At 50.7% G+C, this 59,674-nt stretch overlaps 1 protein-coding gene and 1 pseudogene across 6 annotated transcripts; one reads left to right on the top strand and one right to left on the bottom strand.

Moving 5' to 3' along the window:
* Positions 1–10,906: 10,906 nt before the first annotated feature.
* LOC308655570 (histone H3.3A-like) lies at positions 10,907–14,830 on the bottom strand (annotated as a pseudogene). Its single transcript has 2 exons — positions 14,792–14,830; positions 10,907–11,297 (listed from the first exon to the last, which is right to left on the bottom strand). The product of its transcript is annotated as a histone H3.3A-like (transcript).
* Positions 14,831–25,256: 10,426 nt separating this feature from the next.
* Positions 25,257–44,161, top strand: SERINC2 (serine incorporator 2; the record flags this gene model as incomplete). Of its 5 annotated transcripts, none has more annotated exons than XM_081306918.1 (10): positions 25,257–25,307; positions 34,500–34,661; positions 35,147–35,337; positions 35,773–35,852; positions 36,219–36,356; positions 36,788–36,957; positions 38,902–38,992; positions 39,303–39,444; positions 42,533–42,751; positions 43,588–44,161. In XM_081306918.1, the coding sequence occupies 10 exons, from the start codon at positions 25,257–25,259 to the stop codon at positions 43,721–43,723; spliced, it is 1,380 nt and encodes a 459-aa protein (XP_081163044.1). In that variant the 3' UTR covers positions 43,724–44,161. The 5 variants fall into 5 exon arrangements, with proteins under 5 accessions (XP_081163044.1, XP_081163045.1, XP_081163048.1 ...); XM_081306919.1 differs by lacking the exon at positions 25,257–25,307 and adding an exon at positions 27,213–27,364; XM_081306920.1 differs by lacking the exon at positions 25,257–25,307 and adding an exon at positions 27,266–27,407.
* Between the last annotated feature and the right edge of the window lie 15,513 nt (positions 44,162–59,674).

Raw genomic sequence — 59,674 nt, 5'->3', positions numbered from 1 at the left:
TAAGTCTCCACACCCACGTGGGGGGACAGATGTCTGGCTAGAGCAGCAGGGTCTGTGAACTGTGTCCCTTAGCCCCTTCCTTCAAACCCCGTGGTTTAGCTGAAGTAGCAAATGTTGGGAGCAAGGCGAAGGAATCCTGGGGAAAAGAGTGGGAGGTTGATGGTGCAGAGCGAGGTGGGGGAGATTCAAGAATGGGAAGCCTAAGAAATGATACCCTTGGCTCCAGGAGCTTCAGAGTCACCCAGCCTGGAGCCCCTTCCCCCATCCTGTTCACCAGACAGCAGATCTCCCCGGACAGGTGTCAAGGGAGCTGAGGTCACCACTTGTGAGTCAAGGTCACAGGCAGCAGAGCTCAGACAGAGCCATCACTGCCCCTCTCTGGACCTTGGTCTTCCAGTTCTGGCTCTGGAGTTGGGTTGCACTGGGCAGATGCAGCACCTTGGAGGGGTGGGTCAGCCACAGGTGGCAGTGCTCCCTCTCCTGGGAAGAAGAAGCACTACAGCTGGGTCCTTCTAGCCCCACCTGTCCTGCTAAGCCCTTCCCCCAGGCTACTATTTGTAAAATTGGATGAGGATGATAAATGAGGCAGAGAAGAGCCCAGAGTGAGAAGAACAGGGAGAAAGGAGAATAGTAACCTCAGGGAAAAGGGAGGAAAGATTGGGGCTCTTGGGCTGGGGCTGGGGCTCAGTGGTAGAGCGCTTGCCTAGCATGTGTGAGGCACTGGGTTTCATCCTCAGCACCACATAAAAATAAATAAAATAAAGGTCTTGTGTCCATGTACAACTAAAAAAATTATTGGGGCTCTTGGGGGTTGGTGGAAAACTTAAGGTGAAAGGGACATGTCCAAAGTTAGCTCTGGGGGCAACGTACTCTCAGGCCAGATGGGGAGCTTGCTCAGGGCAGGCGCTCTACCTTATTCATTTCTGTCCCTTCCAGGGTACACTGAAAGTCCCCACTGCAGAGTGGTCTGCCTTCAGAGTCTGTGGATTGAACCCCAGATTCTGTCCGCCACTGGGCCTTCAGAAACTGGCCTCCCAACCCCTGCTTAGGGGAAGAGCTGAGGGCAGGAAGTGCCACTGGGAGGTAGAAGACTGGGTCCCTGGCAAGGTTCCCCCAGGGGCCTTCCTGGGTGACTTTGGACAAACCACTCACTCCTTAGAGCTGTCTCCCCATCTGAATATCTCCTGGGGCTGTGGTTTCAGAGCTATTTTTACATCAGAGAATCCTGCCTTTAGTTGGTAGAGTGCTTGGCCCTGGGTTCAATGCCCAACACCACCAGTTAGGAGATAAAACAAATAAAAAAGCTGGTCTGGGGACTTGAGGAGGCAGATCTAAAGATGGATGAATAAATCAGGTGTGGTGGTAGCACAGGCCTCTAATCCCAGTGACTTGGGAGACTGGGACAGGAGGATCACACACTTAAAGCCAGCCTCAACAATTTAGTGAAACCCTCAGCAATTTAGTGAGACTCTGACTTAAAAAGAAAAGGGCTGGATATGTGGCTCAGTGGTCAAGTGCCCCTGATTCAGTGCCCAGTATCCAAAACAAAAAAAAGTAAGAATAAAAAACTAAGTGGGGCGCTGGGGATGTGGCTCAAGAGGTAACTCGCTCGCCTGGCATGTGTGCGGCCTGGGTTCGATCCTCAGCACTACATACAAACAAAGATGTTGTGTCCGCCAAAAACTACCAAAAAAAAAAAAAAAAAAAAAAACTAAGGGCTAAGGGGATGTAGTCAGAGGTAGAGCAGCGCAAGGCCTTGGGTTCAATCCTGGGTACTGGGAAGAAAAAAAAGTGGCTGAATAGGTGCTCTGAGCTCTGCCCCTCCAGCAGGCCTGGACGTCCTGATGGAGCCACCCAGCTCCTCCATGGGGAGGGTGGGTCCAGGCAGCTTGGGCAGAGTGAACAATACCCTTCCCTTGGTTGCCCCTCAATCCTTGGGAGCCAGCAGCCCGCTGCCTGGGCCCACCAACCCGCTTATGATGCTGCTTTCACCCTGGGTCTTTGTGCTCAGGGAGGGATCCCAGGGAAAGCCCTGAAATTGCAGGGCTTCTGGGTGCTTAGCAGGGATTGGAGTCCTGAGCAGGGGGAAGGGAGGAGGGAAGATGGGGAGGGGGTGGGATTTGGAGTCAGGGGGCTCTGGCACCAGCTGCCTAAGGGACTGGATCAGCTGCTGCACCTCTCTGGGTGTCAGTTTCCCCACCTGCACAATGAGGGATGAGTGATATCCTCAAGCCCTTTGTCATTGTGACTGGCAGAAAGACAGGGGTGAGGACAGGGTAGAGACTGTGCTATGGGTTCTGGTTTCCTGAGAGACAGAATCTTGCTTGTAGCTGCCGCAGCCAAGGCATAGGCGAGGATTTCCGGGGAGGTTTAGTAGGTTCAGGGTTCTGCCACCAAGTTGGTGTATGTTGTCCCCTCTCAGGGCCACATTTTACCTATTAGTCTAAAGGGACCAGATGCTCCCAGATCCAGGAGTCAGTAACTACATCTGGAGTCAGGATTGGTACACGGAACTGTAGCTGGCTTAGGGTCAGGGCCAGGGTTCCACAGAACCAGGAGGGCTGTCAAAGACAGACCAAGAGTCCAGCAAGACACAGGTGCAGAGGCACTGAACCTAAGGAGTCATAATATCCAATAAGCTGGATACAGTGGGCTTGCCTGTAATTCCAGTGACTCTGGAGGCTGAGGCAGGAGGATTGTGAGTTGGAGGCCAGCCTCAGCAACTTAGCAAGATCCTCAGCAACTAAGTGAAAGCATGTCTCAAAAATAAAGAGGGCTTTCAGTGGTAAGGCACACCTGGGTTCAAGCCCCACTACCAAAAAAAAGAGTCATAATAACCCAGCTTTTTTGTTTTATAGGTGGGGAAACTGAGACCTAGGGGATATACCAGTTATCCAGAGTCTCAGAATGGGTTGGGGACAGAGTCAGGACCAAAATCAGGACTGTTGTCTCTAAGTGCAAAATGAGGGTGCAGACTGCAATAGATTCAGGGAAGCTGTTCGTTGATTGTTCTTCCAGGACTCGGGCAGTGTTGAGACTCATTTTCTGGATGTGAAAATGACCATCGGTTACAGAGGGGATTTTGGTTTTATAGGGTACTGTCACGATGGGCAAAAGGTGCGACTTATGCAGTCAAGGGGGGGGATAAAGAATGTCCATGTGCTTCTGCCTTTTCAATGCATTATTCACTGAAATCACTCAATACAATTTCACTCTATAGGTTCTTCATCAAGAAAACGACAATCCTTAATGCTAGGCACTGCAATAGACATAATCAATCCACAGCAAACAATTCTAGATTAATTCTAAAGCACTGCAAACACACTTACTCATGACAGGCTCAGGACAGACATTCCCTCGCATGCTAAGCTCAGGTGTCAGGTCAAAAGTCTCCAGCCTTAGGCTCTAAGTCCACAGAAGCACACTCACCCAGACCTGGTGATCAGGTCAGGAACCAAGGCAGGCTTCTGCTGGGGTGGAGCTGACGGCCAGTTGAGGAGAGGGTCGTAGGGGGAAGTCGTGGCTCTCACAGGGTCAAGATGTGGCTGTAGAGTTTGAGGGCGGTGAGGAAGACGCCGAGGATCAGTCAAATGATGAGAAGGGTTGGGATGACATCAGGCTCTCCAGTGTGAGGGTATCAGTGTGGGCTGGCTGCATGTCTGCTCATTTGCTCCATCATTCATACTAAATTTTGGGGCTTCCGGCCACCCTTTCAATCCCTATCAGCTGCCCCCAAATTTCTCAGTGACGTCATTTGTCCTGGGGTTAAAGAATATGGTCTGGTGGTGGTCACCCTGATTTTCTTGCCTTTCCCCGTTACGGGGCGAGGACAACAGGACAGAAACTTCACTCTGAGCTTGTCAGGGTGGGAAAAAATGACTGGTTTGGGCCTGGGGGGCCATACTGGTGAGACTGAAGTTTTAAAATGGAGTTGCTTAGGCTCAGGCCTAAGGCCACCCTTACAGGTACAATTAGGGTGGTTTCATCATTGGAATTTGTGGGTGTGACGTTGGACAGTCAGGGGCTAGTCCTCTAGGTGAAAACTTTTAACCTGAGGGCAGCTGTGAAAGGTTGAGACCCATTGTTACTTGGAGAGAGAGAAGTCCAGATTGTGAGGGTGGGCAGAGTTTCGGTACTGCCTCCTTCCTTCGGGCTCATTAAGAGGACTTATTGCAAGGTTAGTGCTGGGCTAGTTCCCCCTCCTCCCGAGCTGCATCGTCTCTCTGCTTTTCTTTGGGGGCTGTTTTGTAGGATGATTATTTTCCATAACTACTCATTGCCCATCTGGTGTGGGAAATGAGGTTGGGCTGGGAGAGATTCTTCCCTGTCTGGGGTGGGGAGAAGGGGGCTTGCCTTCGAGTTCCTGAAACTCCTTCAGAGACTAGTGCTGATGGTCCCCCAGTCCAGAAGGAGAGACCTCAGACACCTACGTGCACACAACAGCCGTCACACCCCCAAGCACATACGCACATTCCCTTCGAAAGGCTGGCTGGGGCCCATTATTACAGGACCCTGCTGGACTGGTCGGGGCAGAGACGTGTCACACATTCCCTTGACACATTCCAACTGATTAAAAAAAATTCTCAGGAAAACTTCCATTACAAAGGCTGGAGTGGGGGAGAGATAAGGAAAGGTAACTGGTTAACAGCTGCAGGTGAAATCAACAAAAGGACCTTGAAATCTCAAGATTGACTTAAATCCATCAGGGTCACCACCAGGGCCACTGCAGTGTGTTTACGTGTAACCTTTCTGGACTGTTGATTCTGGCCATTCTCCTCCTGGAGCCCCATCCCCAGTGCTTCCCTGTCTTAGCCAGAGCCAATGGAGGTGATGGTGTTTTTGTTCTCTGAATTATATAAAAAATGCTCATGTTCTCTTCTCGAGGGGGACATCTTTCCCTCAGCCACCTAGGCCTGCCACTGGCAGGGTGTGAAACTTGCTCCAGGACCTTGTCCTTTTTCCAGCTGGCACCTGGAACAGCGCAATAAACTTGTACCTCAGAAAGTTTTGGCTCATGACAGTCAAGACTGCACCAACACCAACCTGCCAGAGGCACATGCCCACCCAGAGCCAATCATCCCCTCCAAACCCCACCACTGGGGCACACCGCCCCTCCCCCAGACACACAGCCCTGGCATAGCCTCTCACCCAGCCAGAGCCTCCCAGCCAGGTGGGCACAGGGCCCTTGCCTTCTTCCCTCACCTGGGCCTCTTGAGAAATGAAGAAAAAGCCTGATTAGGAAGCAGCATCACCTGGACCAAGATCCATGAATGGCTCTGGAGTCCCAGGATGGCAGCCAGACCAGAGAAGCAGGTTGTTATTATGATCTCAGTATTTGAGCCGGGCAGGAGGTGCACACCTGTAATCCCAGTGATTTGGAGGCTGAAGGCAGGAGGATTGAAAGTTTGAGACTATCTTAGCGATTCAATGGGACCCTGTCTCAAAATAAAAAAAAAAAAAAAGAAGGGTTGGGGATGTGGCTCAGTGGTAGAGCAACCAGGGTTCAATTCCTGGTATCATCATCATAAAATAATAATTAAACGATCTCAGTGTTTGTTAGATGGCCGTGCAAGAGACGTATTACTTTCTACATCTTTACAAACAAAATCATCAAATATGTAATGAAGCATTTTCCCTGTTAATAGTGTTTGTAGTCAAATAATGGACCGTCCACATAGTGGCCTGTTACCCAGTCTACAGGACTCTCTCATGGGCAGGAACTGATGGAAACTCTCCTACTAACAGGCCTCACTCACGACCTAGTTTAATTACACAGACCTTGGGGCCTGCCCAGCCAGGCCCCAGCCTCCCTCCCAGAAAGTGGCTCCTCCCCACCAGGTGTGGCCCCTGAAGCTCAGTCTGCCAATGCCCCACCCCTCCAATGTCCAGGAACGCCCACCTGCTCTAGTCAGATCTCCATAGTCATTACTCCAGGTCAAAATACGAGGTGGTTTCTTCATTCAGTGCTCAACAGACATGGTGACCCTTGGCCTCTGCTCATCTCTGTCCCCACTCTGTGTCTGAGACTCACCCCACTCAACACAGTCGGCTCTATTCACCTTGCACCCAGAGGAGCAGGGCTTGTTTTTTTTTTTAATATTTATTTTTTTTTAGTTCTCGGCGGACACAACATCTTTGTTGGTATGTGGTGCTGAGGATCGAACCCGGGTCGCACGCATGCCAGGCGAGCATGCTACCACTTGAGCCACATCCCCAGCCCCAGGGCTTGTTGTTCTTAAGATTTTCCCGTTCCTATCACTATTTGCATGTCCACTGTCCCACCAAAAGGAAGAGGTTTCACTAGGATTGACAGAAGGGAAAAATTACTTAAAAAAAAAATGCAGTCTTGCCAGGAGCAGTGGCACACGCCTGTCATCCCAGCAGCTGGCTTGGGAGGCTGAGATAGGAGGATCAGCCTTAGCAACCGTGAGGCATTAAGCAACTCAGTGAGACCCTGTCTCTAAAAAAAATACAAAATAGGGCTGGGGATGTGGCTCAGTGGTCGAGTGCCTCTGAGTTCAATCCCCAGGATCCACTCCCCGGAAAAAAAACATGCAGTCTCTTTTATACCCCTATTTGCTCAAACCCTGCTTGCATGACACCTCCCTTCTGAAACCTTGCCTTCCAACAGTAGTATGGCTGAGGTGTCCACATTCCTGTTGAGATTTGTTCAGCCTAGAGTGTGACTGTTTATGCATTAATCAGTGCCCTGGACCAGGCTATAAACTTTTCAAGGACAAGGACTGTGTCTGTTGTGTATTCTGTTGTAGGAGCAGTGCCTGGCAGGACTGGGCACAGCATGCTCTCAATAAATGTATCAAATTTAAAAATTGGAATGTGTATTCAATGCCAGGGGCATTCGCATTTCTATCTGTTCTGGGACATGATTTCAACCCGGTCTTTCCCTCAAGAAACTCTTCTTGGGCCAGGCAACTTAGTGAGATCCCATCTCAAAAAATAGAAAGGGAGCTGGGCGTAATCCCATTGGCTTGGGAGGCTGAGACAGGAGGATCTCGAGTTCAAAACCAGCCTCAGCAACTTAGGAGACACTAAGCAACTCAGTAAGACCCTGCCTCTAAATAAAATATAAAAGGTCTGGCATTTGGTTCAGTGATTAAGCATTCCTGGGGTTAATCCTTAGTACCAAAAAAAAGGTGGGGGGCTGGGGATGTGGCTCAGTGGTAAATCACTTCTGTGTTCGATCCCCAGTACCAAAAACAAAAGCAACTCTTCTTGAGGTCCATTTATGCCACCACACTTTTTTTTTTTTTGTATTGGGGATTGAACCTGGGACACTTTACCACTGAGCTGCATCCCCAGTCCTTTTTACCTTTTACATTGAGACCAGAGACCTGAGTCACTGAGGGTCACACTAAGTTGCAGAGACTGATCTTGAATTTGTGATCTTCCTTTCTTAGCCTCCAGAGTTGCTGGGATTACAGACATGTGCCTCCAGGCTGGGCTTTATACCTCCTCTCAATCCCCCAAATTCATATCTCTCACTTAGGGTAAATGTCAGAGTCAGAGGGTCCTCAGGCCATTTGGTTCCACCAACTTGTGCAGATGGGGAAATTGAGGTCCAGTGAAAGGGCACGGAGTTGCTTAAGCTCACAAAGCTCATTAATGCACTGGAAAATGCCCTCATCCAAGTGCCCCACCACTGAGCCACACCCATGGCCTCCTAGACCCCTTTTTTTTTTTTTTCATTTGTGCCAGAGATTGAACTCAGGGCCACTCATTTAACCACTGATCCACATCCCCAGCCCTATTTTGTATTTTATTTAGAGACAGGGTCTCCTTGCGTTGCTTAGCACCTTGCCATTGCTGAGGCTCGTTTTGAACGAGATTGTCCTGCCTCAGCCTCCGGAGCTGCTGGGATTAATGAGCCTGGCTCATTCTAAGAGATAGGGAAACTGAGACTCAGAGAAAGGAGAGATAGAAGGAGTGGCAAAGCCAGAGCCTGGGTACCTCCTGTCCTACCCGGACTTACTTGGAACCTCCTCTTCCCCTTGGGGACATAGGCTCATGGCTGTATCCTCCACCACCTAGGGCCTTGGGTAAAGAAAGACCCAAGGGACCATTATTCCCAGTCCTCTTCTGAGAGTTGATAGAGGAATGCACCAGATTGTCCACCAGGGGGCACTATGGCACCCCACTAGGACAGTGGATCCGGCTCACTAAGCCCTCATTCACCTGCAATTGGGAGGGTGGGGAAAATGGAGGTCCCGGGAAGAGAGGGATTTGCTGGAGGTTACCCTGAGAATTAGAGGTAGAGCTGGCACTTGAGCTGAGCTTCCTGACACAAGTTGGGTGCATTCCCTTGGCTGCGGAAGGTGCCCCTGCCCCACCTCTGGAAAGGTTCCTCCTCGCCTGTCAGCTCAGGAACTCCCGGGTCAGGCTGTACCGAACCAAAGCCCTGGGTTACTAGCACGCCCAGACCCAGGTTCACGGGCCAGTACACACTCCGCCTCATCTCTGCTCTGTTCAAGACCCTCCCACCCTCCCTGCCTGCTCATTGCATCAATGCAGGGCTTGGAGGCTCACCCAACACCGTCCAACTCTCCACTTACCTTTTCTTTCTGTCTGTGTGCAAAGGACTTGGGATTAGATGGACCTGGTTCCAGTCTCAAATCAGCTACTCAAATCCAGCCCTGGTTACACAATCCCTTTGTGCCTCAGTTTCCTTAGCTGCAAAGCAAAGGCAATAGTTCTCATCACAGAGAGTTGTTGAGAGGATTAAATGAGATGGCATGCCAAGTCCTCACGAACTTTTTATCATGATTAAAACCTGCATAAGAATCCCAGGAGAGGGCTGGGGATGTGGCTCAAGCGGTAGCGTGCTCGCCTGGCATGTGTGCGGCCCGGGTTCGATCCTCAGCACCACATACCAACAAAGATGTTGTGTCCGCCGAGAACTAAAAAATAAATATTAAAATAAATATTAAAATTATCTCTCTCTCTCTTAAAAAAAAAGAATAATAAAAAAAAAAGAATCCCAGGAGAGAGGAAGCTGCCTCCACCTTACAGATGATGGAACTGAGGCTCAGAGAAACTTGGCAGTGAGCAGCAAGGGTGGGGCTTTCTATTTGGGTGACAGGCATGATCGCCAGGCCATGACAAAGGGCATAAAGAGGAAAACTTTCTTCTGCTTCAGTCCAGATTTGTGACGAAATTGGTATGAGAGATGAATTTCTGTGGAGCTAAGGCTTGGTGGTCCACATGTCACCTGATCATGTGTCTGAAGAGGTCACCTTAGTGACACCTGTTGTGATTTTTGCTTTGAATGGCCTTTCTGGGACTGATATCTTGTACTCCTTCTGGGCACTGCTGGAGGCTGTAAGGGTTGTTCAACTGACTGCTAGGCATAGTGGTGCACAGCTGTAATGCCAGCTCCTCAGGAGACTGAGGAAGGAGGATCACAAGTTCAAGCAACTTAGTGAGACCCTCTCAAAATAAAAAGGGCTGGGGATGTAGCTCAGTCATAGAGCCCTTGCCTAGCCTGCTACTTCAGTCAGCTCCTATGTGGGCAGGATACTGAGCCTCTCTGGGCTTCTATTTCCTCACCCAGAAAATGAGGATAGTGGCAGCACTTATGTTGTTGAAAAGCGTCAAGGAGACAACACAGGCTGGCACATAGTGGGCCTCCACACAGGACAGCCATTCTAACCATCACTTGTCAGCCACCACAAGCTCCCACTGAGGGAAGGGGCACCGTCTCCCTGCTCACAGCGGTAACCCCAGGTCCTGGAACGGTGCTTGGTACATAAAAGGCATTCCAGAAACATGCACTGGGACAACTGATCCCTGTGCCCTTTTTTTGGGCCTTTTCCTCTCTTTCCTCCCTCCCAACTCAAGCAGATGGTCAACAAACCCCAGGCTTCCTTGAGTTGGAAGCAGAGGAAAATGAATCAGTGGAAAATGCAGAGATATTTCTGACTTTGAGAAGGCCTAGTAGATGGTAGCCAGAGTCCAGAGGGGACAGAGCAGAATGACTGCAAGCCACAGCATGACCCTGACTCAGCTGAACAATTTTTTTTTTTTAAATTATAATGGTGCTGGGCATTGAACCCAGGGCCTCGGGCAGGCTAGGCAAGGGCTGTATGTCTGAGCTACATTCCCAGCTCTTTTTATTTGAGAGGTGCCAAGAATTGAACCTGGTGCCTCACCCATGCTAGGCAAGTGTGCTACCACTGCCCTACAACCCCAGACCAACTGTTTTATCTGTAATTGTTATAAAGTTGAACTGCTTGTGGGCTGGGGATGTGGCTCAAGTGGTAGCGCGCTCGCCTGGCATGCGTGTGGCCCGGGTTCGATCCTCAGCACCACATACCAACGAAGATGTTATGTCTGCCGAAAACTAAAAAATAAAGATTAAAAAATTCTCTCTGTCTCTCACTCTCTCTCTCTCTTTTTTTAAGAGAGAGTGAGAGAGGAGAGAGAGAGAGAGAGAAAGAGAGAGAGAGAGAGAGAGAGAGAGAATTTTTAATATTTATTTTTTAGTTCTCGGCGGACACAACATCTTTGTTGGTATGTGGTGCTGAGGATTGAACCCGGGCCGCATGCATGCCTGGCCAGCGCGCTACCGCTTGAGCCACATCCCCAGCCCTCTCACTCTCTCTTAAAAAAAAAAATAAAATAAAGTTGAACTGCTTGTTCACTGAAACATTTTGACTTGCATTAATGCTTTACATCCCGCATTTAATCTAAAAATTTGCATACAAATGAAAAAGGAAAAACAGCCAATATCTGATTTCTGTCCCCTATTTTTCCACTCACAACCATATATTTAGGTACCTTTTGACCCCATGGAGGGGGAATAAAAACATCTAATGTACAGAACTACCAATAACAGGAAGAAGAGAAAAAAAATTTTTTTGAGAATGAAGTTTCTCATCATAGTGAATTCTTAAGCTCGTTCTCCACGTGTGCAGAGTGCTAGTTGGATGTCTTTTGGTATAACTGTTACACGTTCAGCATGGATAGCACACTGGTTGGTGTCTTCAAAAAAGCCAACCAGATAGGCCTCACTTGCCTCCTGCAAATCACCAAGAGCCACACTCTGGAAGCGCAGATCTGTTTTGAAGTCTTGAGCAATTTCTGGCACCTAACACTGTAAGGGGAGTTTTCAAATCAGAAGTTCAGGGGATTCTGATAATGTCTAATTTCACAGAGTGCCACAGTACCAGGCCTGTAACAATGAGGTTTCTTCACCTCTCCAGTAGAGGGCGCATTCTTGGGACCGGCTTTTGAGGCAGTTGTTTCCTGGGTGCTTTACCCCTGGTCCATTTGTAGGCAGACTGCTTTGACAAGCCATGGTAGAAAGACCTCCTTAATTACCTCACTTCTCCTGCTCAGTGAGCTAGAGGTGGCGCTGGCATTAGAGAGACAGTGGTGGTGGATGTGAACACAATTCAAAAACATTTTTAACCTTTTTTTTTTTTTTTTTTTTTTGCAGTTCAAGGAATCGAACCCAGGACCTTAGGCATGCTAGGCAAGTACTCCACCAGTGAGCTACACTCCCAGCCCTTTTTATTTTTTATTTTGAGACAGGGTCTGCCAAATTGGCCAGGCTGGCCTCAAACTTGCAATCCTCCTGCCTGCAGGAACTGGGATGGCACATGGGCTGCAATGCCTGGCTGAAACCTTTCTATTAAATTTTTGTTGGTTTTATTTTGCTTTGAGACAGGGTCTTGCTAAATTGCTGAGGCTGGCCTTGAACTTCTTGCCTCAACTTCCCAAGCAGCTGGAATTACAGGGATGAGCCACTGTGCCTGGATAAATACACTTTCTTGAAGAGCATTGCAGCACTTGTCACAGGCATGGTTGTGGAAAGTTTGCAAAAGGTGAGCCTGAGCCAGGAGAGGTGGCTCAGGAGGCCGAGGCAGGACGATTGCAATTCAAAGGCAGCCTCAGCAATGGTGAGGCAGTCTCTAAATAAAATACAAAATAGGGCTGGGGATGTGGCTCAGTGGTTGAGTGTCCCTGAGTTCAAACCCTAGGATACAGCACTGGCCCCGCCCCCCAAAAAAGGTGAGCACCAGGGATGCCATATACACTGTTGCCAGTGTATGAAACACCGTGACAACGCCACAGTTGTGAATACCTGACACAGTATCTGGCCTGCAACTATGTTCAGCGATGATTACTGAACAAACAATGATACTTATGACTTTGAAAGAGATTCCATATGTCAAATGAGGAAAAAAGATGCCTGAACTTTTGACATTTTTTTTTTTTTGTACTGGGGATCGAACCCAGAAGTCAGAGGTACTTAACTACTGAGTCACATCCACAGCTCTTTCTTTTATTTTTCATTTTGAGACTTTCATATGGTCCATGACCTAAGAATGGTTTAACTTTTTTTTTTAAAAACCAGTGCTGAGGCTGTTATTTATTTGTTTGTTTGTTTGTTTAATTATTTATTATTTTTTGGAACTGCTGGAAATTGAGCCCGGGGCTTCATGCATGCTAGGCAAGTGCTGTACCACCAATCATCTCCTGTGGTAACCTTTCAGCCAAAACACAGCATCCCAGGTGGAGATTGAAGGCTATTGTTTGTTGTTGATGTTGCTTGTTGTAGCCGGTACAGGTGTTCTGGTAATGCTACTATGCTTCTTAGTTACCTTGAATACATCATTTTTTTTACTATATTAAGAGTATGTCATGTTTTTTACTGTTAAATATTTATATGTGAATAAGTGTGTAATAAGAAAACAGTTACCAGGTTGGTAGTGCACATTTCTGTGATCCCAGTGACCCAGGAGGATTGCAAGTTCAAGGCCAACCTCAGCAACTTGGTGAGAGCATCTCAGAATAATAAAAAAAATAAAAAGGTCTGGGAATGTAACTAAGTGGTAGAGTCCTCCTGGGTTCCATCTCAGTATAGTGCAAAAAGAGAAAAAGAAAAAAAAATGATTGCTTTTCAGTGACACCTAAATTCAGAGTCAGGGACAATGGTGGTACAAGCAATCATGGATTTCCTCAGAGTGGTTGAAATAGTGACACTTGGGGCTGGGGATATAGCTCAGCTAGTAGAGGCTATGCCTTGCATGCACAAGGCCCTGGGTTCAATCCCCAGCACCAAAAAAAAAAAAAAAAAAAAAAAAAAAAAGAAGAAGAAAAAGAAGAAGAAGAAGAAGAAGAAGAAGAAATAGTGACACCTTTGCTCTCTGATGGTTTGATGTACACAACTTTGGGCATAAAATCACTAAAAACATTGTATAAAAGAGCTTTCACGGGCTGGGGATGTGGCTCAAGCAGTAGTGTGCTCGCCTGGCATGCGTGCGGCCCGGGTTCGATCCTCAGCACCACATACAAACAAAGATGTTGTGTCCGCCAAAAACTAAAAAATAAATAAATAAATAAATATTAAAAAAAAAAAAAGAGCTTTCAGTGTTGTAATTCCAGTACTCGTGAGACTGAGGCAGGAGGATCACAAGTTCAAAGTCAGCCTCATCAATTTAGTGAGGCCCTAAGCAACTTAGCAAAAACCTGTCTCAAAATATAATATAAAAGGGGCTGGGGATGTGGCTCAGTGGGTAAGTGCCCTTGGGTTCAATCCCTGGTACAAAAAAAAAAAAAAAAAAAAGCCTTCACTGGGTTTGGTCCCCAATAATGCAAAGCAAAACAAATCCTTCACGCTATGGGTATAAGGTGGATGAGAAACATAATGAATTTTGTGTTTAGGGTTCTATCCCCAGGATATCTCATTTTGCATATGCAAATATTCCAAAATCTGAAAAAAATCCAAAATCTAAAGCACTCTGGTGCCAGCATTTTGGATAAGGGATGCTTGACACTGTCAGGACCTCTCAGGGGGTTACAGCCACCTGGGCCTCTTTGCTGGGCAAGGCCAAGCCTAAACAAAGAGGTCATTATCACTCCTTCCTGTCAGCAGCTGGAGCACCCTCTGCAGAGGCCACTGTCACCTCTCTCTGGTTTCACTGGTCCTGGGAGCCTCATGACCATCCAGTTTCTGGGATGGAGATTCTGGGCCCATAGAAGCCCTATCAGCTGGCAGGGATTTGGGACAGGAGGTGCTGACCCCTGAGTCAGAGCCCCAGTGGTAACAAAGGCACTTTGATTGGGGTCATTAAGATCACCATGCTTTGATGGCCTGACCCTAAGCCAAGCTCTCACATTGGCCCCCCTTGACTTCCCGGCCTGACCTTGCACCAGCTCCCCAATGACAGGAGAAGGCCTCGGAGGGCACTAATTAGTGCTTCCTCTTCTGGATTCCAGGGCTTTCTCCCTACCCCCAGTCAGTGAAACCGGTCTTTCCAGAGACCAGCCCTTGCCCTACCTCTCCATGTCCTCCAGATCCCAGGGTTCAGCTAAGGCCAGTGTGACCACTTTCCCGGGGGCTCCTGGTCCTGCCTGAGGTGGATTCTCATCCATGGGAAGCCTTGCATGTGCTGGTGCCTCTAGGAATGCCACCTGCCTTACTCAAGGCATAACAGACCCCCTCCTTCCTTTCCTTTCCCTCCCTCCCTCCCACCCTCTCTCCCTCCCTTCCTTCCTCTCTCTCTTTCTTTCTTGATTTCTTCTTTTCATCCATTCATTCATTTTACTCCTACATTTTTAAAAATATTTATTTATTTATTTATTTTAGTTTTTTTCAGCAGACACAACATCTTTGTTGGTATGTGGTGCTGAGGATCGAACCCGGGCCGCACGCATGCCAGGCGAGCGCGCTACCGCTTGAGCCACATCCCCAGCCCTTACTCCTACATTTTAAGCACTCATGTGTTCATTTATTTGTTCATTTATTCATTTGGCTTCTGCCAGGCACCTTTTCAATGGTGAAAAGGAAGGTGGGCATGGGGTGCATGGGGACTCAGACTCCTTGAGGTCAGGAGCATATCAGACTGTGTGACAGGCAGAAGGCAAACAAGCACACCTGCTACCTAAATGTCAGGTTCTAGCCCATAATGAACATGCAACATTATCATGAGCCAGGTGTGGCAGTGCACACCTGTAATCCCAGAGACTCTGGAGGCTGAGGCAGGAGGATTGCAAGTTTAAGGGCAGCCTCAGCAATTTAGCAAGGTCTTAAGCATCTTAATGAGATCCTGTCTCAAAAAAAAAAAAAAAAAAAAAAAAATTAAAGGGGTGGGGCATGTAGCTCAGTGGCAAAGTGCTCCTGGGTTCAATTCCTAGTACTACTGCTACTCCGAAATAAAACAAATGATCATGAACTGGGTGCAGTAGCACACGCCAGTAATATCAGAGACTTGGAAGGCTGAGGCAGGGGGATTAGAAGTTCAAGGTCAGCCTAGGCCATTTGGGCCCTGTCTCAAAATTAAATTATAATAATAATAAAAGGACTGGGGATATAGCTCAGTGGTAAAGAGCCCCTGGATTCAATCTTTGAACTGAAGGGGAAAAAAAAAAGAAAGGAAAAGAAACGCTCAGGAATCTCAGAACAGTAGACAATGACACTAACGGGGCGGGGCCCTTGCTGACGCGAGCGCCCCTCTGCAGAGCTCGCGTTCCTGTGGAGCTGGCCCTGTCAGGAAGTGACTCCATCAGACCTGGGAGTGGGGGGTGAACCTGGAGGTCATCAGGGAGGACGTGATGTCCACAGCCACCAAAGCCAGGAGGAGAGAGGTCGCAAGGTTATTTTTGCATCCCGGGAGAGGTCCAGACAAAAGTGAGGGAAGCGGCCAAGAGCATCCAATAAAAGCACGTGGGCCTGACTGCCAGAGAGGAGTTGGCAGTTTATTAGAGGGTAGCGAAAAAAGACGAAAATAGTGTCATTTCACTAGTTAAAAAACAAACAAACGAACAAACAAAAAAACTAAAAAAAAAAAGATACTCAGAATGTGAAAAGAGAAATAAAAGAACAATGTAGAAGCCGGGTGCGGTGGCGCACACCTGTAATCCCAGTGTTTTGGGAGGCTGAGATCGGAGGATCGTGAGTTCAAAGCCAGCCTCAGCGATGGCGAGGCTAAGCAACTCAGTGAGTCCCTGTCTCTAAATAAAATACAAAATAGGGCTGGGGATGTGGCTCAGTGGCCAAGTTCCCTAGTACAATCTCTAGGATCCCCCCCCCCCCCCACACACACACAAAAAGAACACTGTAGAAAAGAATGGGAAAAGGAAGTTGGGCACAGGGCACATGCCTGTAATCATAGCTGCTCTTGAGGCTGAGGCAGGAGGCCCCTGAGTTCCCAGCCAGCCTGGAAATTCACAATGAAATTTAAAATGTAAAAGGGCTGGGGGTGCAGCTCAGTGGTAGAGTATGTGGGAAGTCCTGGTTTCAACTCCCAGCTCTGCAAAAAAAGATAAGAAAAAAGAGAGAGAAGAGGAAAGGAAAAAAAGTGAAACATCGATTTGCCATGTGACTCATTAATTCCATTTCCAGATCTCCACCCAGGGGAAGTGAGAGCATGTCCACACAAGCACTTGTATTTGCATGTCCCCAGAGGCATTATTTATAATAGCCCAAAAGTCAAAGTGTTCTAAATGCCTCCCAACTGATGAATGGATAATACAAAAGGTAGACACCCAGATCCGGAATATTGTTTGGCAACAAAAAAGAATGAAGTTCTGATAACATGCAGTAACACGGTGAGCCTTGAAAACATGGTTCAGTGAGAGACGAAAGTCCCCTAAGACTCCAGGTTGCATGATTCTACTTGTAAGAAATACGCGAATCCACAGCGATGGAGAAGTCCACAGCTGCCAGGGCTTGGGAGTGTAAACGAGAGGTGAGTGAGGAATGGGCATGGGGCTTCTCTTGGGTGATGAAAAGATCCAGGAATTCATTCTGCACCAGGACACAGCTCTGGGAGTGAAAGGGCTCTTTTCGGTTCTGTTCACTGCTTACTCCCAAGAGCCTAGAGCTGTGTCTGCTGCACTCAGGGTTTGTTGAGGGGACCATGGGCCACGTGCTAGGTGCATCGGTTCCTACTGCCCTGACCTTCAACTATATCATGGGCCATTTAATAAACAGACAATAACCTAGTGAACAGTGGAGGGGTAAGATAACTTCAGATAATGATAAATGTCAGGAAAGTGATGGGGGTGGGGGCCGATTCAGCCTAAGGGGTGCCAGGAGTCTTGCTAAGGTGACTTCTGCGCAGAAGACAGCAGCTGACGGAGAGTGTGCAGTCACTCAGTGCTGTTGAGAAAACATCTCAATGACAAGGGAAAATGCTTATGAAGGAGTGTCACATAAAAAAGACAGGACACAAAACTTTAAGAGTGATTCCACATTGCTTCCTTGTTTTTTAATTTTTTTTTTTTGTTGTTGTTGTAGTTGGTCACAATATCTTTATTTATTTATTTTTATGTGGTGCTGAGGATCAAATCCTGTGCCTCACATGTGCGAGGCAAGCACTCTACCACTGAGCTCCAGCCCCAGCCCAGTTTCCTTATTTTTTGGTCGTGGGGCACTTAACCACAGAGCCACATCCCTTTTAATTTTTATTTTGAGTTCAGGGACACACTAAGTTGCTTAGGACCTCGCTAACTTGTTGAGGCTGGCCTCGAGCTCGTAATTCTCTTGTCTCAACCTCTGGAGCAGCTGGGATTTACAGGCATGCATCACCACTCCAGGCTCCATGTTTTTTCTTAAAAAGTGTTAAAAGTCTCTGGGCGCAGTGGAACACACCTGTAAACCCAGCGGCTCCAGAGGCTGAGACAGGAGGATCGCGAGTTCAAAGCCAGCTTTAGCAACTTAGCAAGGCACTAAGCTACGCAGTGAGACCCTGTCTCTAAATAAAATACAAAGCAGGACTGGGGATGTAGCTCAGTGGTTGAGTGCCCCTGAGTTCAATTCCTGGTAAAACTTCCCCCACCTCCCCGCAAAAAGTGTTTAAAGTCTGGGCACAGGGGTGTGTGTCTGAAGTCTGAGCTACTCTGGAACTTGAGCTCCAGAAGTCCCAGCTACCCTTGAGCCCAGGGGTTCATGATTAGCTGGGTAATATAGCAAGACCCCATCTCAAAGGGGGCAAAAAGTCCTTAAGCATTAGAATAGGTTAGAACAAGGTAGATTAAAGTATGTCGAGGATGAGAGCCCACATTTCCACAGGTGTTTCTTTTGAAATTTTTTCTTAATTAAAAAAATTTTTTTGTTTTACAGTACTTGGGGTTGAATAGGGACACATTACTATTGAGCTTGCAACCCCAGCCCTTTGAAATTTTTGAGACAGGGTTATGCCAAGTTACCCAGGTTGCCTTGAACTTGCAATCTTCCTCCTCAACCTTCCCAGGTTGCTGGGATTACAGGTGCGCACCACTGTGCTTGGTTACCCCCACCTTTAAACCAGAAGCACCAGGTATGTGTGTGTTTGTGGGTGTATTGTGTGTTTTTTAATCATTCAAATCAGAGAACTTTAAAATTTTTAATTGACAAAATATGTATATTTTTGTGATACACTATATGATGATGATGATGATGATGATGATGATTTTTTTTTTTGGTGTGAAGGTTTACCAGGGATTGAACTCAGGGGCACTCAATCACTGAGCCACATCCCCAGCCCTATTTTGTATTTTATTTAGAGACGGGGTCTCACTGAGTTGCTTAGTGCCTTGACTTTGCTGAGGCTGGCATGAACTTGCGATCCTCCAGCCTCAGCCTCCCAAGCTGCTGGGATTACAAGTGTGTGCCATTGTGCCCAGCTCAATATGATGTTTTGGATGATGTATACATTGTAGAATGGATAATCCAGCCAATTAACATATAGATTACCTCACATACATAGCTTTCTCTCTCTCTCTCTCTCTCTCTCTCTCTCTCTCTCTCTCTGTGTGTGTGTGTGGTGAGAACACTTGAAATCTCCTTTCTTAGAGGTTTTCAAATATACCACATGCTGTTATTAGCTACCTACACCACATTGTACAGTAGATCTCTTGAATGTGTTCCTTTTGTTTAACTGAAATTGTGACCCTTTAGCTAGCATCTCCTTAATTCCAGCCCCTGCACCCAGCCCTGGGTAGCCCCCAGGCTACTCTCTGCTCCTGTGAGTTCAACTGTTTGAGATCTCACATGTGAGTGGGCTCAGGCAGCAGCTTTGTTTCTCCGTCTGGTTTATTTCATGTAACATGATATCCTCCTCCAGGTTCATGCATGTTGTCACAAATAACCATTTCCCATTTCCTTCTTCTCCTTTTTTTTTTTTTAGTTGTAGATGGTCATAATATCTTTATTTTATTTATTTTTATGTGATGCTGAGGATCAAACCCAGTGCCTCATGCATGCGAGGCAAGTGCTCTACCACTGAGGACAGCCCCAGCCTCCATCTCCTTCTTTTTAAAGGCCAAATGGCATTCTATTGTGTACACATCCCATATTGTCTCTATCCATTTATCCACTGATGGCTGCTTAGGTTTGTGTATTTGCCTATTATGCCTCAACACACTGATTTCATTTCCTTTAGCTCATCCCTCAGTATCCATGGGGCATTGGTTCTAGAACCTCAGTGGATACAACTTCTGTGGTTGCTCAAGTTCCTTTTCTAAAATGATGTTGGATTTCCATGTAACCTATGCACATCTCCCTATATACCTTAAGTCATCTTTACGTGATTACAGTGCAATACCTAATACGATGTAACCGTCATGCGAGTGGTTATTATACTGCTTTTTATTTGATTTTTTTGTTGTATTGTTATTTCTTATTTATTTTTTTCAAACATTTCCATGGGGGTTGGTTGAATCCACCAACATGGAACTTGTGCCTATGGAGGGCCCGCTGCATTCCCAGAAGCTCGACAGCCGGATCCTGTGGTAGTCCTGTTTTCAAGTTTAGAGGAACCTCCATGCATGCCCTTTTCCATGATGGCTGCACTAAGTCAGTCTCCCACGGTGTGAAGGGTTCCCCTTTCTCCACACCCCGAGTCTTGTGTTTTTGAATAACTCCCCGTTCTGCTCTTCCCAGGCCCTGACAACCACCGTGCTAGGTTTTGTCTGTGAATTCGACCTCTCTACTCAGATGGGTGAACTATGCCAGTTTGCTCTCTGTGACTGGCTGACGGCTACTTGGCAGAAAGTCTGAGATTCCCCCCTGTTGCTGCCCGTGTCAGGGCCCCCTTCCTTTCTAAGGTGGGATAATATTTCACTGTACGTAGAGTTGTAGCCACGAGATGGTATTTTTTTTTAATATATATATATTTTGTAGTTGGACACAATACCTTTATTTTATTTATTTATTTTTATATGGTGCTGAGGATCAGCTAGCTTTAAGGGACTTCGAGGAGGCTAAGCTGGCACACGCATGCAAACTCAGGGCCTCACACAAGCGAGGTGAGCACTCTACCGCTGAGCCACAACCCCACAAGATGGCTTTTGAGCTACCTTCATTTCAGAGGTTGCAGGATTCTCAAGGACAGGGCTCTGCGTCTCTTGGGGCTGATGACTGCCTGGTGGGGTGAGTGGGGACCAGGCTTCTGGTTGAATTTCTTTCCTGCTTGTGGTTCACTAGGCACTCTTCCCTGAACTCATGAACCTGGGAGTCCTCCAGGAGGGGGGACTCATTCATTCTGGGAATGAAAGGCTTCGGCTAAATACCTGCCGCCTTCTCTCTGGGGCTTCGGTAGCGGGGTCAGAGCCTGGGGCTGGTCAGGAGTGGAAGCTAATGATGGCCTGCCGTGGGCTGGCTGTCCAGATGAAACGGGCCTGATTACAGGGAGCCCTGTGCTTCCCCTCCCCAGGGCCTAGTTCCGGTCTCCCAGCACCCCCAGCCTGCCCAGCTGTTCTGAAGCAGCTGCACAGGATGGCACGGGTGAAAAATTGGGGGTAGCAGCTGCCTAGATGCTTTGGCATTGGGGTCTGGAATGGTGGGATAATGAGTCACGGTGAAGCAGCGAGTCCACTTGTGTCCTCATCTGGGGGTAACTAGTCATAGTCACGGTGGCTTGAAGTTGCAATGCCATTGCTGTGTGACCAGCGCTGGATATGGATTCTCACTATTTGTCACATAGTCTTGGGAGGCTGGTATTTTACAGGTGAGCAAGCTGAGGCTTGAAGGCCCTGCCTGGGTCCATGCAGTTGGCAAGTGGCCCGATCAGAATTGGTTCTGTGCTGAAGGTTGGTCCCCCATCCACAGGTTCTCAGTTGGATGGAACTCTCTTTGGTGAGGTAAGGGGGTGGTGGTCAAGCGATGGATATCCACCTGCCTTCCCTATGTGGACAGGGCAGCTCTTCTTGGAGCTGAGGGTTCTGCTTCAAATATTATGTGAAAGTGCCTGCTGTAGTTCAGACCATTTATTTTACAGTGGGAGAAAATGAGATCCAGAGAGGGGCAGGAAGCTGTCCAGGGCATTCTGAGTTGGGATTAGAACCCAGAACTTCTCAACTAGGTGCCATTTCCTGTCCCCACCTGGCCTCCTGGATCCTGTTGTGACCGGCTCAGACAGGAGGACACTCTGGGCTTCACTCTCTGAGTCCGCTGGCCTTGAATCCCTCTTCTGCAGGGACCCTGCTGCTGACTTGCTCTGTGGCTCGAGCAACTCCATTCTCTCCAGTCTCAGTTTCCCCGTCTGTACAACGAGAGGATGCTGAAGCCTGGGCCTACACCCAGACACTGAGCACGGGGCGGGGAATGTGGCCTAGGCAGGAGGTGTTGAACACACGGGAGGGAGGAGGGCTGTGTTCCAGGAAGGCTCTGCACACTCCACCTTTACCCCTTCTTCCTTTAGGAAATATCCATCTTAGCCACCCACACTCCTGCTGCTGGCCAGGGGACGCCGCTTGGCCTGAGCGTGTCCAAGCCTCTGATGACAGAGTTCCGGGTCCCCAAGATTGCCCTGGGCAGGTGGCTGACCTTCCTTTGCCCCAAGACATTCCCCTCACCCCAGGAATGGTGCTAGCTTTAAGGGACTTGGAGGAGGCTAAGCGGTCAGTGTGCTCACACCCCAACGCTGGCCCACGCCTGCAAACCCTCATGGGAGGCTGGACAGCAGGGACTCCCAGGCAGGGGGAGGCTCAGGCTGCCTCCAGTTTTTCTTTTTTCTTTATTCTTTTTTTAAATATTTTTTTAAGTTGTTGAATGGACTTTATTGTCTTTATTTATTATTTTTTTAATGTGGTGCTGAGAATCGAACCAAGTGCCTCCTGCCTACTAGGTGAGCTCACTACCACTGAGCCACAACCCCAGCCCCTTTCTTTATTCTTTTTGGGTACTAGGGATTGAACCCAGGGGTGCTTTACCACTGAGCTGCAATCCCCAGCCCTTTTTTTCTTTTAAATAATTTTTTTTGTTAGTTGTAGATGGACACAATATCTTTATTTTTATTTATTTATTTTTATTTGGTGCTGAGGATCGACCCCAGGGCCTCATAAGTGCGAGGCAAACACTCTACCACTGAGCCACAATCCCAGCCCACAGTCCCAGCCCTTTTTATTTTTTATTTTGAGACAGGGACTAAGTTGCTGGGGGTCTCGCTTAAGTTTCTGAGGCTGGTCTTGATCTTGTGATCCTCCAGCCTCAGCCTCCCAAATTGGTGGGATTGTAGGCACATGCCACTGTGCCCAGCACCACTTCTATTTTTGAGGCTCCAAATAAGTTTTTATTTATTTATTTATTTATTTATTTATTTATTTATTTATTTATTTTTAGTTGTAAATGGACTCAATGCCTTTACTTGTTTTTATGTGGTGCTAGGATTGAACCCAGTGCCTCATACTTGCAAGGCAAGTGCTCTACCACTGAGCTACAATTCCAGCCCTCCAAATAAGTTTTAAAATAAAGAAAGTCCTAAACAGCATGGTCACATTATGGTATGTTTTACATATTCTTATTTAACAAGTTAACGTTTTAAGTGGGCGTGAACACACAATGTAATGCAATTGAGAGACTCACAAGATAATTACAGGAATTATTAAAAAAAATGTTTGCAGGGTGCAGTGACATGCCTATAATACCAGAGAATTGGGAGGCTGAGGCAAGAGAATTGCAAGTTCAGCAATTTAGTGAGACCCTGTATCAAAAAAAAAAAAAAAAAAAAAATCGTTGCACAATCTGTTCTTTCCACCTTGTACAAAATTCCTTGGAACTAGACATCCAGCCTACTTTGAGGATACATTTTACTCTAAAAAATTTCAAGCATCCAGAAAAGTTAAAAGAATTGTTCAGCTGGATGTGGTGGCACACGCCTGTGATCCCAGTAGGTCGGGAGGCTGAGGTAGGAGGATCACGGGTTCAAAGTCAGCCTCAGCAATTTAGGCCCTCAGCAACTTAGCAAGACCCGGTCTCTAACTAAAATACAAAAAAGGTCTAGGGATATGGCTCAGTGGTTAAGTCCCCTGGGTTTAATCCCTGGTTTCAAAAAAAAAAAAAAAAGTTCAGTAAACAGCCAAGCACCCACCAACTGGCGCCTACAATGCCATTGTGCAGAATGTAACTTTTCTCATATGCATCCTTCTATCCAGCCCTCCAGCCATCTCTCCATGAACTCATCCATCCACCCATCCATCCATCCATCCACCCACCCATCCATCCATCCATCCATCCATCCATCCATCCATCCTGTCCTTTCTCCCTCCTTCCATCCATCTATCTCATTTGTTTAATGCATTTTTGAATCTTATGACTGTGAAGATAACAGTAACAGGCCTTGCTACAGACCCATGCACACCCACACCCACACACCTCCATGTAAAACCTACATGTGCACACACCACAAAGGATTTATTTATGTCCCAAATTCATGTATGGACACTCCCTGTACACAGCCATGTGTATCCACGTGGCAAACACCACACATAGTCACACAGTCCTTTGGGAATCCACAGACCCTGCAGCTCCATCCCACATGTCCACCCTTCCCACCTCCCCACCTCCCCACAGTGTCCTCTCTCATCCAGGGGTCACTGCCCATGGAGGACGTGGATCCTTCTGGAGCATCAGAGCATGTGGGGAGCAAAGCACACTAGACCATCCTCACCATGCTGTCATGTGGGCGGGCGGGGACTGTCACTGTTGCTCCTGCTCTGTCCACAGCACTCAGCCCACAGCTGGCACTCTGAAACTGTCGGTTGAAAAAAGGCAAAAAATGGGCACAGGGGCACATCCTGTGGGCAGCCACAGGACAGCCGTGTGGCATCTGTGCACACATGTGGGCATGCCCCTTTCCGCCTGTCTCCCTGCTTTCTGGGTGGACTCACTTTGAGGACTGGGTCCATTCCAAGACCTTGGTCACCTATGACCTCTGTAGGTTCATCTGCTGGCATATGAGGTCCAGATGTGGTGCCATGGCCATGACTTGTCCCTGAGCAGCTGGGCTGCAAGGGTTAAAAGCACCAGCCTTTCCAACCTCTGGAGATATTCTGGGCTCCACCCTGGCTCTGCCCATATCACTGGGCACTTTCCATGTATTTCTGTAGGAGTTTTTTAACTTCTTGGAGCATCAATTTCCTTTTCTGCTAAGTCAGAATATAGGTCCTATCTGAAACACATCTTACAGGAGATGCTTTTAGCAGAGTACCAGTAGGTTGTAGGCACTTAAAGATGCTTGCTGTGGGCATTGTGATTGTCATTGCTTTGGCCTTTGGGAGGAAGGGCAGCCTTGGCTGGGAGTTTGCGTGGGGAGAGTGGCAGGGATGGTGAATAGGGAATGCTTCTCCCCAGATACTCCCCCAATCCTACACTCTCATTATCCCACATGCATATTCATAAGGGATGGGCTCAGCCCGGCTCTGTAAATGGGTCAGAAGCAGGAAGTAGAGGCCAGTGCAGAAAGAAAGGCCCAGGGGACAGGAGATTCAAAGCAGAAGCACATCTGAGTCCTCATGGATGGGAGGATGGTGAGAGGGGAAAGGGCAAGAATGGATTGGGGGGAAATTAGGGGACACTGAGGGCATGAGGAGGTAAGATTAGAGAACCCGAGGGTGACTAGCCTACGGAGCCGGAGCCTGTTTCCTTTGGGAACTGGGCAGTTGAGTATCTGTCTGGGCAGGGTGATGGGCACAGGGGCATGGACTGAATGACTCCTGCATGATTCTCTCAGAGGACACGGTTTACCTGGTATTGAGTACAAGAACTGAATTCTGAATCCCGGGTTTTTATTGAGGCTCAGAGAGGTTTGGAGACTTGCTGTGGTCACACAGTTACTGACTGTGATATTGTGATTGGAGGTGTGTGAGATAGTAATATTCTGGTCCCATCTAGAAGGTTTGAGACTGGGAGGAAGGCTGACAGGCTGGTCAAAGTGCCAAGCAAAGAAACCTCTTTTATCTCCTTCCTCGTGTCATCTCCTCCATAGCTCCCGAGAGAGTGAGAACAAAACCGATTTCTCTCTGTTTCACAGATGAGAAGCATGCGGCTGAGAGAGGCTGGATCGCCGGGACAAAGCTACACAGTGAGTCTCTGCAGAGTGGCAGGCCCTGCGTGGAGGGTGACAAGGCGGGTGTAAGAGCCTGGATGGCCTCCATCTTGGGCAGGACAATGGCGGCATAGTCCCCTGTTCTGAAAAACTTTATCCTAAAACCAGAGGGCCTAGGGGGAGTAGGTGAACGGGAGCTCGCTCTGGGATGGGAGCGGTGAGGAGGTCTCACTCGGGGCTGCTTGGTGGCATTTCAGGCATAGGGGACTGTTGGGTGGAAGGTGGCTGTGTGGGGGCTGTTTTGGGGTCAGACTGTCATTGCTGCAGAGGGAGGAAACTAGGCTGGTGGGGAAAGTGCCACCCTTCATCCCACAGGCATTCACCGCTGGGCTGGGCTGGGCTCAGGGCAGGACAGCGGGTGGCAGAGATGGGTCAGAGGGTCCATGGGCAGTCCCAAGTTGTGAAGACACTGAGACCAGGAGAGAAATGAAATAATACTGGGCAGGAAAAGGGGTGGGCTAGATCTTATCACCTTTGCTTTCCAAGAGAGTCATAAGCTAGCGGGGACAAGTCTTGGGATCTGAAGCTGTGTGTCCTTGAGCAACAATATCCACAATCCCTGGAGTCACAGCCAGCGTTAGTCAGTGCCCAGTGGGCCTCTCGGGTGCTACTCTACTTCTTTGAGTTTCCGTATCCTTATCTGGAAGTTGGGGTGGGGAATTAATCTACTTGTGTGGGCTGCTGTGAGGATCGAATGGTGCCATGTGGGTAAAAGAGTTTGGCATGGGCTCAAGCTTTGTGATGAGTCCACAGGAAGTTATTTGTGAGGATAGAGGGGAGGCCCGTTGTTCTGGAAGCACCAGCGTAGCAGGGACATACTCACTCCTAGTTGGCCAGGTAGTGGGTTGGAGGTGGTGGCTGTGGTACTCTACCAGGAAGGTATGGTTGTGAATGAAGCTTTGAAAGGGACAAAGTGGGCTAAGGAGAAGGACTTTAAAGAGAAGGGCATCCTGTGGGCCAAAGTGTGGAGGAGGGAAAGTGTAGGCTGTTTGCAGAACAGCACTGGCACAATTAATGGCTAAGCCTGACGCCCTGTGAATCACCCGAGGAAGCAGTCAGGCCAGATCTTTGGCCCCTGGGCCAGCTGTGGGGCACAGACTTCCTTCCCTACCATTACCAGGTCTAGAGCTGGTGGAGGAGAGGGCTGGAGGGTGACTAGGGTAGTTACAGAGCCCTCTGCAGAGTCTCTCACACCTACCCCTGGGGAAACACCTGCTAGGGACGCCCCTCTCCCCGACCTCTTAACGGAGAGTCCAGGGTTTGGGTATCCCTCCAACGTGAGAAACCACTCAGGAGTGGGCTGTGGGGCGTGTGTGGCCCTAGACAAGCTGCTCCAAGTCAGTAGAATTTGAAGAACAGAAAGGGACCTGGCTTGAAAGTGCGAAGCTAACCTCTCAGAAGGGACAGGGATGAGACCGGGCTTCAACATATTCATTAAGCATCTACTACATGTTGTAACAGCTCTGCGAGGCAAGTACCCTCGCTTCATGGCAGGGGAAACTGAGGCTCAGAGAGGCGAGGTGACTTGCCCACGTTTTTTCGTCCAATTATCATTCATCATTCAGCACCACGCGTGGAGCAAAGGCTCTGCGCCAAGGGTCGCGGAGTCAGCGGGACCCCCTCTTGGATTCTGCCTCTAGGGATGACAGCGTCCCGAGGTCACACAGTGGTCTTGGGGGAGCTCAAACTCCGGTCTTTGTCCCGGTCTTTGTCCCAATCATCGTTTTGGACCAGGATTCCAGCCGGGGCCAGAGTTGGGTCGGGTTGCGCTGCCCCCACGGCCCTGGAATCTGCACCTTCCTTTCCGTCCGCTACAGTCCCGCCCCGCGCACCTGCCCCAGGTGAGTCCGGGGAGGCCCCGAGCGCCGCCGGAAAGGGCCGAGCGTCTTCGGCAGGTGGGGCGGGGCGGGGCGGGGCCAGGCGGGCACTGGGAGCCTGACCGGACCCCGAGGCCCGCCGCCGCCGCCGCCGCCGCCACCGCCTCCGCCGCCGCCATGGGCGCCTGCCTGGGCGCCTGCTCCCTGATCGGCTGCGTGAGTGCCCGCCCCGCACTTCTGTCCTGTGTTCTTCCTCCAAGTACTTTCTTCTTTTTCCTTCCTCCAAACTTGTCTTCCTCGGCCGGCCCCCGCCTTCGCGTCCCTCGGGCGCCTTTCTCAGCCCGCGCCCCCAACCACCCGTCCCGGGCAGCGGCGCCGCGACAGCTGGTGTCCCGGCTCGGGTTCCGGGGGGGAGGGGCGGGCCGGGCGGGGAGCGCCCTCGCGGCGCCTCGGGGCACCGGGGAGACTGAGGCCGAGCCCGGCGGAGGGAGCGTCGCGGCCCCCGCCCGGCCTTCCCGCCAACTTGGGGCGATCCTGGGTGCGCCTCTCGTCTGTTTCCCGGACGCTCTGGCTCTTTGTGTGTCCTGCCTCGTCCCTGCCCCTCTCTGCCGGGTGCCCTTCTCAGTCCCTTTGGCGACTAGGTGCCCCTGTCGGTGTGGCTCACTTTGTCCATTGTATTTGCCCGGAACGCGTCTCTAAGCTTCGCGCGTCTGTCTGTCCATCCCTCCCCGTCTCCCTGCGCCCTCGGCTGCTCGGCGCTTTTCGGCTCTCGCTGACTCCGGGCTCTTCCCCAGCCAGCCCTGGACCCTTCCGGAGCTGAGATGGGAGTGGGCTGGGAGGAGACCCCATCCGGCCTCTCTGAGCCGCCCTGGAGCGGGGTGGTGCCAGTTGTCACTGACCATCGAGCCAAACTTTGGACTGGGCAACCCAGGAACTGAGGGAGGTGTGGGTGTGCGTGCCTGGTCACCAGAATTGGAGACCTGGGGGCGGCCAGCGTAGGAGAGGGGCCCTTTCTGATTTCCCCCTTCCAGCCCCCTCTTTCTTCCCTTTCCCCTCATTAAATCTGAGGTTCATTCAGCAGCTCCCTCCCGCTCGGGCCCCACACAAAGAGGGGCGGAGAGAGAGGGGGCGCCTGGCGCTGCTGGAGGAAAGCTCAGAACTTGCCTTCCTTTGTCCCTGATTTGTGTGTGCGAGGAGGGGCGCGTGGGGTGAGCGCTGGGGAGCGACAGATTCACTTGGAAGCCATTTTCTGAGAATGAGCTCGGCCTAGGGAGGCCTTAGAGTGGGTCCCTCGACGCAATTTTCTGTTCTTCTCTGGGCCTCCATTTCCCATCTGTGAAGTGAGTGTGTGAGTGAGTGAGTGTGTGTGTTCACACCCAGGAAGACGGCTCTGCCGGTACCTGCAGTCCCTCCCAGCCCAAAGAATTCAAGGTTGGGGCTGGCCCGGTGGCCTCCTGGTCAGGAAGGAACAGCTTCCCTGAGGGTGACTGGCTTTTCTTCTGGTTCCGCTGGTTGGCACCGGCTTTGCTGTGCTGGGTGGGGCAGGGGATGTTGAGGGGAGCCCTGCTAATCCCCATCCTAGGTCTCCATCTGTAAGTCCAGGATGATGGCAGTGTCGTCCCCCCCCCCCATGCTGTTGGGAATGTTAAATGGTAGATGTGGGGCTGGGCAAGGGTGTGGTGGCGCACACCTGTAATCCCAGTGACTCAGGAGGCTGAGGCAGGAGGATCCCAGTTCAAAGCCAGCTTCAGCAATTTACCAATTCCCTCAGCAACTCAGAGAGACTCTGTCTCTAAATAAAATATGAGATAGGGACTAGGGATGTGGAAGTAGGGATGTGGCTCAGTGGGAAAGCTCCCCTGGGTTCAATCCCCAGCACCAACAAACAAACAAACAAACAAACAAAACCCAACAAGAAAGACGGTAGACATGGAAAGTTCCCAGCACAGCTCTACTCATCTGGTGAGTGCTCACCATGGGTGCCCTTATCACGGAGGGAAGAAGGTGTGTGGAGAACTCCATCTGGAGAGTCTCTGAGTCACAGGATTCAATGCTGAGAGCAGACAGGCCTGCTCAAATCCTCCTTTTATAGACATGGAAACTGCAGCCCAGAGAGGTTAGCTGCTTTGCCTGAGGTTGCACAGTTGGGATTAAAATTTGTTTCCTGGTCCAGGTTTCTGTGCACACCCCCACTCCCTCTCCCGCATCCTGACTGCCTAGGGACAGGGCTGGCCTAGGTAGAATTGGGAGGAAAGTTAGTGTCTAATGTCTGCACAGGACCTGCCCCTCCTTTCAGTGCCCTCCCCTTGGAGTTCTGACCTCTGACACTGTTCTTGGTGCTGTGCTGAGACCGTCACCCATGCCATCCCCCTGGTCCTACCCCCAGCCCTGTGGCACTGATGTCTCATTCTACATGCACCATGCCAATGATGGCCACCATTTACTGTGTCCTTATATAGTCCCAGTGCTCATGGGAAAGAGCTGTCCTGCAGGCCAGCACAGTGATGAGCGAGGCACTTCATAGTCCCATTTCAAAGATGAGAAAGCTGGATCAGAGAGGGCAGGTGGTTCCCCATGGCCACACAGTATTAATTGTACAGTGGGCTCCTACTGGACACCAACATCCTGTTTCAATAGAGTTCCCCTAGGACTGAGGTCCTGAGGGGAGTTTTCCAGGCATCTTAAGGGGACTGTCTTGGGTACACGCATTGGAGAAGACTTCTGTACCCTCCTAGCTGTGACCATCTGCCTCTCTGAGCAATTGCTGGATAGGAGGCGAGTCCAGCCTTGTATGGGCATAAGGTGGGTCCTCCAGAGCTGGGAGTGGCCAGGCAAGTCAGCATGGGTGACAGGATAGTCAGCAAATATCGAGGGAGGGCCGTCCACATGGAGGGACTGTGGAAGGCCGCTAGGGCAGAACAGCTGGACTCAAGTCCTGTTGGCCTCTTCTTGTCTGGAAGGCTGTGGGCAGTCCCTCTGCCCCTCCTTGTCTATGAAGTGGAAAGAACAGTGGTACCTGCTGTTCAGCAGCGTTGCAGGATTAGATGGAACCGAGGTGAAAACCTCAGCATATTTAACACGAAGTCTGCATGCTGTGGCTGCCCCATACGCACCCCAGGGTGGCAGACTGCTCCAGACCACGAGCGAGGAAGTGGTGAGAGGCCCGGCTCTCCAAATGGAGCCTGGGTTTGGAGCCATTGCTTCTGCCCCAGGAGCCCATTTTATAGATGAGGAAACCGAGTCCCACAGAAGGGAGGAGGGACTTGCCTGGGGTCCAACTGTGAGCGGGCAGCCAGGCCAGCACTGGACCTGCATCCTTGGCACTGGGCAGGGGAAGGACGCACGCCTTGAGTGGTTTCAGGCCACCTCTTCCCTGTTGGGGGCTGCCCTGGGGTGGCTCAGCAGCTGTGAATGGTCTGTGAAGGCTTCAGGGTGCATTTTGCCTGGGCCAGTGTTTTTGTTCTTAAATTGCAACAAGCTACACAGGAGATTTACATTTTAGCCTTTTTTTTTTTTTTTTTTTTGTCTTCAAGGAGCTTGTCCTTTGTTTCAACAGAGGTACAGAGTAAAGTTTTTTTTTTTTTTTTTTTTTTTTTTTTTAGTTGTAGATAGACACAATCCCTTTATTTCATTTACTTATTTTTATGTGGTGCTGAGGATAGAATCCAGTGCCTCACATGTGCGAGGGGAGCGCTCTGCCACTGAGCTACACCCCAGACCCCCCCAAAAATGGGTCTTTAACTAATGCAGCCATAATGATACGGATCCCCAGCGAGTGGCATTATCAGAGTTGATAATAGGAAAACAGCCATGTGGGAGAAGCTGCTTCTTAAGTCTGGCTTAAGACAATGGCTCCGGCTCCCCCTCCCTCCTCCCACAGCACTGCATCCCACCCCTGGAGCTGGCCTCTGTTCCGCGGCCAAAGTGATATATCTTTTTTTTTTTTTTTTGTACTGGGGATTGAACTCAGGGGTGCTTAACTACTGAGCCACATCCCCAGCCCTTTTTAGTTTTTATTTTGAGACAGGGTTGCTTAGGGCCTTAATTAGTGTAGAGACTGGCCTTGAACTTGCGGTCCTCCTGCCTGAGCCTCCAGAGCCCCTGGGATTACAGGCATGTGCCACCATGCCCAGCCAAAGTGACATATCTGAAACGCAAATCTGATGTCATTCCTCTTGGCAGTGGTTCCCTATTGCCTAGGGGGTGAAGTTCAGACTCACCTAAGGGACTCTGGCCACCACTTCCGGGAACCATGCCAGATACCCTGGAAATAAAATACTGACTGAATCTGTGTGTGATTCCCCTGGCTAGGACACCCTCCTCCCACTCACCTGGCTGCCTGCTCTCCCAGGAAGCCCCTGCCCCTCCCTTTTTTATTGTGGTGAAATACCTGTAATATAAAATGTCTCATTTTAGTCATTTTATTTTTTAATTTTTTTTTAATTTTTAATATTTATTTTTTAGTTCTCGGCGGACACAACATCTTTGTTGGTATGTGGTGCTGAGGATCGAACCCGGGCCGCGCGCATGCGCTTGAGCCACATCCCCAGCCCGTGAATCTTATTTTTTCATATTTGTAAAATCAACTCCATTGACACATAATTAAATGTTCTCCAGTTGTGTTACCCGCCCTCACCCTCGCCCAGGTGGCGGGGAACCTTCCCTGGTGGACATTCCCTTCTCCGTGTCCCCGCGTTTCCCCGATGAGCAGGAACCTGTCTTGTTTGTGTGGGTGCCCACGACCTGTCCCTGCTCCCGGCCTGGCCTGCCTGACTTGGGAAGGGTCCTTACGGGAGCTGTCAGAGGTGGGGAGAAGGGTCCAGGGGACCAACCTGGCTCTGGCAGCTGGGGCTGCTTCTGCCTCCCCTCCCCCTGGTCCCTGGTTGCTGATTGGGCCTTCAAGTCCCGGGTCTCAGGTGTCAGGAACACCTGGATTGGGATCGCTTAAGAACTGGAGCGGATTGAAAGGTCAAACTCCCTGAAACTGGGACGGCTTTTCTTGTCTCACCTGTCGCAGGTTGAAAGGTCATGAGCGGTGTCAGGTCCCCAGGTCCTCAGGGCACGTGGGTTTCCGAGTTGAGTGCTGTTGGCCTGGGATTCCTGTGGCCGTGGAGGGATGGTCTTCTTCTCGGCTCTTGGGCAGCACACAGATCCCTCAGCTTGCTTGCTGGGTGACCTTGCTCTGTCACCTTTTTGAGTCTCTGTTTCCCCATATGTAACCGGGAAGTTGTCACACACCTCGTACTGTCAGTGAGGCTGATGTAGATGAAGTGCTTGCCACCGCGCCTGCTGCTGAGTAGCCCCTCAGAGGCGGTGGCTGTCACTTGGGTTACTTGAATCGCAGTGCTTTTATTGACTTGCTACGTGACCTCAGGTGAGTTTCTTAACCTCTCTGGTCTCAGTGTCCAGCTCTGTAAAATGGTATTCATAGCCCTCCGTCTGATAACCAGGAGACTCCTGTGGCCCACAGAACACTGCCCCGGGTTATGCTCACCCCCTGGCTCCCCAAATACGGCCATGGACGGCAGGGCTTGTGGCAGCAGCTCAGGGTGTAGCCAGGAGTTGCTGGGAGGGGGCATTCCCCAGCCATCCAAAGTGGCACCTATGCTGTACCTGGCCTTGTGGGTGACAGAGAAGGGAAAGGAGGGCTTCCAGGGGTGTCATCAAAGGGGCAGAGGGAGGCAGCTCCACCCAGCTGAGGGTGCCCCGGGCTGTGCCCATCCAGACCAGAAGGGGTGGAGGGAGCCTCAGGGCCGGGCCCTTCAGCCTGCTCTCTGCCGAGCTCATCTCCCGGGCAAGGTTGTTCCTGTCCCTCTGCCTTCGACACTGAGCCCGGTGGCACTTGGAATGCAGCTAGTCCTGTGCGTGGCTGCCACCCTGCGTGGTCCTGCCAGCCCGGCCACACGGCCACTTGCTGCCCTCACCTGCAGCTCAGGCGGCCTCCCCAGGGGGCCCCGGGGGCCTTCTTCCTCCTGCCCCTCAGCTCTCAGCTAAAAGGCGCCCTCTTCAAGGCGCCCTTCCCCGACCTGCCACCCCGTTGGTACTCATGGCAGCGGGTACTTCTTGTCGCCACCCAGCAGGACGCGGCTCTGGCTCTTAGACACCTGGGTGAGGACTCAGGGGGAGAGGTGGCCAGGAGGCTGGAGGCGGGTCCCCCTCAGGGGCCAGCTGGGAGGGGTGTGGCCTCCGCTGTCCCTGGGAAATTTCAGCCGCCAGAGCTGGGGTCCCCTGGGCACAGGCAGGGGACTCCAGAAGGGAAGGATTATGCCGCCACCTGTTGTCCCAAACTGGTGCAGCGCTAGGGCCGGAGTTTCCATTGGTTCATTCATCCGATGCTTACTCTGCGCCGGTGTTTTTGGGTTTTTGAGCCGAGTTTGCTTCTGGCCAAACACTTAGGACACTCAGCAGAGAGCCCCCGAGGCCTACTGTGTGCCAGGCACTGTTTGGCCCCGGTAATAGCACCCTGTGCGCACAGCGGGCGAACTCCATGCTCGGGGCTGGGGTTGCGGCTCAGGGGCAGAGCGCCTGCTTGGGTGAGGCCCTGGGTTCGAGTCTCAGCACCACATATAAGTAAATAAGATAAAGGTCCATTGACAACAGAAATATATAAATACATAAACACGCTCTGCGAGCAGGGGAAGCAGAGGAGTAGATCTAGGCCTATCAGGATGCAGAAGGTCCTGTGGGGACAAAATAAGGGACAGGAAAAGGAAGCCCAAGGGCAGGGGTACAATTTTAAATCCTGGTTTGTTCTCACATTTTTCCTGTGAGAAGTAGGTACTGTTAATGATTCCTGTTTTATAGAAGAGGAAACAAGTTCAGAGAGGTTGAGTGAGTTGTATAAAGTCACACAGAGCTGGCTTTTTCCTTTTTTTTTTGTGCCACTTCCCCGACTTAAGTTAGAAACTCTGACCCCAGTCCCCCCCCCCCCCCGCCCCCGTCTCTCTCTTGGTGTGGCACTGGATTGGACCCAGGGTTGCTCTACCACCCAGCTACATCCCCGGCTCTTTTCAATCTTTTGAGACAGTGTCTCACTAAATTGTCAAGCTTGGCCTCGAACTTGCAATCCTCCTGCCTCAGCCTCTTGAGTCACTGGGATGACAAGCCCATGCCACCCCACCTGGCTCCAGCTCTCTTACCAAAGCCACAGTGGTGCGTGAGATGGATCCAGGTTGGCTCTGGCTCCTGTGGCCCTGGTGGCCCGGCGTGGCTCCCCCCTGCAGCTTAGATGGGTATCGTCAGGGAAGAGCGCGGTGCTGCCCAGCTTGGTGCAGATGCGGAGCCCCCGACAGTCGGGTGGTGGGTGCCGCCGACGCGGGGTGGTGAGTGACAGCGCCCTCCCGCCCCGCAGGCCTCCTGCCTCTGTGGCACGGCTCCCTGCCTCCTGTGCGGCTGCTGCCCCGCCAGCCGCAACTCCACGGTGAGCCGCCTGGTCTTCACGGGCTTCCTGTTCCTGGGCGTGCTGGTGTCTGTCATCATGCTGAGCCCCGGCGTGGAGAGTCAGCTGCACAAGGTGAGCCCCAGGGCGCCCGGCCTGGCTCAGGACAGGCCTCAGCAGTCACCGAGTGGGGACAGGACGCCAGGCGCCCGCCCCTGTGAGCTGGGGAGTCCTGTTCGTCATAAGCTGTGGTCCCCTTGGGAAATGCTGGGATCACTGTTGTCCCTTAGACAGCTGGCCCCGGGGACACTCTGCTCCCCTTCAGTGCTGAAGCGGGGGGCTGAGGCCAGTGGCGGGCACACCCCGGTGTCCAGGCTGCTCCCTGGACTGAGTCTGTAGCGGCTGGGCCACAGCTGTTTTCCCCAAGACGCTGTGACTCCGAGCCAGGTGGCGGGAGGCCACACTGGGAAACCCCACAGTGCGTCCCTGGGCCCTGCCGGGTGATCTCGGAAAAGCACGCAGCCAGGAACAAGCTGTGAGGGACCAGCCCCGGGCTCCGGCTGGGCTCCCGCATCCCTCCTGCGCCCTGGGTGGGCTCAGGCTGCTCTCTGTCCCCACAGCTGCCCTGGGTGTGTGAGGAGGAGGCGGGGAACCCCATTGTCCCTCAGGGCCACATCAACTGTGGCTCCCTGCTGGGCTTCCGCGCTGTCTACCGCATGTGCTTCTCCACCACGGCCTTCTTCTTCCTGTTCACCCTGCTCATGATGTGTGTGCGCAGCAGCCGGGACCCCAGGGCTGCCATCCAGAACGGGTGAGAGGGCCCGCACCCGCGCACCCTGCCACTCTCCCCCAGCACCCTTCTCCTTCTCTGCCTGTTCCCGGGATCTCGAGACCCTGCCCTCAGACTCGGGAGTCACTGAAGCCAGGGCTCATAGCACAGAGAACAGCTCATTTAGTTATACCTGTTTTTCAGATAGGGGAAGAAAGCTCAGAAAGGGCTTGAGGTCACACAGCACTGTAGTGACGCAGTTGGCTAGAGCCTGGTCAACGATGCTCACTGCTTGGGTTTTCCCTCGCTGCCCCTCAGGGCTTTTCCTAGGGGCAGGACAGGCTTTCTGTGCCCATCAGATAGTCCCCCTTCACCTCTCCCAAGGTCTGTTCTTCGGGAGCAGGGTTCTAGGGCCAGGCCTGGTCTGGCTTCTGAAGTCTGTGCCCAGCTCAGCTTCCTGTCCGTTCCCCACTGCAGGTTTTGGTTCTTTAAGTTCCTGGTCCTCGTGGGCATCACCGTGGGTGCCTTCTACATCCCTAGTGGCTCCTTCTCCAAGAGTAGGTGGCTGGGGGGACCTTGGAGGGTTGGCAGGGAGTGGCAGGACTGCGGGGCTTCAGGTGGGGGAGCTTGGTGGGGCTGCTCTTTGCCCTGGCCCCCTGAGCCCAGGCTGCTGGGTCGCCCCATGGGACAGTACTAACACCCGGCTTCCTGGCCTTTGGGCAGCTTGGGGGGTGGGGAGCCCGGCCCCTGATCCCTACTCTGCCATGCATCTCTGCAAGGCTAGGCTCCCCGGAGGCAGGGACTCTGCTTCTTAAAGTCCCCAGTGCAGGATATGGCACGAGGGACAACTGAACAAAGAGTGAGAGGGAGGCGCGGCTGTCCCTGTGGCCTGTCCCGTGGCCTCACCCCGCCCCCCCACGCAGTCTGGTTCTACTTTGGCGCCGTGGGCTCCTTCCTCTTCATCCTCATCCAGCTGGTCCTGCTCATCGACTTCGCACACTCCTGGAACCAGCGGTGGCTGTGCAAGGCTGAGGAGTGCGACTCCCGCGCCTGGTACGCAGGTCAGTGCCGCCCGCTGCTCGGGCCTGGAGTCGGTGGCGCCTGGGGGGAGGGGGAGGGCTACCAGGGCCTGGGGCTCGGGGGGGCAGTGGAGGAGAGCTCAGGGCTGCGGCCACAGCAGGCCACAGATGATGCCCTTTTGGTGGTGCCCAGACGGAGCTTCAAGGGACAGCTGGTCCCTGCGGCCCTGGGAGCAGAAGGAGCCCCTGTCAGGTCCCTGTGGGTCCTGAGCCGTCGAGTGCTCCCAGGTGCTGGGCCCCGCCAAGCCTGCTGCTCAGTGCGCTTTAACCACTGCGCTGACGGGTGATCAGGCAAGGCCGCCTCGAGCCAGCTCAGGCAGTCACCCGGAGGCCCCTGGAAGACACTGAATGAGGACATGGCCCAGCGGGGAGGCTGCCTGCTGCCGCCTGAGTCGCTCCTGCCCTCCTCCCAGGCCTCTTCTTCTTCACCTTCCTCTTCTACGCGCTCTCCATCGCGGCCGTGACGCTGATGTTCATCTACTACACCCAGCCCGGAGACTGCCATGAGGGCAAGGTCTTCATCGGCCTCAACCTCACCTTCTGTGTCTGCCTGTCCATTGTCGCTGTCCTGCCCAAGGTCCAGGTGAGCCTGCCGTCGGCCCCGTGGCAGGAGGGACTCCTGTAGAAACCCAGGTTCCGGGCAGGCCCCGACCTGGAGAGCGTGGGCTCCAGAGGCAGCATCTCCCATCTCATGCTGGGTGTCCTTGGGAAAGTGCTGTAACCTCTCTGTGCCTGTCTTTCCTCAAATGTAAAATGGGAATAATAACACCTCAGGACTGAAAGGGAGCCGTGCCTGGCATCGTAGGGGACCATCAGACATTAGCTGTTGGAGTGATTGATGTCATTTTTTTTTTTTTTTTTGTTTTCATGCAAATTGGAAGACCATCAGGAAGGGATAGTGACTGGTGATTCCTGGATGGTCCAAGAGATGGTGCTGGGGGGAAATTCCAGTGTCCCACCTCAGACTCTCTGAGACAGTGGGTGGGGGCTCCCAGCATATGTGTCCTTCACAGACTGTCTCTGGACCCCCTTGGGCATACCTCACAGTTGGGGTCTCAGCACACCAGGGGTTTCCGAGCTAGCTTGGGTGGTCTCTGTGTGTCTTCAGCAGAAAGGCTGAGAACCTCTTTTCTGCTCAGAGCCTCCATTTGTGTGACAAAGTTGAAGCCCAGAGAGGGAGACACTGTATCCAGAGCACACAGCAACCAGCATTCATTCAGCAAATACCTTATTTATTTATTTATTTAGTATGGGGTTGAACCCAGGGTCTCACTAAGTTGCTGAGGCTGATCTTGAACTCATAATCCTCCTGCCTCCGGTTCCCAAGTCTCTGGGATTACAGGTGTGCACCACTGTGCCTGGCTTTTCAGGCTCACTGCTAAGTATTTTGGATACAGCTGCCAGGAATAGGAGGAATGATACAGTAGCTATAAGTTAATGACATCTGTCATGTATGTCATTTGGTCCTCACATCATCATTATCCCTACTTTATAGACAAGGAAACACAGGCTTAAAGAAGTAAAGAGGCCAGGCATGATGGTACAACCCTGTAATCCCAGTCACACGGGAGGCTGAGGCAGGAGGTTGGCAAGTTTGAGGCCAGCCTCAACAATTTAGCAAGATTCTTTCTCAAAATACAAGGGCTGGGGGGCTGGGGTTGTGGCTCAGCGGTAGCACATTTGTCTGGCATGTGTGAGGCACTGGATTCGATTCTCAGCACCACATATAAATAAATAAAATAATAGTCTATCGGGCTGGGGATATGGCTCAAGCGGTAGTGCGCTCGCCTGGCATGCGTGCGGCCTGGGTTTGATCCTCAGCACCACATACAAACTAAGATGTTGTGTCCGGTGAAAACTAAAAAATAAATATTAAAAAAAATAGTCTATCAACAACTAAAAAAAAAATGTTGAAAAAAAATACAAGGGCCAGGTACCATGGCACATGTCTATAATCCCAGCTGCTCTGGAGTCTGAGGCAAGAGGTTCACAAGTTCAAGGCCAGCCTCAGCAACTTAATGAGTTCCCAAGCAACTCAGTGAAGCCCTGTCTCAAAATAAAATACAAAAAAGGGGCTGGGGATGTGGCTCAGTGGTTAAGCGCCCCTGGGTTCAATCCCTGGCATCTAAAACAAAACAAGGAGTGGGTACAGCAGGGGTGAAGGCCCTGGGGCAGGAGAGGGTTGGCCGGTCTGGGGATGGAGAGGCCATCGTGGCTTGTATGCTGGGCCTGGAGGAGAAGGCTGGCACACCAGGGAGGCTGGTTGGCAGTGCCACCCTGAAGGGTTTTCAGAAGGGAGGGGGCTGGGTGATCTGAGGAGTGAGGCATGTGAAGAGGAGGGAGAATTAGAACCCTACTTCTGGAAGTGAGGGTGCTGAGGGACCTGGCTGGTGTGTTTTCCCAATGTGGGGTGGGTGGGCCTCCCAGGGCGGGGGATTCCTGAGGTCCCCTAGTTGGTGAGAATGGTCTAGGTAGGCTTGGGTGTCCCTAGTCTGGCAGGGGACTTACCGATGACGGCCTTCCGCAGGATGCCCAGCCCAACTCGGGGCTGCTGCAGGCCTCCGTCATCTCGCTCTACACCATGTTTGTCACCTGGTCCGCCCTCTCCAATGTCCCTGGTGAGTATGGAGCCAGGTTCGAGGAGGCCTGGCCTTGTTGCTGGACCACAGTGGCATGCCAGGGAGCTGGGGATCCTCACAGGTGACAGGGACACGTGGCTGCAGCCCATCCTGAGACTGGGTCCTCAGGGAAGTGGGCGCCCACCGGCTCCCGGAGTTGACTCTGTCACTGTGTGTGCCGAGTGCTGTCTGCTGCTGGGCCCTGGCTGGTGGGTTGGGTTTCTGTCTTTCCAACTGTCTACCCATCCTCAGGGCCACCGGGCTTCCCAGCGGCTCAGGGGGTGGAGGGTGACTGTGCCCCCCTTCCTAGACCAGAAGTGCAACCCTCACTTGCTGACCCGCTTGGACAACGCCACGGTCCTGGCAGGCCCCGAGGGCTACGAAAGCCAGTGGTGGGACGCCCCCAGCATCGTGGGCCTCATCATCTTCATCCTGTGCACCCTCTTCATCAGGTATGACGGGGTCCAGTCTCCGGGGAGTGGTCATGTGGGGGGCCAGAAGTGAGGAGGACCTGGGAACCCCACACCTAACTGGAAGGCGCCGCGAGCCAGCCGCACTCCCAGCTCCTGCCTTGGTGGAGTCTGAGCATGCGCAGCAGGAGAGGGCAGCAGAAGTGGGCCGGGCCCCGCCTCCCGGGCCCCGCCTCCCGGGCCCCGCCTCCCGGGCCCCGCCTCCCGGGCCCCGCCTCCCGGGCCCCGCCTCCCGGGCCCCGCCTCCCGGGCCCCGCCTCCCGGGCCCCGCCTCCCGGGCCCCGCCTCCCGGGCCCCGCCTCCCGGGCCCCGCCTCCCGGGCCCCGCCTCCCGGGCCCCGCCTCCCGGGCCCCGCCTCCCGGGCCCCGCCTCCCTTGTTCTGCGCACAGCAACCAGCATTCATTCAGCAAATACCTTATTTATTTATGTATGTATTTATTTATTTAGTACTGGGGTTGAACAGCAGGCCCAGGCTCCATTTCTTCCCTGCCATGTGACTTGGGCAAGTGGCTTAATCTTTCTGAGCCTCATTTTCCTCCTCAGTAAGAGGAGGACGGTGCTGTCCGTGGTGGAGGAGCTGACTGTAGTCTCCTCATCTGCCCCGAGAGGGCAACTCATGCTGAAGTTCACACAGCAACTTTTTATTCTTTTAATTTATTTTATTTATTTTTTTGGCACTAAGGATTAAACCCAGGGGTGCTTCACTGCTAAGCTACATCCCAGCCCTTTTTATTTTTTATTTTTATTTTAAATTTTTTTTTAGTTGGCGTAAGTTGCGGCTCAGCGGTAGCGGGTTCGCTTAGCACGTGCAAGGCTCTGAGTTCAATCCTCAGCACCACATAAAAATAATTAAATAAAGGTATTGTGTCCAACTACAACTAAAAAATAAATATTTAAAAAAAATATTTTTTTAGTTGTTGATGGACCTTCATTTTCATTTATTTATATGTGGTGCTGAGAATCAAATCCAGTGCCTCACACATGATAGGCAAGTGCTCTACCACTGAGCCACAACCTCAACCCTATTTTTTATTTTGAAACAGAGTCTGGCTGAGTTACTTAGTTACTAAGTTGCTGAGGCTGGCCTGGCACTGGCAATTCTCCTGCCTCAGCCTCCGGAATCACAGGGATTACAAGCTTGTACCATTGTGCCCAGCTACACAGCAACTTATTAAAAGGAACATATTAGAAGCGCTTATTAGTGTGGGCTCTGGAGCTTGCCTGCCTGCCTTTGAATTTGGCCCTGCCACATGCTAGCTCTATAATCTTAGGCAAGTCATTTACCCTCTCTGTGCCTCAGTTTCCTTATCTACAAAATAGGGATAAAAATAGTACCTACCTCATTGGATTGTTGAAGGTTGGTGTCATGAGTTATTGTGTATACAGCAGTATAAAAGACCAATATGAAGGAACTTGGCAAGCAGCAGGTGCAAAAGAAGTGTTCTCTGTTGTTCTAACTCTCTGACATTTGCACAGCTGGGTGGAGTGAGCGGCTGCTTTGTAAGGCTCTGGGTCATAATGTCAGCACCTTCGAATTCTGCAAACTCTCGCCCAGCCCAGCACTTCCCCAGGCACCCCTGCGCTCCGCTCTCGGGAGGATCCCTGGGCTCTGCCCCTCTGCCTCACCTTCTCCCGGCAGGCCTCCGTGCTTTGAGGTTGTTGCAGTTTGTTTTGTTTTAACCTTTTCACAACATTTTCTCCGAGTCCTGCCAGGGCAGTCCACGCTCCTCTCTTCTCCATCACAATCCATCCCGTGTAACCTGGAAAGTTAACGAAGTCTCTTTTGTAGATGGGGAGACCATGACTCAGGGAGGAGGAGCTGCTTGTCAGAGGCCGTGAACACACAGTGGCCCGGAACATCCGCTGCCAAGCGGCAGTGGTGGCCCAGAGGACCAGGACTACCCAGAGTCTCTGCCCAGCTCCGGTGGCCCGGGCCTGGCTCTCCTGCATTGGATGCCCACGCGAGAGCTGGGGTCTGGGCTCTGGAGGCTCACCAGGGGAGATTCCCAGTTCCATGGGGCAGGGCTGAATCCAGCTCCTCCTTCTTTTTAGGGATTGAACCTGGAGGCATTCTGTCAATGAGCTAAATTCCCTGTCCTTTTTATTTTTTCTTCTTGAGACAGGCTCTCACTAAATTGTTCAGTGGGCCTTGAGCTTGCATCTTCCTGTCTCAGCCCCCAGAGTGGCTGGGATTACAAGCATGAACCAGTATACCTGGCCTTTTTACCTTTTTTTCCAGAATATGAGTTGGGTTTTCAAAATTGTATGTCTTGAACCACTAAATTTTGTCTTAACAAAAGTCCTCATTGTAGAAAAGCAGTGACAGCCAGGTGTGCTGGTAGGCACCTGTAATTCTAGTGACCCAGGAGATTGAGCAGGAGGATTGTAAATTGGAGGCCAACTTCAGTAATTTAGCAAGACCCTGTCTTAAAATGAAATAAAAAGGGCTGGGGGTGTATTTCAGAGGTGGACCCCTGATGGGTTCAATCCTCAGTACCCAAAAGAAAAAAGAGAGAGAGAGAACAAAAGCAATGACATATAATCATTCTGTGATTGTCATTTTCTTCTTTTAGTGTAAACGTGAAGGAAAGGGAGCAAATGATTGATTACCTGAGACCAATAAAAGCATTGTTAATTATTAACATCAAAACCCTGGTGCCGTGGCTTGCAGCACTAGAAACTCAATACATGTTTGTGGAAGTAGCAAATGGGCAGGCATAATTGTATTGACTGTTTATTTAGCTCATGCTCTGCACCAGGATGGTGCCAGGGGCTGTTCATCTTTATTTCATTTAATCCTCCTAGCAACTCTATGAGGGAAGTACAGATGAGGCATCAGAGGCTCAGAGAGGTTAAGTATCTTGCTCAGTGTCACAGAGGGAGTTGGTCTAGAGTTGAGAGTCAAAACAGCTTATTAACTTCCAGGCCCAGACCATCGGGTCACTGGCCTCTGGAGCTCTGAGACCCTCTGTCTGGGGTTGTGAGCAGTGCCATGGCTCACAGGGCCACCCTGCTACCTGTATGCCCACCTTGCAGCGGCCCTGACTCCACCTTCCTCTCTCCCTGACAGTGTGCGCTCCTCAGACCACCGGCAGGTGAACAGTCTGATGCAGACAGAGGAGTGCCCTGCCGGGCCGGAGGTCATGCAGCAGCAGCAGCAGATGGAGGTCTGTGAGGGCCGGGCCTTCGACAATGAGCAGGACGGTGTCACCTACAGCTACTCCTTCTTCCACTTCTGCCTGGTGCTGGCCTCCCTGCACATCATGATGACGCTCACCAACTGGTACAGGTGTGCACAGCCTGGCGGGCAGGTGCCCAGGGAGTGGTGCCATGTGCCCCATCTCCTCTGTTCCCTCACTGGGTGTCCCTGATGCCTGCTCAAGGCCGGGGGCATCTGGTGTCTGCCCTGCCCTGTCCCAGTTTCCCTGCTGGTGCCTCAGTGTGCCCAGCTCCTGTGGCTTCCCCAAGTGATGGGGTGGGTGTCACAGGAGGGGGGGCATCACAGGAGCGGGGGCTGGGCCTGTGCAGGGCCATGGGGTTTCAAATCAGGGCGGACCATGGAGTCAGATTTGGGATTCATGGCTGGAGGTCAGGGTTAGGGTAGGACCAGAAGCACAGGTGCAGGTTAGGAGTAAGAGTGGTGGCATCTAGAGCTGGGGAAGGGCCTCTGGAGTTGCACCTGGTCTCCATCACTCGGCACTGTTGCAGTGGCGTCACACACCATACTGGGTATAGGGGTCTGGAGCCCACAGCTGGGATTGAAGCTGCAGAATCAAGGAGCTAAGATCAGGGTGATAAGGTCAGGGGTCAGGTGAGCTGAGTCAAGTTGAGCCGTCAGGACTAAGGTCAGTCCCAAGGTCAGGGGCTGGGAATGAGGTCAGAGAGTTGGGATCACACGTCAGACACCAGCAGTCTGGTCAAGGTCTAGGACTGGGGTCGACACCGGAGTCGAGGTTGGTGCAAGGCCAAGAGCCTAGTGCAGGGTCATGAGGCCAAGTGTCTAAAGCGTCAGAGGCAGCATAAGAGCCAGCATGAAGCCAGGTGTCACAGCTGGGTCGTCAAGTCAGGGAATGGGACCAAGGGCACAGATGGGGCCAGGCTCACGAGGAATATGGTGTGTTCCAGACCCGGAGAGACGCAGATGATGGTCAGCACGTGGACTGCCGTGTGGGTGAAGATCTGCGCCAGCTGGGCAGGGCTGTTCCTCTACCTGTGGACCCTGGTGGCCCCCCTGCTCCTGCCCAACCGTGACTTCAGCTGAGGCAGTCCCCGGAGCCTCCCCACTTCGTGCCTCAGGGCTCACCGACAGCCACCCTGCCGCCTCCCCACCCACCCTCCTCCAGGCCTGGCCCGAGTGGCTGTCCTCCAGTCCTAGTGCCCTCAGGGTCCAGGAAGCACCGAGCTCACACCTGTGCCCCACCTGGCCACCACCCTGGGTCACAGAGCCGCCTCTTCCTTCCCTGACCCCAGTGACCCAGGGTCACCCTGGGGACAAAACATCCCCTTGTTCCCAGGCTGCCCAGAGGGGACTTAAGGGGAGAGCAGCTCAGAGCTGTTCAAAGGGCAGTGAGCACGCGCCATCTTGGGTGCCTGGCACCGAGGCCGGTGTTCCTGCGCGTTATCCCCTTCCTGGACCATGTGCCTTATGAGTCTCTAAGACTTTGCCCAATAAACACGCCCAAGTGTGTGCCTTCCTACAGCCTGTGCTCCTCACCCTTGCAGCTGGGTCTGTCACCTCTGCAGTCCGGTGGGGCTGGGACTGGAAAGTCAGGGCTGAGGGACGAGGGGAGAACCCAGGGTGCAGGGTGGCAAGGAAGGAGGGCCAGGCCAGGGCCTTGGACAAAGGGAGTGTGGGGGCCAGACAAGGGGAGCCAGGAGGCAGTAGGACCAGCAGGGACCCTTCATGAGGACAGGGAGGCCATGTGGAGAGCCATGTGGGGAAGCCGAGCGGAGCGGGGTGCTGAGGAGAGCCCCGGGCCTAGCTTGCTTTTTCTTCATAGCTGTTTCACTGTGTGTTGTGGGTAGCTTAGTTGCTCTCTCTGGTTTCCATCAAAGGGCACCAGCAGCTGGTCTGTAAACTGTAAAGCACTGTGCACTCATGTACAGTGTGTGCTTAACAAGTGACAGTCCTGACCCTCTTCTCTCTCTCTTGCCTCCCTCATAAAGGCTGGAGAAACCAACTCCTCACTTTGTAGCTTCCCTGAGAATTGAAGGTGGGCACCTGACCACAGTTGGGTTAATCAGATCTAAGTAGAAATGCTAAGGAGCATTTCCAGGGAGCATCTGCTTTCCTGTTACAAGGCACAACTGGCTCCCACTTTACTTAACACAAAATGATGTCTGGAGCTGCAGCAGCCCTTTTTGAACAACGAGGCTACAAACCTGTGGGTGAGAAATCAACATAGCGAGGATGGCCATTTAGACAAACGGGCTGCAGCCTTGACCCACCTTGGAGCTGCACTAGCTCTGCTGTGCCTGGCCCTACACTTGTCACCCAAGCAGAACAAGCCCGAGTGTACTTCAGCCCCTGTTAATTGAGTTTGAAGTCTTTTGCACCTGAATGTATTTCTCACTGATCTGATTAGTGAGATGACCATTAATTTTGCTGATAAGAAAAACAGCACAGAAGAGAAACGTTTCCATCACTCAAAATGATCAGGTCGCGGGGCTGGGGTTGAGGCTCAGTGGGAGCACTTGCCTGGCATGTGTGAGGCACTGGGTTTGGTCCCCAGCACCACATAAAAATAAAGATACTGTGTTCATCTGTAAGTAAAAAATTATCAGGTAGCAATAGCATAGTTTGCCCATACACACACGTGAATGTGTAGATGTTCATATAATGTACATACAGGATTACTAGTGGGGGAAGGTGAGAAGAAAGAGTTTTGAAGAAGTTTCTGGCTTGGTGTGTGGAATGGGAAGCAGAGGTGGGGAACTTGCAAAGTATATTTCCTCTACTTGGGTTTTTCACAAAAGGATGTTTGTGGAGGTGCGGTTGGGGGTGGGGTAAGGGGGGCCTGCAGGGCAGGGGGGGCCCTGATGAGGTCGAGGAGAGCCAGGCCGGAAGGAGCTTGAGGAACTTAGGAGGGCGGCGTGTCTTCTCCAGGCCCCGTGAAGTTCTCGGTGATCAAGGAGGAGGGTGAGGCTGTGGGCTCTCTGAGCAGGGGTGGGCACACCCTCCCCTGGGAGTGGGGGAGCCAGCAGGGCCTCAGGGGGCTGGAACCAAGTCCAGCTCTGCCCTGGTGCCCGAGCCCTGTGGATGGTGAGCTGTGACAGTGGCTGTGACCCATGTGATTGGTGTTCAATGACACGGAATTCCGACACTCTGCAAGCGGCCTGGCTGCTCCCTGCGATCCCAGGGCTTTTGCACTATCCTGAGGGGACACGTGTGCCCCTGGGAGGGGGCCGGTGCCTGGTGGAGGCTGAGTTTTCTATCTAGCCGGGGGGGGGGGGGCATTGGGTAGAAAGTCAACCAAGGCAAGTGAACCATACCCCATTTCTCGTACACCATTGAGTCGAGCTCAAATAGTAATTTTAGATACAAGGCACGTTTATGATTTTAAAAAGTACAAATAATGGAGGAGCATGGCAGGCATTTGTCTCGAGTCCTCAAGCAGCAGCGTGGGCTCCGTGGTGGACTCTTCTATAATTTAACTGAGTCCCAACTGATGGCATTTGCTCTTTGTGTTTGTGCCTCCAGCCACTGGGCTGCTGCTGGCAGGTGGCTGGGTGATAGGCAGGCCATGGGCTTCAGACCCTGGACCCCCAGGTTCTCATCTCAGCTTGTCCCCTGGCTGCTGGGTGCTCCCTGTGTCTGTTTCCCCGTCTGCAGAAGGGGACTGTAGCAGCACCCACCACGGGGTGTCATCGGGTCAGTAAGAACGTGTGTAAAGGGCCGGTCCCGTGCTGGGCAGAGTGGGGGGCAAAGAAAGCAGGGCTCCTTCCTTTCTCTGGCATTCAGTCCTGGGGGACAGAGACCAAGGGCGAGGCAGTCAGATGAGGTCACCTTAGCCTTCCCTCTACCTGCAGGACCACCTGCCCTTTGCCCCTCTGCAGGTGGCTGTGGGTGACAGGCAGTAGGAAGTGGAGAGAACCAGGATGATAGGATCCAGTGTTCATTGGGCATTTCCCAGTCCTCCACCTGGAAAAGGAGCTTTCACCCCTAACACAGCCTGCATGCCCAGGACAGGAAAGGACAGAAGAGGAAGATGGAGACCCTGCTGGCTAGGCTGTTGACCCTCTCTCTGGGTGTACTCTGTGTCTGGCCTTTATTACTGGGTGTAACTATGTATCCACTTGTGGCTTTGCTGTGGATTGTCTGGGGGTGGGACAACCTACCGCAGCTGCTTCCGGTTTCCCTGATGCTCAGAACAGATGGAGAAGGCAGGAAGCAGGTTAGTTGACTGACCCACCATCTGAATGAGCATTTGTTGATTATGGAGCAGCCACGGGTGGCTGGGGCAAGAGTGGCAGGTCTCTGTAGTGAGTGGACCTCTGCTGTCACAGAGCCAGGGGGCTGAGGAGCTGGAGCCCTGTGGTGACAGGTGAGGCAGCAGAGGAGACAAGGTTGGGCTGTGTCCTTGATTCACAGGCAGAGACCTCAAGATGTGTCTGGTTTGGCTGTCGCTGTGTTTAAAACAAGAACCTCAGCAAGCCGGGCGCAGAGGCGCACACCTGTAATCACAGCGGCTGGGGAGGCTGAGGCAGGAGGATCCCGAGTTCAAAGCCAGCCTCAGCAATGGCGAGGCGCTAAGCAACTCAGTGAGACCCTGTCTCTAAATAAAATACAAAATAGGGCTGGGAATGTGGGTCAGTGGTCGAGTGCCCCTGAGTTCAATCCCTGGTACCCCACAGCCCCCCCAAAAGAACCCTAGCAAAATTGCCAAGTAATGGCTGAGGGTGTGGCTCAGGGGTAGAGCGCTGGTTTAGCATGTGTGAAGCCCGCGTTCCATCCCCAGCACTGAGACAGAAAGAGGCAGAGAAGAAAGAAAGTTTGCCAAGCCTGGCTGTGGAGCACATTCTCCACCCCACTCTCCCCACCCCATTTCCAGCTGCTCTTCCACAGTTCTCCTGGGCTTTGTCATTTAAGTGACCTACCTGCTCGCCCATGCTGACATTGGCATGTGTAAGTCCTGATGCAGGGTCAAGGGCCAAGGAGTCTGGGATCCAACTGCTGATGGGAGATGATGTCCTGGCGATACTCAGGGCCCTGATGGGAGAGGATGTCCCCAGAACACTCACCACCCTGCTCAGTTAAAACTGAACACTTCAGAGGCCACAGGCTTGAACCCCTCACCTTTCTCTGTTCAGTTCCCCAAGGCGTCCCAGGTTGGTGACCTCCTGACTTGTGAAGGTGGAAGGTTCTCAGGAGGGGCAGTGCCCAGCAGTGGTCAGATCCTGAATTTGGAGATAGGCGGGCCTGGGCTCCCTTCCTGGCTTCTCCGTGGACCTTGCTTCTCTGAATCTCAGCCTTCTTGTCTGTGACAGGGTTGGCAAGAGTCTCACCTTGCAGGGAGCTGCAGGGTTTGAGCACATGAGTAGGGCTTGGAATAAACCTTATTCCACTTTGACCAGGAGCCATGATTTGCTCACCTGCCTGCCTGCCTGCGGGGGTGCAAGGATTTAACCATGTCTCCAGTTTAGAGGGAACACAGCCCACAAGCCACCCCTCCTGCTGTCCTCACCAGTGGCAAGTTCAGGAGTTTTTAGGACCATCCTCAGGCTCATAGTTCACTGGAGGAATTCTTGGAACTCATCAAAATTGATTGTACTCACAGGTAAGGTTTATTACAGGGCGAGGATGAAGATTAAAATCAGCCAAGGGAAGCCATGCATAGAGTCTAGGCAGGTACCAAACACAGGGCTTCCCTCTCCTGTCCCCGAGATCAGGACGTGTTACCTTCCCAGTGTCCAGGTGCCAGCATATGCATGGGGTATTTTCAACTGTGGAGATTTCCAGAAGTCTTGGCGTTCAGTTTTAACTGGGCCTTCATCATGCAGACAGGGTTGCTGATCACCCACAGGGTTGATTTCAATCTCCAGGTCCCCACCCTATATCACATGGTTGGTCTACCCACGCCACCTCACCCTGGCTAGGCCAAGACCTTCAGGCAAACACAGAACATGCTAGGATCCCAGGGTGCAGGCCAAGCCTCTTTGAGGCAAGCTTAAATTCTATCCTACATACAAGGTCAGATTCTGCCCCTTGGAAGATTGTGGGGGATCCCCTGCCTCTGCCCTCACTTACAGTCTCAGGAGTCAGAGCTTGGCTGCTGGGGACCTAAGGTAAAGAGATATCACACTTAACGGGGACTTCTTATATGCCAGGCTCAACCCAACCTTTTCCATGCACTATCTCACCCAACTCCCACCTACTCCACGAGGGAGAATTATTCATGGCCCCATTTTATGTGTAAGAAAATCAAGGCAAGAGGAGGTCTCACCCAAAGCATGCAGCTCATAAGGGGCAGAGCCTAGGAATTGGACATGGGTCTGGTGACACCTGGGTCTACACTGTCTGCTGTGCTGCCTCTAGACTCAGAGAGCATGGGTTTGGATTCAGATATATTGGGTTCAAATTCTGGGCTCACTTGCTTCCAGGCAGTGTGACCTTGGCTGGGTCAGGGATCCTCTGAGTCTCAGTGTCCTTATTGGTGATAGTCCAGACACCCTCTCCGGGGCCCCTCCCTCCTTGTTGGCCTCCAGACAGTGTGGAGATTGCTCACTGGGTCCCCCACAGGACTAGAGATTGCTCTGGGAGGAACGGTCACCTGTGTGCTCACCCAGCCCCCTCTCTGGCAGAGCTGTCTCCTCACCTTTTTTTTTTTTTAACCTCAGTTTCTCCATCTCCAAATGGATTTAGGATTAAGCATCTAATAATAATAAATACATTTCTAAATGTGTTGAACATGTTAAATCATCAAATAGTCACAGTAATTCAATGACTGAGTTCTAGATATTTAAATGTTTAAAATCGAGGTAAAAGTCTGTAGAACTTCCAGTGATCCTGTGATCACAGAGACTCCAGAGACTGAGGCAGGAGGATGGAAAGTTCAAGGCCAAGCTCAGGAATTTAGCAAGGCCCTAAGAAACTTGCCGAGACCCTGTCTAAAAAAACCCAGCAGAAATAAATAACAAAATAAATTAAAGACTGGAGGATGGAGGAAGCCAGCAGTTCTTAACCCCTTCTGTGATTTCAGTCTCCAGGTCCCTACCCTCCATCACATGATTCGTCCACCTCACCCTGGCTAGCCTAAGACCTTCAGGCAAACATGGAACCGGCTAGGAGCCCAGGTGCCCTAGGCCTAAGACAGTTGGCGAAGCCTGAAGACCTTTTCTTAGCATGTGTTTAAGCTGGGCACAGTGGCGCAGGCCTGTAATCCCAGCAACTTGGGAAGCTGAGACAGGAGGATTGCAATTTCAAAGCCAGCCTCAGTAAAAGCGAGGTGCTAAGCAACTCAGTGAGACCCCGTCTCTACACAAAGTACAAAACAGGGCTCGGGATGTGGCTCAGTGGATGAGTGCACCCGAGTCCCATCCCTAGTACTGGGAAAAAAGAAAAAAAAAAAAAAGAATGTGCAAAATATATAAGGCCGAGCTGGGTGCGGTGGTGCACAGCTATAATCCCAGCAACTTGGGAGGTTGAAGCTGGGGGATTGCAAGTTCAAAGGCAGCCTCAGCAACTCAGTGAGACCCTGTTTCAAAATAAAAATAAAAAGGGCTGTGGATATGGCTCAGTGGTTAAAACCCCTCTAGGTTCAATCCCTGGTGCCAAAAAACAAACAAACAAACAAACAAACAAACAAACAGCAAACAAACAAAACCAGCCAAAATAATAAGATCCCAAAGGAAACAAATTATCTGAAAATAATGAATGAACAAATTTATGGTAAAGTAATATGCATGTTCTTATTAACATATTACCTAATAAGACAGTATATTTAAAAATGGGGAAGTCAAAGTTTTAATCTTATTTCATAGTGACACGTCAGTGAGGGTAGTCATGGTTTTCCTTTGCTGTAATAAGAATATTAAGCTGTGACTTGGTATGGTGGTGCCTCCCTGTTAATTACAGGGATTTGTGAGGCTGAGGCAGGAGGATAGTAAGTTTGAGACTAGCCTCAGCCACTTAGTGAGGCCCCTGTCTCAAAATAAAAAGGGGGTGGGGGTGTAGCTCAGTGGTAAAGCACCCCTGGGTTTAATCCCTAGCACAAAATAATAATAATAAAGAATGTTAAACTATGATGTATTCTTCCACTCACTTCCTTCTACTGATTGTTCTACAAACAACAGGAGGGGGATCCAGGACGGCACAACGTGTCCAGTATTAGGACATGGGACATCCCTGCAGTGGCTGAACTGGACACAGAGCTGCCTGACACTGGGTAGCGATGCTGCAGGATCATTGGATGAAAAGATTCTGATCACAGGGGCTGGGGCTGGGGCTCAGTGACAGAGCACTTGCTTAGCACGTGTAAGGCACTGGGTTTCATCCTCAGCACCATATAAAAATTAATAAATAAAAGAAAGATAGTGTGTCCATCTACAACCAAAAATAATTTTTATTTATTTTTATTGTTTAATTTTCGGCAGACACAACATCTTTGTTTGTATGTGGTGCTGAGGATCGAACCAGGCGACGCTCTACCGCTTGAGCCACATCCCCAGCCCCAAAAAATAATTTTTAAAAGGTTCTGATCACAAATGTTTATCAGCAAATCTAATAATTACCTTCACTTGGGGAAGCCTGCAATGACTGTCATTTACTATAAATAATCTGTGACTGCCACTGTGATAAGACTCAAATCCTTCTAAAGGGTGCTTGGCTACCTATACTCACAATAGAAGAAGCAGAAGCACACATTTCAGTGAGCCTCTGGTGAAAACAAAGATACCTTTACACTCCTATGCACCCAGGGACCCCTGGCTTCTCTCTGTGGCCCCCAGGTTGAGGACATAAGTCATTCATGGCCACCCCATCCAGAGGCAAGATCAGTGTCACACAATTTCTAATGCCTGGAACATTCTAGTATGATAAATGAGGAAGGTTGGGGACAGACGCTGGGGGTGGTGACAAAGGAGTATCTGTCACATTCCACTGCTGTGGGTCTTTCATCAAAGTGTCCCAACTTGTCACATGTCCTTTCCTTGTTTGGGTACTGAGAGGCCTGCATCCTAGAAATGCCTGTCTTGGAAAAGCAGGGAGTTCCTCCTCCTAGTCATGCATCCTTCTCTGGGCTTCCGTGAGTTTATGGATTCAGCCTCGTGCACCTGAACTTCCTCTTAACCCAGCAGGCTGTATAGGACGGCAGTGGGTCGGCCTCGGAAAACTGCCCACTCAGGTTCAAGACATCTGGGTCTCTTTTTCTAGTTATACTAGTTTTTTTTTTTTTTTTTAATCACATGGAACTTGCAAGCAGGTCTGGAGCGGGTAGGGAGTCCTCCTTCTAGAATGTTAGGACGTGCAGATACTTCCGGGCACACAGCATTAGAAGAGGATCTTTCCAAGCTGGGAGTGAATCTGAGCCAAAGCCCTCAGTTTCCTTATCTGAGAAATGGAATGACAGGAGATCAGATATCTTAACCTGAATTTTTTTTTTTTAGTGCTGGGGATTGAACCCAGGATCTTGCATATGGTAGGTGGGCTCTCTGCCACTGAGCTATGCCCCCAAGCCTGTTTTTTTTTTTTAAAACATATTTTCAGTTGTAGTTGGCCACAATGTCTTTATTTATTTTTATGTGGTGCTGATGATCGAATCCAGTGCCTCACCCGCAAGGCGGGTGCTCTACCACTGAGTTACATCCCTAGCCCCCCCCAAGCCTGTTTTACTTATTTTTAAAAGTTTTGGTACTGGGGATTTAACCCAGGTGCTTTACCACTGAGTTATATCCCCAGTCCTTTTGAATTTTTTTTTTTTTTTTTTTTTTAATTTTGAGACAGGGTCTTGCTGAGTTGCTGAGGCTGGTTTAGAACTTACTATTCTCCTGCCGCAGCCACCCTAGTGGCTGAGATTCCAGGCATGTGCCACCATGCCCAACTCCTTCCTTACTTAAAAAAAAAAATTTAAACAAGAAGATGCTTGGGGCTGGGGATGTGGCTCAAGCGGTAGCGCGCTCGCCTGGCATGCGTCCGGCCCGGGTTCGATCCTCAGCACCACATACCAACAAAGATGTTGTGTCCGCCGAGAACTAAAATAAATAAATAAATAAATTCTCTCTCTCTCTCTCTCTCTCTCTCTCTCTCTCTCTCTCTCTCTCCCTTTCCTCTCTCTTAAAAAAAAAGAAGATGCTTGACAATTTGGGGAAATGCACAAGGAGTGCAAAGGTCTATTCCCACCTCCCTCACCCGTTGCTCCACATCAGTCCCTGTCACATAGCCACTGCCCACTTGGGAGGAAGAGACAATAAAGCCTTTACCCAAAGAAGACTGTGTAACCTAAACTAACAGTTCAAAGGATGTTTTTGAAGTAGATCTCTGTACTAGACTGAAATGTAGCTTTTTTCTTCTCTGCCACCCTGTGGGTGGGGCTCAGGAGACAAGCAGAATCTATTATAGACAAATTTTTTAAAAATAACATTTTCTTTGCACATCGGAATGTAGCTTAAGTGCCCCAAAGACTGAAAATAATTTTATTTTTCTGTGCATTAAAGGCAATGTAGTATAGTTTTGTCATTACACATAGGGAGGAAATACACCCTAGATGTTCTATTATCATTTTCCACTAACCAAAGAAAAATATGATTCAGCAAATGTATCTAAGTGTTCTTGTTTTATACAAATTACTGTAATTCCACAAAAAAAAGAAAGAAAAATGAACAAGAAGAAAAAGTTGTTTGACTTGAAGAGAAATCTAAGTTTATTTGTAAAAGCAATTTGTCCCTGCCTGTAATCCCAGTGGCTTGGGAGGCTGAGGCAGGAGGTTGCAAGTTCAAAGCCACCCTCAGCAAAGGTGAGGCACTAAGCAACTCAGTGAGACCCTGTCTCTAAATAAAATACAAAATAGGGCTGGGGATGTGGCTCAGTGGTCGAGTGCCCCTGAATTCAATCCCTGGTACCAAAAAAAAAAAAGTAATTTATTCTACTTAAAGACGGAATGGAGCTGTGTGCAGTGTCACATGCCTGTAATCCGGGTGGCTTGATAGGCTGAGGCAGGAGGACTGCAAATTTGAGGCCAGCCTGGGCAACTTAGTGAGACTCTGTCTTAAAAAATAAAGAGGGCTGGGGATGTGGTTCAGTGGTAAAGCACTCCTGGGTTTGATCCCTAGTACTGCAAAACAAAAACAAACAAAAACAGATTGCCTTTCATGTAACAACTATGTAAAAGAGTTATACAAGTGGCCTTGGTTTAACAAAGATGATTGAAAAAAATCAAAATAAAAGGAAGTAAGCATTTTTATGTTGTTTTGTTAAACCAGTGAGGTGGGGGGTGGCTAGGACTGTGGCTCAGTGATAGAGCGCTTGCCTAGCGTGTTTGAGGCATGGGATTTGATTCTCAGCACCTCATACAAATACATGAATAAAATAAAGGTTTGTGACATCTAAATAAATATTTTTAAAAAACAGTGAGAGCAAAGTAACTTATGAAATAAAAAGACGAGAGTCAAATAAACAGCTGACTAATGGATAAAGGGGATATTTTCACAGAACCAGTATTTTTCCCTGTCCCATTTCCATTTGTTGACCATCAAAACCTACCACCTCTGGGCACAGTGGTCACAGCTCTAATCCCAGCTACTTGGGAGGCTGAGGCAGGAGGATCACAAGTTTGAGGCCACTTAAGGGAGATCCAGTCTCAAAATAAAATTAACAGGGCTGGGGAAGCAGCCTTGGGTTCAATCTCCAGTACTCAGAATAATAATAATAATAATAATTGGCCATTTGGAAAATTAATAGCAACAGTGCGGTGTGCTTGTGCACACGCTCCTGTTCCTTTTTGTACATTAAGGCACGGGAGGATGCAGTAGTGGGGAACGCGATACTGCAGGGGTCAAGCCATGGTGCAAGCAAGCTGTGGTTTTCTACCTGAGGATGTAGCTGGGTCTGTGGGAACCGAGTTCTGGAGGGGCGCCCCGGGGGGCTCCTGGGGCTGGAGACGCCCCCGTCTCTGCTGGAACCCACGGTCCTTGGCATCTTCTCTTCCATGACCAGGTGTGTCTGCTTCGGGGACTGGCTGCCCCCAGTGGTCCCTGATCTGCCTCAGCCCCACCCAGCCCTTCCCGGTCGGCTTCCACTGGCTCCCTGAGTGGCCGGCGCCTGGTCATCTCTACTTCTGTTGACCTTCCATTGTCTTCGCTTTATTTGAGGTTTGTTTTCCTCTCTAGGAACCTTCACCTTGCCTGGCCCCACAAAAGCATCCTGCCCGATGCCTTCTGCTTAGGACGATGGTCCTCCATCCGGACTCTTCCCGGGGGCTGCTCATCTGCCCTGAAAAGCACCAGAGTCTCCCAAGATGCTGCATCACCCGGGAGATGCCAGGGCGCCTGCTTCCCTCCCCGGAAGCTGAACGGTGTGCCCTTGTACCTGTGCCACCTCGGGACTATCAGCTCATCGGATCATGGGAACGGGGTTGTTTCCTCTTTGACTCTTTCGAATCACGCTGCTGTGAACACGGGGGTACCCATGTCTGCTGGGGTCCCTGCTTTCCTTCCCTGTGCCAGATGCCTTGGAGTGGACTTGGTGGGTCATACAGTGATTTTATGTTTAATTTTTTGAGCAATTGCCAAAACAGTTCCCACAGCAGCTGCGCCACTTTACATTCCCACCAGCACAGAGTGTGGGTTCCAGTTCTCCACGTCGTCACCAACACCTTTAATTTGTTTTTGTACCAGAGATTGAACTCAGGGGCACCTAACCACGGAGCCACAGACACAGCCCTTTTTATTTGATTTTGAGACAAGGTCTCACTAAGTTGTTGAGGCTGGCTTTGAACGTATGATCCTCCTGCCTCAGCCTCCCCAGCTGCTGAGATTACAGGCTTGTGCCACTGTGCCCAGCTCAGATTTTTTAAAGAGAGAGAGAGAGAGAGAGAGAGAGAGAGAGAGAGAGAGAAGAGAGAGAGAGAGAATTTTTTAATATTTAATTTTCAGTTTTCGGTGGACACAACATCTTTATTTTTTTATTTTTATGTGGAGGATCGAACCTGGCACCCCGTGCATGCCAGGCGAGCGCATTACCGCTTGAGCCACATCCCCAGCCCAGCTCAGATTTTTAAACTATAATCAGGTACTTGTCCTGGAAGCGCAGTAAGCCTGGCTGTGGCCAGAGGACAATGGTGCTTCCCAATGGCAGAGAGAAGACATGCTAATTATTTTGTCAGGAGTCTCTTAAAATAATCTTTTTTTTAAAAAGAGGAAGTCCCTCTTCTACATAACCACAATATTATCCCACCTAAAAAAGTAGGAGTGATTCCCTGACATCCACTGAGACAGTCCATATGTAAATTTTCTTAATTTTCCCCTCAGTGTCCTCTCTAGCTGATGTTTTCAAACCAGGCTCTAATAGCTAACGACACAGTGTAGCTAATTATTATGTGTCTGAATTCTCTTAAATGGTCTCCCTCCCGCTCCCTCCTGTGAGTCTGGAAGAGTCGAATTGGGCAATAGCCCACATCTGAATCAGTTTGATTATTTCCACTTGATGTTGGTTAATTTGTTCCTCCATCTCCCATCTCCTCTCAACTGGGATGTCTGTCAGTACAGACATCATGAACTTAGTCCCAACACATTTGTGTCTTTCCGCCATGTCAGAATTGATTGAACAGCACTTAGTTCATAGCCCCCTCCCACCACCACTTTCAGTTCCCTGAACACTTGTGGCTTGCCTGGTAGTCATAAGCCAGGCAAACACAAGTTCTTTTATTCCAATCTATTTTTTGTGTGTGGGGGGCTTGGGGTGGGGAGTACCGGGGATTGAACTCAGGGGCCCTCGACCACTGAGCCACACCCCCAGCCCTATTTTGTATTTTATTTAGAGACAAGGTCTCACTGAGTTGCTTAGCGCCTCCCTGTTGCTGGGGCTGGCTTTGAACTTGCGATCCTCCTGTCTCAGCCTCCCAAGCTGCTGGGATGACAGGCGTGTGCCACTGCCTTTAATTTCAATCCTAATTTCTGATATCTGTAACATTACGTCACACTTTACTCAATTGTACCCACAGGTTCCAGAAAGGCTCAGAAAGGGTTCGGGCAGCCTCAGGGGTTCTGAACAAAGCAAAGGCAGAGAGCGCACAGGGAGTGGAGCGGAGTCACTGGAGGTGGTCGGATGAGATTAGGAACCATCCTAAGAATAGGTTCAGGGCGCAGAGCTGTCAACGTGCAGGAACTTACTCGAGGCCAAAGTTGAAGACTGATGGCACTTGCAGAACGTCCCCTTGAGTTGTCAGCGTGGAGTGGGTCTTGCATAGTCCTCAGGGGCAGGAGGTAGTGCCCTGCTCTGAAGCTCGAGGACACAGGTTCAGAAGTTCTTTGCGATGGCAATTTTCCTGGGCAAGGCTCATGACGAGTGACCAGGTGAGGGGGCCAGGGTGCTGCCGTGTCCAGTCTCGGGGTGCTTCTTCTTTTATGAGCCCCAAGTGAGGCAGTTGCTTCTCTGGTGGCCTGGTGTGATCGATCAACTCATGGGTCTGGTTTCCACTATGAGCTTGTTATGTCCATGTCATGTCCACTCCGTGCTTCTGACGCATCAGTAAGTCCACAGTAGTCATTTTTATTAGCACAGTTAATTTCTTTATTAGCGTGTGCCTGGTTGGTTGTGCCAGAGAGATGGTTTTCGTTTACTTATACAAACAAGGTTCAGAGCGATTCCACCCCAGCACTTACGGCGGGTAGCTCACGGCCAGCTGTTGCTTTATAAAGGGGAGCAACACAGGTTGGGAATAGTCTGAGGGCTACTGCTCTGTACGTCATGGAGTGACTCTGGGCAGGGCCCAGTCCACTCTCCACAGTCAGCAGCCTGACTGGAATCCAGGAGACCAGCCTTGGCGAGAGTAAATGCCCAGGAGTTCACGTGGCCTTCATCCTGAAACACTCGCCATCCGCGGCCAGGGTGAAGGAGAGGACTCTGCCTGCCTTTGGAGACCTGTGTAGATCAACCACAAAATATCTCCGAAGGATTCAAGGGTTATTTACCATTCAGTTGTGTAAAAATACACTTATTATTGTAAGGATTGTGTTACGCAGCTCTTCAGATAAGTTTTTGCCTTGAAGGACTAGAACTGGCAGGTCAACACCAAGATCCAAGAGGAAGACTTTACAAAGATGCGAAGGGCGGCTGTTAATAGAGAAGACTCAAGTCTCAAAAAAGAAAAGGGAGGAGGGCCTGAGAGGCCTTTAAAATTGTACTGAAAATCAAATCTATGTAATGACAGAAACTATAGGAAGAGTTTCACATAAACTATCAAGGTTTTTGTTGTTGTTGTTTTTGAGAGAGAGTCTCCCTATGTTGTCCTGGCTGACCTTGAACTCCTGGGCTCACAGCATCCTCCTGCCTCAGCTGCTGAGTAGCTGGAACAATAGGTGCTCAGCACTGTGCCAGTTTCATGATGGAATATTGTATGAATTACATGTTGTTCATGTGATCTATGGTATACCGCATTATATAATTTAATCACATGTCATGACACAGTATAGTTCCCCTCTAGATCTCAATATTGGTTATCTTTTCTGCCATTCTGAGTGATTTGAAGGGAGTAGGCATTATATAATACAGAGATGATGAATATTGCTTGCTTCTCAACTCTCTTGGAAACTCAAGTTCACCACTAAGATGAACCTATGACAAAGCAATGAATAATGGCATCATTAAAAGGAGACTTTTGAAAAGAAGGTTCAAATAGTGAGACTGAGTTGAAGAAAGCTAGTTTGGTGACTTTAGTTCATAAGACAAAGAATTAACCAACCTAGGTGCCCTTCAGCAGATGAATGGATGAAGAAAATGTGGTATATATACACACAATGGAATATTACTCGGTCATAAAGAAAAATGAAATTATGGCCTTTGCCAGTGAAAGGTGGAGAATATCTTGCTAAGTGAAATAAGATGATCCCCAGAAAACCAAAGGCCGAATGTTCTCTCTGGTTTGCAGATGCTAACACCCAATAAGGGTCTGGGAGGAAGAACAGAAGTACTTTGCATTAGATAAAGGGGAATGAAGGGAAGGGAGGGGAATGGGATTGGAACAGACATTAGAATGCACAGGACCTAACTTTCCTATGTTCATATAGGAATACACGACCAGTGTGACTCTCCATCCCGTACAGCCACAAGAATGGGGAGTTACACTCCAGGTATGTATGATATGTCAAGATACAGTCTACTGTCAAGTATAACTGAAAGAACAACAACAACAACAACATAAAGAATTAAAGGAGGGCTGGGGTTGTGGCTCGGTGGTAGAGTGCTCGCTCAGCATGTGCGAGGCCCTGGGTTCGATCCTCAGCACCACATAAAAAGAAATAAGTAAAATAAATACATTTTTTTTAAAAAAAGAATTAAAGGAAACCTTTAGAGAAAACCCCAGAAGCAACTCTGTCCATATTTTCCCTTTTGTATCATTCTCTACCTTCTATTAATGCATGGAGACTGTGACACTAAGTGTCCTGGTTTTCTCTCATTTGTGCTGGGGATTGAACCCAGGGGCACAGTACCACTGAGCTACACCCCCAGTCCTTTTTAAAATTTTATTTGGAGACAGGGTCTAGCTAAGTTTCCCAGACTGACTTTGTACTTGTGGTCCTCCTGCCCCGCCTCCTGAGTCCTGGGATTACAGGTGGGCACTACCATGCCAGCTGGTTCTACGTTTTTCTAAGGGTTCACCATGATGTTTTCTCTCCGAGGCTGAATAGTTCAGCTCCTCCCTGCACTTGCACATCTCACTGGACAGAGCAAAAGCCCTGTGTCTCCAGGACGCAAGCTGGCCCTTGGGAGAGACCCTCCTCCCCCCAGTGACTTACCCGTGTATCTTTTCCAACCATCCGAATGTGAATTCTGTGAGTCTTTTCTTATTCTAGGAGTTAGCGTTCTTCCAGTTCTTTGCAGAAGGGGGTTTAGGGGTGTTGATGGAGATTGGAGAAGAAGCCCAGGGGTGGGAATGGGTCTCCCTGAAGACAAGACTATTTAGCTGGGCCTCCCTCTTTCCTTTCTGCAGAGTTCTGAGCTAACAGGGTTCAATTCAATTCACCTCCAGGGTTCAATTTGCTGGCTAAAATTGATCAGGAA

The sequence above is a fragment of the Spermophilus citellus genome (assembly GCF_964194105.1).
Source record: "Spermophilus citellus genome assembly, chromosome: 9".
Taxonomy (NCBI): Eukaryota; Metazoa; Chordata; class Mammalia; order Rodentia; family Sciuridae; genus Spermophilus; species Spermophilus citellus.
This window is presented reverse-complemented; position numbering and strand designations above follow the sequence as displayed.